Source organism: Salvelinus fontinalis, chromosome 37 (genome assembly GCF_029448725.1).
Source record: "Salvelinus fontinalis isolate EN_2023a chromosome 37, ASM2944872v1, whole genome shotgun sequence".
Taxonomy (NCBI): Eukaryota; Metazoa; Chordata; class Actinopteri; order Salmoniformes; family Salmonidae; genus Salvelinus; species Salvelinus fontinalis.
This window is the reverse complement of record NC_074701.1, coordinates 20335216-20407304: the sequence shown is the minus strand read 5'-3', so window position 1 is coordinate 20407304 and position 72089 is coordinate 20335216. Positions and strand designations below refer to the sequence as shown.

The window sequence follows — 72089 nt, the reverse complement described above, 5'->3', positions numbered from 1 at the left end:
CCATTTTGTTGTTTGATATTATTAGACTCAGTTCCTGAGTCAGACACTGAGACTGAGTACATGCTGAAAGTCATAGCACTTGTAATGTTCTTTCTACTTTGTCAATAGACATTGTAGTAACATTAAAGATTTTCGGTATTGTAGTATCTGGGATCTACATCTGTTTATATTAGTTACTATGCTGTTACTAAGCAGTGATGTATTACGACAGTGTTACGTTACTACACCTAATAGGAAATGCACATGCACACTAGTGTGCCCGGGAACTGTAGAGCAGGAGAGGTTTTGACTAAACGAAAACTAACTGTACTCCCGTCTCCTGCCTGGTCATTTCTCCACAACACAAATATTACAGGTATGTTGTGCTCAGATGTATTGATGAGTGCCATTTTAATTTGTGAAACAGTTGTATTTTTCAGCAGTTATCTTTTTCTAGTTTTTGCATAACACATTTAAACACAATTTCCAGTAAACGAGATCTAACATATTAAGAAGAGACACAGGAATAAAGCACTTCTTTGGTTACAGTTGTATACCATGAGGTGTTCTTTGATCATGGCATGAAATACTACAGAACAAAAATAAGTTGATGCTGGATAGTAAACAAGCCTTTTTGCAAACCAACTTCCAGAAGTAATTAAGGCACTCTCATGTAGTGTAAAAATGTAAAATCCTTTGTTTACGGCTTATATATAGCAAACATTTTAAAGATTACTGGCGCGTTGCGGCTACAAGAACCTTTATCAGGGTGACAAAGAATAGGGGTAGTCAGGTGTAGTGCATTCGGAAATTCCTTGACTTTTCCTTGACTTTTTCCACATTTTGTTATGTTACATTCTTATTCTAAAATTGAATAAATTGCTTTTTCCCCTATCATCAATCTACATTCAATACCCCATAATGACAAAGCAAAAATGGGTTTTTAGAATTTTTGCAAATGTATAAAAAATAAAAAACTGAAATATAACTTTTTCATAAGCATTCAGACACTACTCAGTACTTTGCTGAAGCACCTTCGGCAGCGATTAAGCCTCAAGTCTTTTTGGGTATGACGCTACAAGCTTGGTACACCTGTATTTGGGCAGTTTCTCTCAAGCTCTGTAAGGTTGGATGGGGAGTGTCGCTGCACAGCTATTTTCAGGTCTCTCCAGAGATGTTCAATCGAGTTCAAGTCTGGGCTCTGGCTGGGCCATTCAAGGACATTCAGAGACTTGTCCCGAAGCCACTCCTGCGTTGTCTTGGCTGTGTGCTTAGGGTCGTTGTTCTGTTGGTAGGTGAAACTTCGCCCCAGTCTGAGGTCCTGAGCGCTCTGGAGCAGGTTTACATCAAATCAAATCTAAATTATTTATATAGCCTTTCTTACATCAGCTGATATCTCAAAGTGCTGTACAGAAACCCAGCCCAAAACCCCAAACAGCAAGCAATGCAGGTGTAGAAGCAGGGTGGCTAGGAAAAACTCCCTAGAAAGGCCAAAACCTAGGAAGAAACCTAGAGAGGATCCAGGCTATGAGGGGTGGCCAGTCCTCTTCTGGCTGTGTCGGGTGGAGATTATAACAGAACATGGCCAAGATGTTCAAATATTCATAAATGACCAGCATGGTCAATTAATAATAATTACAGTAGTTGTCGAGAGTGCAGCAAGTCAGCACCTCAGGAATAAATGTCAGTTGGCTTTCATAGCCGATCATTCAGAGTATCTCTAGAGAGTTGAAAATAGCAGGTCTGGGACAGGTAGCACGTCCGGTGAACATGTCAGGGTTCCATAGCCGCAGGCAGAACAGTTGAAACTGGAGCAGCAGCACGGCCAGGTGAACTGGGGACAGCAAGGAGTCATCATGCCAGGTAGTCCTGAGGCATGGTCCTAGGGCTCAGGTCCTCCGAGAGAGAGAGAAAGATAGAGAGAAAGAGAGAATTAGAGAGAGCATACTTAAATTCACACAGGACACCGGATAAGACAGGAGAAGTACTCCAGATATAACAAACTGACCCTAGCACCCCGACACATAAACTACTGCAGCATAAATACTGGAGGCTGAGACAGGAGGGGTCAGGAGACACTGTGGCCCCATCCGATGATACCCCCAGACAGGGCCAAACAGGAAAGATATAACCCCACCCACTTTGCCAAAGCACAGCCCCCACACCACTAGAGGGATATCTTCAACCACCAACTTACCATTCTGAGACAAGGCCGAGTATAGCCCACAAAGATCTCCGCCACGGCCAACCCAGACAGGAAGATCACGTCAGTGACTCAACCCACTCAAGTGACGCACCCCTCATAGGGACGGCATGAAAGAGCACCAGTAAGCCAGTGACTCAGCCCCTGTAATAGGGTTAGAGGCAGAGAATCCCAGTGGAGAGAGGGGAACCGGCCAGGCAGAGACAGCAAGGGCGGTTCGTTGCTCCAGAGCCTTTCTGTTCACCTTCACACTCCTGGGCCAGACTACACTCAATCATATGACCCACTGAAGAGATGAGTCTTCAGTAAAGACTTAAAGGTTGAGACCGAGTCTGCGTCTCTCACATGGGTAGGCAGACCATTCCATAAAAATGGAGCTCTATAGGAGAAAGCCCTGCATCCAGCTGTTTGCTTAGAAATTCTAGGGACAATTAGAAGGCCTGCGTCTTGTGACCGTAGCATACGTGTAGGTATGTACGGCAGGACCAAATCAGAAAGATAGGTAGGAGCAAGCCCATGTAATGCTTTGTAGGTTAGCAGTAAAACCTTGAAATCAGCCCTTGCCTTAACAGGAAGTCAGTGTAGGGAGGCTAAAACTGGAGTAATATGATCAAATTGTTTAGTTCTAGTCAGGATTCTAGCAGCCGTATTTAGCACTAACTGAAGTTTATTTAGTGCTTTATCCGGGTAGCCGGAAAGTAGAGCATTGCTGTAGTCTAACCTAGAAGTAACAAATGCATGGATTTATTTTTCTGCATCATTTTTGGACAGAAAATTTCTGATTTTTGCAATGTTACGTAGATGGAAAAAAGCTGTCCTTGAAACAGTCTTGATATGTCCGTCAAAAGAGAGATCAGTGTCCAGAGTAACGCCGTGGTCCTTCACAGTTTTATTTGAGACAACTTTACAACCATCAAGATTAATTGTCAGATTCAACAGAAGATCTCTTTGTTTCTTGGGACCTAGAACAAGCATCTCTGTTTTGTCCGAGTTTAAAGTAGAAAGTTTGCAGCCATCCATTTCCTTATGTCTGAAACACGGGCTTCTAGCGAGGGCAATTTTGGGGCTTCACCAAGGATCTCTTTGTATTTTGCTCTGTTCATCTTTCCCTCAAACCTGACTAGTCTCTCAGTGACAAGTCATTGTTTTTTATAACTGTGCACCAGTGGCATTTCACACTTTAGTATCTCAATATGTTTTTTTTTTGTCATGTGTAATTAAAAGTACAGCATTATTCAGTTGGAAATGAAGATCAAACAGTTGCATTATAAATAATAATTTCAGCTGCAGAAAGGGATACTGGGTAAAAATTTGTTTTTGAAAGTATACCTCAAATATATTTTGTGGACATTTAAGTTAAATATACTTTTTTGAAAGTATACTTAAGTATATTCTCTTGAGAAAGTATACTCTCAGGAAGCATATTCCTCAGCTAGTCATGTTCGCTTATGTGGAATAAACAATCATTATCATTGTCAACTTTCTCTGCACTCTTCCGAACAGGAATTCAGAAAGTACTTCAAAACTCATCATTGGCACTGAAACTATACTTATAATGTACTTGTCACACCCGGATCTGTTTCACCTGTCCTTGTGCCACCCCCTCCAGGTGTCGCCCATCTTCCCCATTATCCCCTGGGTATTTAAACCTGTGGTTTCTGTCTGTCTGTTCCAGTTCGTCTTGTATGTTCCAAGTCAACCTGCGTGGTTTTCCCGTGCTCCTGCATTTTCTATTCTCTTTTGCTAGTCCTCCCGGTTTTGACCCTTGCCTGTTTCCTGGTCTCTGTACACACCTGCCTGACCATTCTGCCTGCCCTGACCTCGAGCTTGCCTGCCACAGTGTACCTCCTGGAGTCTGAACTAGTTTTGACCTCTTGCCTGTCCACGACCGTTCTCTTGACTATCCCTTTTGGATTATTAATAAATATCAAAGACTCAAACCATCTGCCTCCCGTGTCTACATCTGGGTCTCGCCTTGTGCCCTTATAGTACTTTATAACTCAGAAGCAGAGTTCCATAAAAAAAATCTATGCCTCAACTTAAAAACAACTCCAAGTGTATTTTGAATGAATAAACTCAATTACAATTAAAGCATATGAAATTGAAGTAAACTTTTAATGAGCATGTTTAAGTGTAATGATAGTGAACATATAGTATACTTAAAAAATAAAATACAATGCATTTAAATTACAAGGTGTATTGAAGGTTGATAGTATATTGATAAGATAATTAGGTGGGCGCTGAAATTTGTCTATTTCACACATACAAGAGTGAATTGTAAATTATTTTGTGAATATCCCACTACCCCTTAGAGTGGGTTCAGTGCCAGGGATCAGCTATTATTGACAGCAACCCTGGAGCAATTAGTGTTATGTGCCTTGCTCAAGGGCACATCAACAGATGTTTCACTTAGTCAGCTCAGGGATTTGAACCAGCAACCTTTCAGTTACTGGCCCAACACTCCTAACCACAAGGCTACCTGCCACCCACCTGTTGTATACTGCAAGACTGAAAAAAAACCAATGAATTTAAAAAGTGTTTTTAAGGATGAAGTGTTATGATAGTATATTTATAGTATACTTAAGATATCCTAGAAAAGTACACTACATATTTGAAGTACAGTTGAAGTCAGAAGTTTACATACACCATAGCCAAATTCATTTAAACTCAGTTTTTCACAATTCCTGACATTTAATCCCAGTAAAAATGCCCTGTTTTAGGTCAGTTAGCTTCATCACTTTATTTTAAGAATGTGAAATGTCAGAATAATAATAGAAAGAATCATTTATTTCAGATTTTATTTCTTTCATCACATTCTCAGTGGGTCAGAAGTTTACATACACTCAATTAGTATTTGGTAGCTTTGCCTTTAAATTTTTTAACTTGGGTCAAACATTTTGGGTAGCCTGACTTTGTTGTCCTTAAGCCATTTTGCCACAACTTTGGAAGTATGCTTGGGGTCATTGTACATTTGGAAGACCCATTTGCGACCAAGCTTTAACTTCCTGACTGATGTCTTGAGATGTTGCTTCAATACATCCACATAATTTTCCTCCTCATGATGCCATCTATTTTGTGAAGTGCACCAGTCCCTCCTGCAGCAAAGCACCCTCACAACATGATGCTGCCACCCACATGTTTCACAGTTGGGATGGTGTTCTTCGGCTTGCAAGCCTCCCCCTTTCTCCTCCAAACATAAGAATGGTCATTATGGCCAAACAGTTCTATTTTTGTTTCCTCAGACCAGAGGACATTTCTCCAAAAAGTACAATCTTTGTCCCCATGTGCAGTTGCAAAGCATAGTCTGGCTTTTTTATGGCGGTTTTGGAGCAGTCGCTTCTTCCTTGCGGAGCGGCCTTTCAGGTTATGTCAATATAGGACTCGTTTTACTGTGGATAAAGACACTTTTGTACCTGTTTCCTCCAGCATCTTCACAAGGTCCTTTGCTGTTGTTCTGGGATTGATTTGCACTTTTCGCACCAAAGTATGTCCATCTCTAGGAGACAGAACACGTCTCCTTCCTGAGCGGTATGACGGCTGCGGGGTCCCATGGTGTTTATACTTGCATCCTATTGTTTGTCCAGACGAACGTGGTACCTTCAGGCTTTTGGAAATTGCTGGCCAGTTACTGGCCCAACGCTCTAACCACTAGGCTACCTGCCACCCCAAGTATATGTTAGTGTACTTGTAATGTATTGCTGTATTATTGTTGCTGATGATGGGCCTTCCAGGAGGGTTATGAGGATCCTTGTTAACCTTTGGTAACATGTAATAGCACGCCAACCTGGGGTGGGCAGGGAAAATAAAGTCATATTCTTGCTTAGTGATCCACTTTTCATCTTTGGCATGGCCCAAGATATCATCAAACTCTTGAAATAGAAAAGAAAAAGCTCCCATGTCTATCAATTTGAAAAAATAGGGATATTTTTTACCTAATAACAAAAGTGTAAGTAACATATTTTGCACACATTTCTTTTTTCAACATTGTACTACAGTAGATATCAGAACGACCATCCAGTCAAAGTTACAGTATAGTTACAGTAAGTTACAGTATATCATAACTATTTCATTAACTTCAAATTGTATCTGATTGAAACTAGAGATTGTGTCCATAGTTGAAGGGTGTCAAAGCTAAATATGAGTTTAATGGTCAAAGTGTTACGTTCTCGTGGCTGGATTTCGGTGTGACGCCAACGGCACTAACATGTCTCAGTCTTCTCTGGTGTCACAAACACATAGTGTGACAACGACAGTATCACTCATTTCTCTCCAGAGGTCACAAATGTATACATTATGTCAAGTGGTTTGGCTGATCATCTGGTGGGACTCTTGAGCAGTTGGGTCAAATTAAAGTATCTATATAGGTATTTTCTGTTGTGTCTACAGGTATTCACGGTGTGTCCACAGTGAGTCATGTGTCTGTACGTGAAGGAGGCTCCATCACCATCCCATGTCTCTATCATCATGGCTCTGAAAAACATGTGAAATACTGGTGTAGTGGATATTTTTTCAATTTTTGCTCTACTCTAATACGTACTGACTCTCAGAGTGCATCTAATGGGTTGTCCATCGCTGATCATGTTACTACAAGAGTCTTCACTGTGACCATGAAGAATCTGCAACTAGGGGTCTCTGGATATTTCTGGTGTGCTGTGGAGAAAGGTGACACCACATATCTATATCTGTCAGTTGCCACAGGTGAGATCCTTACCTTTCTGATCATTGAAATACCATGTACTGAGTTTAGTAATACCATGTACTGAGTTTAGTAATACCATGTACTGAGTTTAGTAATACCATGTACTGAGTTTAGTAATACCATGTACTGAGTTTAGTAATACCATGTGAAATTGGTTAGTTTAGATGAACATCTGGCCTCATAATTCTGTTTAAACCACTTGTGTTTTCTGATCTAGATTTACCTTATTAAAATGACCGAACATGTACTCTGTATGGGGATTATTTGACATTCACACAAAGGTTGACCCTTCAAATCCATTCATTGTGCAGGTACTGCAGGGCTCTATGTGGACCAACAACATGTGGCTGGAGTTGAAGGACAGAGTGTCACTGTCAATTGTAACTATCATAACTCTGGAGATTTCTGCTGGTGCAGGCTGGGTGGCTCTTGCGTGGAGAAGAGTGTTGGGAATTTAGATGGAGCATCAGTAGAATTAAAGCGGATTCTTGCCAATGGAAAAAAAGTCATGATCGTAACGATGAGTCAACTAACAATTAAGAACACTGGCTGGTACTGGTGTGCAGTTGGAGATCTACAGATGCCTGTTCATATCACTGTTAACCAACCAACCACAACACAGAGTAACACCACCACCACAAGTAAGTACAGAGCAATCCCATATAACCAAGTATGAGTCCCGTTTATTCATCCAGTGTTAGAGATTAAGGAACATTTCTGAAGCAAAGTGGAAATATATATATATTGTATTTTGCCTTTTTTCTTTGCAATTTCGATCTTGTCTCATCGCTGCCACTCCCCAAAGGGCTCGGGAGAGGCGAAAGTGGAGTCATGCGTCCTCCGAAACAGGACCCGCCTAACCGCGCTTCTTAACACCCGCCAGCTTAACCCGGAAGCAAGCCGCACCAATGTGTTGGAGGAAACACCGTTCATCTGGCGACCGGGGTCAGCCTGCAGGCACCCGGCCCGCCACAAGGAGTTGCTAGGGCGCGATGAGCCAAGTAAAGCCCCCCCCGGCCAAACCCTCCCCTAACCCGGACGATGCTAGGTCATTTGTGCACCGTCCTATGGGACTTCCGGCCACGGCTGGTTGTGGCACAGCCAGGGAATAAACCCGGGTCTGTATCATCGCCTCTAGCACTGCGATGCAGTGCCTTAGACCGCTGCGCCACTCAGGAGGCCCCAAAGTGGAAATCTTTTGACCACACGTTCTCTTGAGATTTTCCTGTCAGTCATGTTAAAGATCTTTAAGAAATGGAACAATCTTTATAAAACTGTTCATCATATCTACCACCTAGATTTGAAAATAATACTGAAAATACAAGGAATTTAATTTTAACGCATGTGTCAAACACAAGCTAAGAAAGCATTATATAGATTAGCTAATCAACATTCCAGTTACCTGGTTTTAATCATATAAATCTAAATTGTACACCAGTCAGTTTATTGGAGCTACTTATTGGAGCTTCTCACAGCGACAAAAGCTCCAACCACTTACTAAACTTCACTAACAGGTGTTGAGTCTAACACTTCTCAGCCCACATTCACCCCTTCTGTTACAGACCAGAACAATGGGGGAACTGACGAGAAGCGACAGGAAAGGACCCAGAGGTCAGTATTCAGTCTCCTCACTTTAACAGGGGCAGCAGGAAATGTTCCCTCTAAAAATGTTTAAGCACTGAGAAAATGTCAGGTCTGCTGAGCGCAAACTTGAACTTTGTGAAAATTCTGTGCAACTTCCGGTGTACGTTTACTGTGAACACTGAGGCTGTACCTGCTTTAATTTACTGTTTTGACAGGGGCCAAGTAGGCTACTGTGGCTATTCGATCACACTGTAGGCCTACCAGAGTGGCCTACAATCAAAAACTATGGATCAGATAACATTTTAACATGGAAATAGCAGTTATTTCCTTCAGCCAACAGTAGCATCCAATGTGTGGTGTTCAATGTAGGCCTACATTCCATGAGACTTTTGAAAAAACATGCAGGCATTTACATTAATTATCCATTTGTTCTTCAGACAAGGAGGTAACTGAACATTTTGTTGTGTTGTTTGATGCAAGAAACCACGTTACAAATTCCATTATTATAGAGAATCAGACAAATTATGCTACCCTCTGCATATTGGCAACTTAGCTTATTCAAGTCTCTCTCAAAATACAATATTGCCCCTTTAAGACATAAAAAAAGCTCTTTACCTGACTTGTTTTTCAAAGATGACTAGAAAAGTACACGTTTTGTGCTCTTGTAGGAAGCAGTCACTCCCACATTGCCGAATACAAATGATCTATAACTAGGCTAGTAACTCACTAACTAGAAAAGAATATGAACAAATGGGAACACATGGCTACATGCAGCTCTTGGTTTGATCTCAAAACACATAATAATAGCTCATGCTGTAAAGCAGTCCAGTTCAAAGTGAATGGCATAAATCTATATATGGCAATGGTCTATTTGCATATAGGTCTACTGCAGATCTTATTGGTTATGGTGCACCGGTCTGTGGAGTAAGGGCCTGAGTTGTGCCTGTCAATGCAATAGAATTCTACTCCAATGCATTCTGCCTACAACAAAATCTCTTGCATAGTTCGTTTTGTTTGTTTGTTGCAATGGAATTGGCTAATATTGCATTGATTCGATTGAATTCCCACAGTAAAGGGAAACGTTTATAGTGTTAAGTAACAAAGAAAACTTGTGAAAGTTGAGTGAAATTCAATCTCGTGCTTCTCTGTAGAGGCTGATATTTCTTCTGCGGGGGAGCTGTGCGCAGCTTATATGGAACATTGGCGGCAGGTAGCCTAATGGTTAAGAGCTTTGGGCCAGTACAAACGGAAGGATGGCGGTTCAAATCCCCTAGTCAGAAAAATATGTTGTTGTGCCCTTGAGCAAGGCACTTAACCCTAATTGCTTCTGTAAGTCGCTCTGGATAAGAGCGTCTACTAAATGACAAAAATGTAATAGTCATCCAAATGGTTGGTGAAACTGTAAGGGTGTGGGGGCAATGGATGAAAGTGTATACAAAATTAAAAACACCTTCTTTTACCACTTCCCCATGGTTAGATATCTTTGTGCGTGTATTGTGACATACTTAAGCTTTTGTGGCATTCTCTTCTCCTCCCTCTTTTGGTAAAGTTCCTTATTCCTTACTTCCTAAAACGAATGTGTTCGGACCATGATAGGCTATAAAGTATTTCTATGTCGCAACAGTCCAAAAAAATGATGCCTATGATACTGAGATCAATGCCTGTGATTATCTATATATTCTATTTATTTGCATTTTATATTCCAGTTTGCTGGTAGTCCTGCTCATTCCTCTGAGCCTGTTGGTGGTGGTGATAGCTGTTACCTTGCTCACATGGAAGATGTTGAGAAAACATGGTATGTATTTGTTTTAATGAAAATGTATTAAAACAATAATAATAATGACTAATGTCATTTGCAGAATATTATAAATACAGGACCGTAGTTGCTTCTACAAATGAAAGGTTTGACATCAGAGTTCATTAGTACCAATATCCTCTTTTGATTATTTCAGAGTACAAGAAGGCAAAGGACCAACCAACAAACACCTCAGTAGTAAGCTATGGTCATGTTATCTTGTCACTCATCTGTTCCTTCCTCTTCTTGAGAAAGCTTTGGTTGATAGTCATAAAAGGCCTCAATTATCAACCCGATCTCTTAGGTTTACTGGACTCAAGAATATTAAGTTAAACAGTTGAAAGAGAACTGCATTTCTCAATTTAGTCATGCACTGAGTATGCATATTTGACTTCCTCAAATCCCTCACCACAACTCCTGACACTTGAATGATAACACATTTTGTACATTCATAGAATACATCGAAACTGCAAATTCATGTGTCAATATACATGTGTACAACATCCTTCTGTCGTAAAAAAAAGTTTGACGTTAACAAGGTTTGTGTTTCATTCTTTCAGCAGTCTGCTGACCCTGAGCAGAACATTACCTACAGCACTGTGAGTCACATCAGAGGATCAACACAACAGGTAAAACGTAACCTCTTTCACCCAACCCCCCTTCAACACAACCTAAACCCTCTGCAAACCAACTTAACAACCCCATCAAACTCAACCCAACCCACTCCAAACCAACCTAAACCCTCTGCAACCCAAATAAACCCCCATCAAACTCAACCCAACCCCCTCCAAACCAACCTAAACCCTCGGCAACCCAACTAAATCCCCATCATACTCAACCCAACCCCCTCCAACCCAACCGAAACCCTCTGCAACTCAACTAACCCCCTCTCTGAGTGGATGAGATCATGTTGCTCTCTCTCCTCCATCCCACAGGGTCTAAACTCTGAGAGCCACGGTGACTTGTACAGCACTGTGATTCCTAAGCAGCACAGGACAGCACAAAGGGTAAACGTTAAACTAAGTAAACACATACACACTGCTGGTCTTGTATAGTATTTTTCTGTCTTGAGAAGCAGAACTTGAATTGACAGCCCTGATGTATTGTAGAATGTACAATGAATACAAAATGGATGTAAATATTATCTGAATAACTCTATGTAACCGTCTACCATCGGGACCCATTACCTGATGATGCAGTGACATACAGCACCGCGGTCACCAAGACCAAGGCCTACATAAAAAGCTGCTCTACTGTGTTGATGACTTGCTTAACTTATTCATGCCTGTATGTGTTTGTACTGGCAGAAGCTTATATTTATATAGGCTCTGTAACTCACCATTATAGCTATCAATCTATGTGTGTTCCTCCTCTCTTACAGGCAGCAGAACCAGATGTTGTGGTCTACAGCACAGTGGCCTAACACCAGAGATAGGTCTGTGTAATCCCTGCAAACCTTCATGTTTCCTATTTCCTTTCCGTTGGTGCACTTGACATTTTATCTGCACCTTCTGACAAACTGATCGTTGTCCATCAGTAACCTATACGACTGGTATGTTCACCGATAACTGAAGGTTCACTTTCTCTCCAGCAGGAGGCAACAGAACAACAGAGACTGAGTGTAGTCCCTCCAAATTACAAATAGGTCGTGTTCCATTTTACTCCCTAGCTCTTACCTCTTTGGGGGCTACTGATCTGGAAGGACTGAATAGGACTAATGCCTGTCTATCACAGTCTTGTTCTTTTCCATTGTGCAGGCTCTGCTGGCTTAATTATGCCAGTGATTGTGTATTCTAGACAAAGGCAGATTAATTGAGTGTAATTTTTGATTTCCTGAAGTTTAATGTACACCCTGATCATGTGTATTTCAATGCTTCATATCTGAAATAAACTACTTTAACAAGAGACTTACCTGAAATGAATGCATGTACAACATCATTAACAGGGGATTAAAATACTTACATACAGTATTTTCCTAGATGCAGAGTACAATTTCCTCTCACAACAAGAGGGTAGGCTAAATTCTAATGCCAACACATAATTATCTGGGACCGTATCAAGTGTCTCAGAGTAGCAGTGCTGATCTAGGATCAGGTCCCCCCTGGCCATGTAATCTTATTCATTGTGATCTAAAAGGCTAAACTTATCCTAAATCAGCACTCCTACTCTGAGGCTCTTGATACATATGGCCCAGGTCTACAAGACACAGTCACAGCCGTTACTATGTGATGTATTATTTTTTGGAGGACCACATTTTTATTTGTTTTGTTGTTTTTTGTTTGGGGGGGGGGTTACAGGTACATTATCCATTTCAAAAGTGCATGTAGGCTGCCACTCAAAATAGCACAAAAAAACCCTGTAAGAAATACATACAGAGTTTAAGTGATAATAAATTCAATGTAAAGAGTAACAGAAGAGAAAAAAGAAGTGGGCCTACAGCCCCAACCTCCCATCCCATTCTCCAAACCACACCCAGTCCCAACATGTACCCATCCAACCCCCCACCTCCCCTCCAATACATATATACATATGTGTCCCAGTTCTTCTATGGCCTGCATACTCAACAGACATGTCACCCGTTGAGCATGTTTGGGATACTCTGGATCGACATGTACGACAGCATGTTCCAGTTCCAGCCAATATCCAGCAACTTCACACAGCCATTGAAGAGGACTGGGACAACATTCCACAGGCCACAATCAACAGCCTGATCAACTTTATGCGAAGGAGATGTGTCACGCTGCATTAGGCAAATGGGTGTCACACCAGATACTGACTTATTTTCTGATCCACGCCCCTAACCTTTTTTTAAGGTGTCTGTGACCAACAGATGCATATCTGTATTCCCAGTCATGTGGAATCCATAGATCAGGGCCTAATGAATGTATTTCAATTGACTGATTTTCTTATATGAACTGTAACTCAGTCAAATATAAAAAATTGTTGCATGTTGCATTCTTATTTTTGTTCAGTGTGTGTATTGTTTGTATGTATGTGTTGGGCTTTAGCTGAGATTATTCTCTTCTGAGTTAAGTATATTTGTCCAGGCTTTAATTGTTCCTTGACTAGCACCATTCAGTCTCGCTGTTGACAATTCTAATGTTATAACTTCTAACAGTAACTGTATCCACTGGGGAATTGGGAGAGAGTGAGGTAAGTGATGCCTGCCAGCAGTAATTGTTGCTTGATTGAGAGATTCAAGGAGCTATCATCGTTAAGTAACATTATAGATGCAAAGCATTGAATATTTACATTCATGCACTTCATAAGGAATTTTGTAACTTTAGCCCAAAAGTATTAAACTGCAGGGCACCCCCACATCATATGGAGGAATGTGCCTACCTGATTTAGAGGACATAATGAACAGCTGGGAGTTGGGGATAACTTCATCATAAAATGTTTCCTTGGTGTTAAATGCAGTCTGTCAACTGACTTAAAATGTATAAATTGATGCTCGGATTATGGGATGCCAAGGTCATATTTTTTCATATTCTGTTCCAGTTAAAGGGTTTTCAGATTAAATTAGGTCTGTGGACAATACTTTTTAATTGGTAGCTCAGAATATTAGTTTTCCAAAAGTTGTTTATATATAATAGAGATCAGTCATTTCTGAAGCTAAGATCATTTATTTATATATCCCATCATTGGATGGTTCGGTAGTTGGGTTTCCCAAGGGACTCCATAGGCCAGCATAGCTGACCTAAGTTGTAAATATACAGTAGAAAAAAGGACTTCAAATCAAATCAAAGTTTATGTGTCACGTGCACCAAATTCAACAGGTGTAGACCTTACAGTGAAATGCTTACATACAGGCTCTAATCAATAGTGCAAAAAAGGTGTTAGGTGAACAATAGATAAGTAAAGAAATAAAACAGCAGAAAAAAGACAGGCTATATACAGTAGCAAGGCTATAAAAGTAGCGAGGCTACATACAGACACCGGTTAGTAAGGCTGATTGAGGTAGTACGTACATGTAGATATGGTTAAAGTGACTATGCATATATGATGAACAGAGCGTAGCAGTAGCGTAAAAGAGGGGTTGGCGGGTGGAGGGTGGTGGGTGGTGGGTGGCGGGACACAATGCAGATAGCCCGGTTAGCCAATGTGCGGGAGCACTGGTTGGTCGGCCCAAATGAGGTAGCATGTACATGAATGTATAGTTAAAGTGACTATGCATATATGATAAACAGAGAGTAGCAGCAGCGTAAAAAGAGGGGTTGAGGGGGAAACATAATGCAAATAGTCCGGGTAGCCATTTGATTACCTGTTCAGGAGTCTTATGGCTTGGGGGTAAAAACTGTTGAGAAGCCTTTTTGTCCTAGACTTGGCACTCCGGTACCGCTTGCCATGCGGTAGTAGAGAGAACAGTCTATGACTGGGGTGGCTGGGGTCTTTGACCATTTTTAGGGCCTTCCTCTGACATCGCCTGGTGTAGGGGTCCTGGATGGCAGGCAGCTTAGCCCCAGTGATATTCTGGGCCATACGCACTACCCTCTATAGTGCCTTGCGGTCAGAGGCCGAGCAATTGCCGAACCAGGCAGTGATGCAACCAGTCAGGATGCTCTCGATGTTGCAGCTGTAGAACCTTTTGAGGATATCAGGACCCATGCCAAATCTTATTAGTTATCCGAGAGGGAATAGGCTTTGTCGTGCCCTCTTCACGACTGTCTTGGTGTGTTTGGACCATTCTAGTTTGTTGAACAAGATTCTCTGGTCTGATGAAACCAAGATTGAACTCTTTGGCCTGAATGCCAAGCGTTACGTCTGGAGGAAACCTGGCAGAGCTTGAGAGGATCTACAGAGAAGAATGTAAGAAACTCCCAAAATACAGGTGTGCCAAGCTTGTAGTGTCATACCCAAGAAGACTCAAGGCTGTAATCACTGCCAAAGGTGCTTCAACAAAGCACTGAGTAAAGGATCTGAATACTTATGCAAATGTGATATTTCCATGTTTAATACATTTGCAAACATTTCTAACAACCTGTTTTTGCTGTGTCATTATGGGCTATTGTGTGTAGATTTATGAGGGAAAAAACTATTTAATACAGTTTAGAATAAGGTTGTAACGTAACAACATGTGGAAAAAGTCAAGGGGTCTGAATACTTTCCAAATGCACTGTACGTCAGTGAAGACCATCTCTTCCCATAGAAGACACCCTATTTCTCTTTATACTCAGCCAGGGAGCAGAATAATCATGTCTAAACCAATTTAGGATGAGATGAAACCAAGGATCTCCAACATAATACTCTCTGATTACAACCTCATTAATACTATACTAGTTATTCTCTGGCTTACTACTTAGCTATGTCAACCGTGGTGGTTGACCAGCTAGGCTAGTTAGGTTGCTAGCCTAGCTAGCAGGCAAACATAACTAACTTTAGCTGGCTGGCTGGCTATGATAACTGCATATACCGGTAACATTATTTGATAGCATTATGTATTTACAAAATGTTGGTTTACTTTAACGTAGTGGTAAACTAGGTGTTGAAAGCAACTGGCTGACTCACGCAGTGCTAACGTAAAGTTAGCAGGCTCGTAGAGATAAAGCTGGCAGGCTAGTTTGCTGGCAACCTTGCAAGCTGATTTCTAACAATAAATTCATAAACGATTTTCTTGTAAATTGGCTGAAAATTTAAACCAGTAGTCATGAGTGCAAAAGTTATACATTTAAAGTTATTTCTGGTGGAGTTTACATTATTGGGAATAGGCAGGCTTTCTGGGTCCTCCCTACTACGTCCCACACGACAATGTTTTTTCTGCTATGACTCCGGGATTCTGACCAGTTTTATGTAATAACTCGAAAAATTGAAAAATTAGGTGTATTTTTGTATTGGGACTTTCTAATGCAAATCCATATGTTACACGTCGTTAGGTTTATGCTACCTACCCTTTAAGGAAAGTGATTCTGCCTTCTTGGTCTTCGCCTATCCCAAGGATGGTGATTTTGAGTTTCTTATGTTTCATTATGATTACACCCTTAGTTTTGTTTGGGGCTGATGAAAAAGCAGCCAGTTTGTGCATATTATTCTCTATTCTGTGTGTCCGTTTGGAGTAGGTGTGTTTCTTGGAACACTGCTTTACCAATATGGTTCTTTCTAGAATATCAAGACAGCTGGAAAGCTTGATAGGAATATTAAGGCCTTTCAAACTCCATGAGAGAATAGCTAGTGTTACCATAGTTTTTCTAATATGCAATTGATATCTTTAGAGTTGATAAGCCCATGGATGTTAAATAAAAAGCAGGACCCACAGGGAAATCTACCCATTGGTCGCTCCACACCCAGAAGACCATTTCTATAAATCGTTCCCCCTTCCCTAGCCCCCAGCCGTTTCTCCCTGGTTCCCCCTGCCCCGCACTATAATTACTGGGGTGTAGCATAACGGCGAGTGACAGCCTTACATAAGAAATCTCTTAAGCAGCATATTTTTGGTCTTAAGGTATACAAAAATGGAATAATAACAAAAGTAAAACAAAATAAGTAACCAATTCAGACCTTTACAATTAAGTTAGCAGACTTGAAGAGTACGGGTGGGTAATGAAGAAAAAAGTTAAACAAAAAAGATAATGCCTAAACAGTCAAGAATAGGATAGCTGCAGGATCAATATATTGTCCATTGTTCATTCATAGGCATGGTGTCGTCACTATGTAAATGTCCTGGACCATAGTCAATATAATAATAAGTTCAATGCTCAGCAAAAACAGTAATATTGTTTCTTGTACACAAACATGAGTTTGTAATCTCATCATTGTCTTATGCTGAGGGCAGCATCATAGCTACAGGCTAGGCTGCATGATTGTGCATGGATAACAGACCTGAATAATGAGCCTGTGAACCACACATTGAATGTATGGGAATGATTTTCGATTGGCGGTCTTCTCCAGTTTTTCCACTTTGGTTGAATATGTATCCACTTAAGCAATGAGCACTGCCAATGATTAATTTACCGGTTTTAATTGTAAATCGGGGGCAGAGGTAATCTCCTCACAAACAATCTCTCGTATAGTAGCATCCAGCTTTTAAAAATAAATATATATAAGAAAATGGGGGGGGGGGGGGTAGATCGACTTCAATATTGCAGGTAGATTGTGGCTTCCATCAATGTAATTGTCTGCATAATTTCCAATAACCCACATATTTTTTTCCTAAATATACACTATCGTTCAAAAGTTTGGGGTCTAACTGGCAACTTCATTAAATAGTACCCGATAAACACCAATCTCAGCGTCAACAGTGAAGAGGCAACTCTTCGATGGTGGCCTTCTAGGTAGAGTTCCTCTGTCCACTGTCTGTGTTCTTTTGCCCATCTTAATCTTTTATTTTTATTGGCCAGTCTGAGATATGGCTTTTTCTTTGCAACTCTGCCTAGGCCAGCATCCCGGAGTCACCTCTTCACTGTTGACGTTGAGACTGGTGTTTTGCGAGTATTATTTATTGAAGCTGCCAGTTGAGGACATGTGAGGCATCTGTTTCTCAAACTAGATACTGTAATGTACTTGTCCTCTTACTCAGTTGTGCACCGGGGCCTCCCACTTCTCTTTCTATTCTGGTTAGAGCCAGTTTGCGCTGTTCTGTGAAGAGAGTAGGTCACAGCGTTGTACGAAATCTTCAGTTTCTTGGCAATTTCTCACATGGTTTCAGAAGAAATGTCTTTGTTTTTGGCCATTTTGAGCCTGTAATCGAACAAAGAAATGATGCTCCAGATACTCAACTTGTATAAAGAAGGACAGTTTTATTGCTCTTTTAATCAGAAAAACAGTTTTCAGGTATGCTAACATAATTGCGAAAGGGTTTTATAAAGATCAATTAGCCTTTTAAAATGATAATCTTGGATTAGCTAACACAACGTACCACTGGAACACAGGAGTGATGGTTGCTGATAATTGGCCTCTGTACGCCTATGTAGATATTCCATTAAAAAAATCTGCTGTTTCCAGCTACAATAGAAATGTAGAACATTAACAATGTCTACATTGTATTTCTGATCAATTTGATGTTATTTTAATGGACAAGGACATTTCTAATTGACCCCAAACTTTTGAACGGTGGTGTATATATATATTTTTTAATACATTTTCCTTTATTTTCTCCTAACCCTACCACCCCTCCCCTAATTGGAGTAAACTAACGGACAACAACACTTAGGCTTCTACTTCAAGCTTATACATTTTACGGAAATATTATATTTGACAATAGTTACCTTTTGTATATTTTTTAGTCCCAGCCTTCAGCTACCCTCAACCCCTCCCATCGATCTCTTTAGACCATCCAGTTTTGATTCTATTCTATTTGCCCAATATTTTCCAACTGTGCTGTTTTGCAAAAGTTCTGAACCTACAGTTAAAGTCAGAAGTTTACATACACCTTAGCCAAATACATTTAAACTCAACTCCTGAGTGCCTTTAAATTGTTTAACTTGGGAGAAACGTTTCAGGTAGCCTTCCACAAGCTTCCCACAATAAGCTGGGTGAATTTTGGCCCATTCCTCCTGACAGCTGGTGTAACTGAGTCAGGTTTTTAGGCCTCCTTGCTCGCACAGGCTTTTTCAGTTCTGCCCACAAATTTTCTATGGGATAGAGGTCAGGGCTTTGTGATGGCCACTCCAATACCTTGACTTTGCTGTCCTTAAGCCATTTTGCCACAACTTTGGAAGTATGCTTGGGGTCATTGTCTATTTGGAAGACCCACTTGCGACCAAGCTTTAACTTCCTGACTGATGTCTTGAGATGTTGCTTCAATATATACACATAATTGTCCATCCTCATGATGCCATCTATTTTGTGAAGTGTACCAGTCCCTCCTGCAGCAAAGCACCCCCACAACATGATGCTGCCACCCCCATGCTTCCCGGTTGGGATGGTGTTCTTCGGCTTGCAAGCCTCCCCCTTTTTCCTCCAAACGATGGTCATTATGGCCAAACAGTTCTATTTTTGTTTCATCAGACCAGAAGACATTTCTCCAAAAAGTACGATCTTTGTCCCCATGTGCAGTTGCAAACCGTAGTCTGGCTTTCTTTTAATGGTGGTTTTGGAGCAGCGGCTTCTTCCTTGCCGAGTGGCCTTTCAGGATATGTCGTTATAGGACTCGTTTTACTTTGTACTTGTTTCCTCCAGCATCTTCACAAGGTCCTTTGCTGTTGTTCTGGGATTGATTTGCACTTTTCGCACCAAAGTACGTTCATCTCTAGGAGACAGAACGCGTCTGCTTCCTGAGCGGTATGACGGCTGCATGGTCCCATAGTGTTTATACTTGCGTAGTATTGTTTGTACAGATGGACGTGGTATCTTCTGGCATTTGGAAATTGCTCCCAAGGATGAACCAGACTTGTGGAGGTCTACATTTTTTTGGGGTGATTTCTTTTGATTTTCCCATGATGTCAAGCAAAGAGGCACTGGGATTGAAGGTAGGCCTTGAAATACATCCACAGGTACACCTCCAATTGACTCAAATTATGTCAATTAACCTATCAGAAGCTTCTAAAGCCATGACAATTTTCTGGCATTTTCCAAGCTGTTAAAAAGCACAGTCAACTTAGTGTATGTAAACTTCTGACCCACTGGAATTGTGATACAGTGAATTATAAGTAAAATAATCCATCTGTAAACATGTTGGAAAAATTACTTGGTTGAAAAACAAGTTTTAATGACTCCAACCTAAGTCTATGTAAACTTCCGACTTCAACTGTATATACATTTTATGGACACAGTATATTTTACATTAGTTCTTTTATTTTCACTGACACACTTCAACTGCACTCTACCCCTCCCATTCTATTGGTTGCAAGAATTTTGTATAATAAATTGAAATAGAAAAACTCAAAAGTTTTGATTCCGGTGACGTTTTCTGTATCAATTGGTAAACCATGTACCATGGTCTGGTGTTGAGAGCCGCCATGTTCCCAGAGTTGAATTGTGGAGGTACAATTTCCAGCTGCCAGAGCGTAATATACCTGCTACTTATTTCTAGTCACACAATGAATGTCCCACACCTAATAAGATGTTTAGTATTGACAAGTTTTAGGAAATAAGTCTGTTAGTCATTATAATTTTCAAAAGAAAGCCACGAAAAGACTACAGGTTTCAATGCATGCCACCGGATCCGGAACGTCCGTATTTTATTGTAAATGTTTACAATTCTACATGTGAGGTTATAGTTTGACAAAACAAAAAAGAACGATAATAAAACGTAACAAAAATAAATCCATCTGTTGAATAGACAATGGTATGGGTGGAGATGAGTTGATGCAGAATTCCTTACCATGAATAAGCTTTCATTAAACTTGCTTTAGAGATTTTAAAGAAAGACACCTTGTCTGACATTGTAAGCATTAATCTCTACCATCTCTTACTCTTCAAGCCAAGCTACATAGCGTGTGAATAAGGTCCCTTGAAGTTTACCCTATCATCCGTCCTACATGGCTAAATGGTCCATTTAAATGCAGGGACGCCATTTTAGAAACAGATGACACGTGGATTTCACTAGTGATGTCACAGTTTCCGAGGAATGTCTACTGTGACAATAGCACAATAACTATAGTACTTACCTGTTTGTCATATCTCCACCATTAAGCCAGCGTTGAGAAAACTAACGAGTGCTGCTTATATCTGCTCACTTAGCCTGTGGTACAGTATATTTTCGATCTTAGCATCATCGAAGAACAAGAGTCAAAAGCAATAGCTCATTCAACAGTGGTATCGGCTACATTTCAACCAACCAAACATACGTTTCATCATTTCATTCCCAGTTTGATAAGTTGAACAGTGGTAATAGTAGTAGACACTCAGACATTAACCCTTGCCAGTACAGTAGGGTCAATGCTGAAACATGGGGCTTCTATTGTAGTTATACTGAGTGGGACACAGTCACTAAAAACAGGAAATGACAAAAGCAGACTGAGCCCACACAGGAATTGTCATGGTAACAGAATACCTGTTCATACAGAATTCATCACATTCATCATGTATTACACTCATTCATTCACTCAACTAACACATTGTTCAGCTCCAGCTCTTTCTGACGAGGTTAAAATGAAAGAATAACAGTTTTAAAAACTATGTAAAAGTGTAAAAAAAGAATCACCTTTCTACATAAAAATACTGTTTGTTCCATTTTACATTTATCCCCAGACATTCTGATCAATATCTATAACTGCAGATACTTGATACGACAAACATGTAGAGAAACATAATGCCTTTAGTGTCTTATACACACACAGTGGTCTGGGAAAATAAGTGTTTAAAACCTCTTGTCCTGGTATATAAAAGTGCCTCAGATGGGCCAAAGTCAGTGGTCATAGGCCCGTCTGTAGTGTTCTTGGGTCAGCTTAAAATCCTTCATGTGGTTTGGTCTCAACGTTTCTTCATGTGATTGTTGGCCTCTCCTTGTACGATCCTATTAAATAAAGCCTGTGTGGATCTGCATCTCAATTGTTGCTCCATTTCAGTCATATCAACCTTCCCCCATATTACTTCACAGATCAGAGCAGATGAAGGAGAGAAGATGAGGAGAGGTATTGGACCAATCAGATGCAGCCAGTGTCCATGCCTCCTGATATATTTACAGTTCAGGATTGACAGGGGGTCTAAGCCAGGCTTCTCTGTCTGGGCTTAATTCTTGGGTAAAGCTGTTGAGAAAGCAGACACACAAACACCTTAGAGACATTGGAACACTAGCAACCAATCAACATCTTAATGGAAATTTACTCAGTAAAATGTTTAACTTGACGAAATGCAGTTCTGACACAGTGCGACTCACCCCCAGAAGGTTCCGAGGGATGTACCCCTCCGTGTCGCCCGTGCCCGCCCACCACCACTCGGTCTCGTCCTCGTCCTCTCGGCGGACGATGGTCATGCAGTCTCCCTCGTGGAACGCCAGCTCATCAGAATTGTCATTGCTGTAGTCCCACAGGCCGTACACCACGCCCCTGTTCATAATGCCCATCTTCTCCTGCACACCTGGAGGAAAGAGGAGACCGGGTGTTAGCGGAGCAAGAACACACAGAAATATACACGCATACACACAAACGCCAAATGCAGATGACACCTACAGGTGTGCATCCAAATACACCATCACAGTATCATCAACACCCACACTGCCCACTGTCTCTTCTATGCAAAGAGAAACAGAGACTTTCCCCAGACATAACACTCAAGGCTATTGAACCAGTAGCTGTTGAACTACTGACCGTAGAGGAACTGGGAGCATTGGGTGTATCCCTCCTCCATCTCCTCACACTTATCCGCTGCCGTCTGCATGTCGCTGTAGGTCATAGCAAACACCGCTGCTCCGGACTCAACCAGGAACTTACACACCTGCACGTTATTACAGGAGGCCGCGCAGTGCAGGGGAGTCCTGAGAGAGAGGGAGAAAGGAAGAAAAAACAAAGCATACATTAAAAAATACTTTCAAGTTAGACGAGTCAGACTCCCTCGCTGGCTTTTGTGAGGGTCAGAATCAGAGCTGTTGGTAGAGTCCACTCACCAGCCATCGCTGTCGGCTGCGTTGACGTTGACACCAAACTGGACCAGGAACTTGACGATCTCTGTGTGTCCGGCACAGACTGCGTTGTGGAGGGCTGTGATCCCCTCATCATTAGGAAGACTAGGGTCCTCCACCTGAGACAGGAGAGAGGTGGATCTTTACAACTCACTTTACAAACACACATTTTACACAATACACACTCGATACAAATTATCATCAGCTAAGACTACAAAACGTTAAGACTAAACTTTTTGAGTACGATGGTTTACCAGCTACCATGCTAACCTGCTATTACAAAAACACCTTACACATTTTTCTTCACTACACACAAGCACTTGTAAACACTGTTCCTCTGTGAAAGGCTTTTTTTTTTAAGACCTTAGTGGTCCATTTCAGGAAATATGATACAGTATTCACTACAGTATCTATACATCAAGAAATGTTACCTCGTAGATGATCCTCTGGACCAGGTCAAACTCTCCCTCCAGAGAGGAGTCCAGGAGCAGGGCCAGGGGGTTAAACTTCACCCTCATGCTGTGGTCGATCCTCTCGGAGCCGGTCTTCCGCAGGTTGGTCCTCTTCCCCTAGTACAGACACACGGAGAGGAGTACATTTTTTACACAACGTCACACCTAGATGATATCGCACAGCCACGATGACACGCTCTCACGAGGAAGTGTCTGAGGGTGTTCGCTAGTGTCCTGTCCCATCTCTGTCTGGATGGATTTGATTTGTGCAAGTCTTTGTGTGTCGCATAGAAAAATCTATTTGCAGTTCATCTAAATGGGTTCCAATCCACAAAATATTAAGAAACTGAATGCAATGCATAAACGATTCAAATGAACATCCAGAGTATCCTTTGAATGAATACAGAATCTACTCAAGATTGAAGGGACCTGTTCCCTCTGCAACTAGTCCAATACTGATCTGACTAACAGAGCCAAACCAGTCATGAAACAAACTAAGGTTTTACCAAACATCACGATTATTACACAACCAGATTATAAGCTATTACTGGCCACATGAAAGAAAGGGCCCTTTTTTGGGTCTTAACAGGTGTCCATTGGGTTTAGTGGCAGAGAGCAAGAACTGGGAGGCAAAAATTAGTCAGACCACTCATCAAAACTCCAAAGGGTAGGACCCCACTAATAAACCTGCCTATATGGGATCAACAATGGAATGCAGCTTGTTGTTTACTTACAGGGCAGAAATTAACCAAATCTCATTTCAATGTCACCTTTGGACGAGGGAATGTGAATGCTTACTGAAATGCAGCCATTCTGTGTCAGATTAGGACATAATGAACAGGTTCCACTTTCTACTATACTTGGTCAGGATTACTGTGCTTATATAACCAGTGAGAGGGTGGAGGGTAGCTAGCCAGGGCGAGATGAGGTCAACACAGGTGAACATGTACTGTACAACCTGAACAGTCAGGACAATCCCATGAGAAACAACAAGTGAGGCACATTCAGTACTGTAGAGTATAGTACAGTTGGCTATTGTTAATATGGCTTAGGACTGTGATGTTAAAGCTATTTGCAGCAAGTAGAAAGGTTGTGTCTGATTGTGGGCTGGTGTTTATGGGTGTCATGGAAGGCACTTAAAATGAGGTTCCTTACCGGTGGCAATGTGACCTGTCCTGTGACCTCCGGTGCCTGCATGCTGAAGGTGTCCTCCCCCAGGATCTCCTGCTCAGCCCCGCTGGGGTAGGGTGGTGGAGGGTAGGGGGGGAATTCTTCCATGAAACTCTCTGGAGGAGGGTGCAGGCTGGGTGGGCTGGGCTCCTCCATGCCTGCAGCAGCAGGGGGCGGTGGGGGGAACCGGGGCTGGTCAGGTCGAGGGGCAGGGTGGGGTGGATGGGGAGGGGGCGTGAACTCCTCTCTGTCTCCCTCTGGGATGGCTGGTGGGGGAGTCTGCTCTGCTGGGGGTGGGAGGAGGTGGTTAGGGGTGGGAGGAGGGACTTCACGCACCTCCAGTTTCACACTTCCCGGTTGGCTTCTCTCCCCAACAATCTGGGCACCTGGAACACCAGGCAACGCCCCTCCCTCCTCCTTTACAGCCTCGGGTGTGGTGGGCGTGGTGAGGATGGTCTCCATGGCAGCTAGCGTGGTCTTCTGATAAAGCAGCTTCTGGATGTTGGGCCCTGCGGGGCCCTCGGGCTCTGTGATGGAGCTGCGTTTCTTCAGGGGCCGCGGGGCGTTGTACAGCTTCTTCCTGAGGGCCTCCAGGTCCCCGTCACTCTGATGGCGGTAGGGGTTGGAGATGAAGGGCAGCAACTTGGTGGGGCTGAGGGGACGGGGGGTGCGCTCTGTCTCCCCCTGCTGGCCCTCGGTGGGGGGGCCCTGTTGGGCCCCGTGGTCCACCTCAGAGGGCTGGTCTGGGGAGTGCCGCTGCTCGCCGTATGGGTTCTCTGGTTGCTGGGGGCCACCACCGGAGATTACAGGCTTACCGTACACTACACACAGAGAGTAGGTCAGACTTTAAAGTGGTCTTTGAAAATACAATCAACTAGACAACCTATTTTCCTGCTGGTACACAACAACACTCCAGGACAAGGATTGACGAAAATATAACGTTTCAATCTATTGTTGTTGAGGCAGGCAACACACAGCTTAAAATGTTTATAGTGGGAGTAGCCTATGTGAAGATGTGTGTTTGAGGATGAGCGGTGTAACAGAAGGCGGTTCTCCTGACTGCATGGCTGAGCAGTGGTGTGTCAACATGCGTCAGCCAGGTCAGGTTGGTGGATTTGCCTTGAGGGAGATCCACAGGGCAGGGATGACACGTGCACCCTGGCCTTATTGACTCTTAGTGAAGTCTCCAAGTACACTAAATACCTCACTTTTACAAATTAGGACACAGATACTGTCAGAAAGACCCAAGAGCTTCTTCTGATCATGTGACCTGACCAGGAAAAACTCTAGGTTCTTGTTATATATGCCAGCAGCATACCACCCTGCATACCACTGCTGGCTTGCTTCTGAAGCTAAGCAGGGTTGGTCATGGTCAGTCCCTGGATGGGAGACCAGATGCTGCTGGAAGTGGTGTTGGAGGGCCAGTAGGAGGCACTCTTTCCTCTGGTCTAAACAAAGATCCCAATGCCCCAGGGCAGTGATTGGGGACAATGCTCTGTGTAAGGTGCCGTCTTTCGGATGGGACGTTAAACGGGTGTCCTGACTTTCTGAGGTCATTAAAGATCCCATGGCACTTATCGTAAGAGTAGGGGTGTTAACCCCGGTGTCCTGGCTAAATTCCCAATCTGGCCCTCAACCATCACGGTCACCTAATAATCCCCAGTTTACAATTGGCTCATTCATCCCCCTCCTCTCCCCTGTAACTATTCCCCAGGTCGTTGCTGCAAATGAGAACGTGTTCTCAGTCAACTTACCTGGTAAAATAATGGATAAATAAATAAATAAATATCCTATACGTATATCATCTTATCATAACTAGGACCACACATTTTTCCTGGCCGCTGCAGACTCCAGAGAGTTCATGTCCTCTGCTTCACTCAAGGGGAGAAATCCCACAGGGCTGAGACTAACTCATTACAAACCTAACTTTAGTCAGTCATATCTGTGTATGTGCAACCCGTTAACACTAACAGGGTGACGAGGAAGATTGCTTTAATGATTTATTTAACGGTTGCCATGCCTCAGGGATTATTATCTTTAAATAGATTCACTAACTGCAGCTTGTTCTGAGTCGGGACCCTTTCCGTTGGCTAAATGAATCACTGTACTTTCCTAGGTACATAGCATAGGACTGACGTCAGCCTGCTTTAACGTCTCTGTTAGGAGTTAATCTACCAGTCAGTGTAGAACAGAGAAAAGAACAAGAGCAGACAACACTGTTTCTAGTACACTGGTGTTCAGTGAAATGCTTTGGAGCCATGGTTCACATAACGGCCTTGATTGACAAAGTCATATTGCGAAATCAATCCTCTTCATTCATTCATTCTTTAGAGAAATAGACAAATGTCTCCAGACAGACGGTAGTCTAGATACAGTCAACAGGAAATGAAGAGGAACCAGAAGGTAGTCTTACCACTGACAAATCCGTTGCCTCGGCTCTGGCTCCTGTTGAGAGACCCCTGTATGGCCGGTGGGTAGGGCTTGCCTGGGGTGGGCTGCTGAGTGTACATGGAGTAGATGGAACTGGCTGCCAGGGTCTGGGGCTTGCTCAGGTCCTTAGGCAGCTCTGGTGTGAAGGGTCTTACAGTGGCTGCCAGAGGGGGGTCCTGCTTGGAGGGCAGGGGCAGCGTCTGGCTCTGGGAGGGGGGCAGTGGGACGCGGGCCTTGGCCGCCTCCTGGGGGTGCTGTTGCTGGCTGGGGGGCTTGGCCTTGGGGAAGGTACCGGTGTTGAGGCCTGGCTTGCCATAGGGTGCACAACTGGGGGCTTTGGGTTTGCTGGCGACGGGTGGGGGCACCTTGACTGCAGCTTTAGGAGCAGACTGGAGAAAGGAGTAGACAGAGGAGCTGATTAGATGACAGGTACTCACATCGTACTCACACACCACCCACACACTCCTGATGCCAAGAGTTAATGTTCATGATAATTACATTACAGTTAACCCATTACAATACAACTTCTCATTTAACCGCAATACTCACAGGCTTCCACTCAAAGTTCTGCATGGAAAAACCCCATTGGGGATCAAATGTCCTGTTAAAGGTGTACTGTGTACATGTGTTTGTATGGTAGGTACATAGTGCCTTCGTAAAGTATTCAGACCCCTTGAATTTTTCACATTGTTACATTAGCCTGATTCTAGAATTGAATGAATTGTTTTTCCCCCCCTCAATCTACACATAATACCCAACAGTGACAAAGCAAAAACAGTTTTAGAAATTTCTGCAAATGTATTTATATATATAAAAAATAAATATCACATTTACATACGTTGTCCGACCCTTTACTCAGTACTTTGCTGAAGCACCTTTGGCAGCTTTTACAGCATCGAGTCTTCTTGGGTATGACGCTACAAGCTTAGTACACCTGTATTTGGGGAGTTTCTCCCATTATTCTCTGCAGATCCTCTCAAGCTCTGTCGCGTTGGATGGGAAGCGTTGCTGCACAGCTATTTTCAGGTCTCTCCAGAGATGTCCGATCGGGTTCAAGTCCGGGCTCTTATTCAAGGACATTCAGAGACTTGCACCGAAGCAACTGCTGCGTTGTCTTGGCTGTGTGCTTAGGGTCGTTGTCCTGTTGGAAGGTGAACCGTCGCCCGAGTCTGAGGACCTGAGCGCTCTGGAGCAGGTATTCATCAAGGTTCTCTGTACTTTGCGCCGTTCATCTTTGCCTCGATCCTGACTAGTCTCCCAGTCCCTGTCGCTGAAAAGCATCCCAACAGCATGATGCTGCCACCACTATGCTTCACCGTAGAGATGGTGCCAGGTTTCCTCCAGATGTGATGCTTGGCATTCAGGCCAAAGAGTTCAATCTTGGTTTCATCAGACCAGAGAATCTTGTTTCTCATGGTCTGAGAGTGATTAGGTGCTTTTTGGCAAACTCCAAGCGGGCGGTCAGGTGCCTTTTTACTGAGGATTGACTTCCGTCTGGCCACTCTACCATGAAGGCCTGATTGGTGGAGTGCTGCAGAAATGGTTGGCCTTCTGAAAGGTTCTCCCATCTCCACAGAGGAACTCTAGAGCTCTGTCAGAGTGACCATGGGGTTCTTTGTCACCTCCCTGACCAAGGCCCTTCTCACCCGATTGCTCAGTTTGGCCGGGCAGCCAGCTCTAGGAAGAGTCTTGGTGGTTCCAAACTTCTTCCATTTAAGAATGATGGAGGCCACTGTGTTCTTGGGGACCTTCAATGACGCAGAACTTTTTTGGTACCCTTCCCCAGATATGTGCCTCGGCACAATCCTCTCGGAGCTCTACGGACAATTCCTTCAACCTCACGGCTTGGTTTTTGCTCCAACATGCACTGTCAACTGTGGGACCTTATATAGACAGGTGTGTGCCTTTCCAATTCATGTCCAATCAATAGAATTTACAACAGGTGGACTCCAATCAAGCTGTAGAAACATCTCAAGGATGATCAATGGAAACAGGATGCACTTGAGCTCAATTTCGAGTCTCAAAGCAAAGGGTCTGAATAGTTATGTAAATAAGGTCTGTGTTTTATTGTTAATACATTTGCAAAAAATTTGCGCTTTGTCATTAAGGGGTGTTGTGTGTAGATTGCTGAGGATTTTTTAATTTCTATTTCATCAATATTAGAATAAGGCTGTAATGTAACAAAATGTGGAACAAGACAAGGGGTCTGAATACTTTCCAAAGGCACTGTATGTGTGTGTGCATTGGAGAAACTACTCTAAGCTGTTGGTAGGAAGGTCGGCAGGTATTTGATTCAGTTCAATTAAAGTTCACGTTTTCAACTTCCTGGACACCAGCCATTTTGAATCTGCAGTAAAAGCAGCTAAGCGGCCATTTTGGTTCAGTTGCACTGTTCTTACCTGGGCGTCTCTGACCAGGTCGTCACTGCTCTGGTTCTTGCGGAGGGAGGAGGCGGGCACCTCAGTGGGCTCAAACATGGAGAACGGACGCACCCGCCGGTCCCTCTTCATCCCCTCCGTCTCACCTACACACAACACCACCACAGGTGTTACCATAACAACTAGACACAAACAGGGAAAACAATGGCACAACCCTATCTGGACTGTGTAGCTAATTCAAAGATAGCCATGTTAGTGTGGGCAGGCGGATATGATTTGGCCACTACATACCTAGTCATTGTGTGGTCGAGTCTTACAGTAACATTTATGTGTGGTTGGGCTGAGGTGGTGGTTACCTTGCTCTGTGTTAGCGCTGGAGTGAGAGGTCATTCTGGGCAGTATGGAGGATGACCCATGACTACTGCTGTTGGACTCTGGTCCAGAAGCGCCCCACTCTGCCAGCTTACCTGAGAGAGGGGGGTGGGGGTGGTAAGGGAGTTGTGGTTTAAGGGGTGTTTTCTAACAATACTTTCAATTCAAACCAATGGTAGGTCAAATATGTTCAGACAAGGTCTGGCCGAAGCTGGGCTACAATATACATGATAAGCCTTTTGACTGGGACTCCCCTTTTCTCTGAAAAATGAAGACGGTACAGTAGGGTTTCCTAAACGCGGTCCTGTGGCTCCCCTTGGCTGCACGGTTTGGTTTTTGCCGTTGCACTACACAGCTAATTCAAATAGCAAAGTCATCAGCAAGCTTATTTGAATCCACTGTGTAGTGCTACGGCTAAAACCAAAACGTGCACCGGGAAACCCTGCAGTACAGGAGTGCAAAATGTGGTAGATCTAGCTACTTCTTCCTATCTTCCACATTTCCTCAATAACTGATTTAGAGCTGATTGGGCAAGTCTGAAACCACATGGCTGTCAGACGGTCAGTTCTGCTGGAGGTAATGTGTTTGTTCCAACTGACCCAGTTAGAAACGCTGCTGAATCCAGCGTGGAAAGAAAATGGGAACAGGCACAGTTTAATTCAACAAATAGGCAGTATCGCCTCACAGCAACACAAACAGAGATCTGGCAGAAAAAGAGATGACAATGAAAACATTAAATAAGAATGTATTTTCGTGTTCTTCCACAACAAACATACCCCCATGTGCGCACACACACACTCTCTCTCTCTTACATGCACACACAACAAAGACCATATTGCATCCACTGAAAGGGTAACACACAACAAGCTCAAGCTGACACACACAAACACACACAGAGAGACCACATACGCACAGAGTACAGCACAACACCAGAGGGAGTGTGTACCTTTTCTCTTAGCCCGCAGGTCTTTCAGAGGCTTAAGCAAGAACATGGCTTCTAAAATGCAAACAAGAGACAAAAAGTAGGAGCCTTAGATATCCAGAGTTGAAGGTCCGGTCCGTTATAGGCCCAAGCAGGGGGCCCAGTGTGGGCATGGTGAGGGGTGCAGATGGCCTGGCTGGACCTGGGACCAGGCAGGAACCCTTCATGTCAGTCTACAACTCGATGGAGAAGAGCTCTGGAGGGGTTTGGACAGGCTGCAGAATCCCCTCTTCCCTTCCCAATCTGTCCCCCTCTTCTTTCCCACTGCATATTGGCTCATCACGCAGAAGTGATTGCATGCAACATCACAGCAGACTGGGGAAAATCTGTTACTTTAACTCCTACGTTTCCCTGGCTACCGCTGGAGACTACGTGTAAAGGAAAAGACGGACCGAAGAGGAAACGGGGGATAGATAAAAAGGGAAGGAGGTCCCCTGTGGTGCTGTGTTGTTTAGCAGTTGAAATCACTAGCTTTGGTGTGATATCATTCATTTTCAATGTCACCCCCTCCCCCAGTAGAAGGTGTGTGTGAGTAAGAGGGAGAGTTATTTTAAGCGGACTGAACGAGTGAGTGAACAAGTGCGTGAGTAAGACTGAGTCATCCTGTAGAGAATAAAAACAGGCCAACGTCTGTGCATGGCCTTTCACTGGTTGGCTGTGTGTGTGTGTGTGTGTGTGTGTGTGTGTGTGTGTGTGTGTGTGTGTGTGTGTGTGTGTGTCATTAGTGTTGTATTTATGCAATCTGACTGAATCAAAGCCCTTAGTGTGAGCGTTTTAGCGGCGTTCCCTCGTAACAGTGAAGAGGGAAAAAAATTGTTTTAAAGTTAATTTCCTGCAATTCTACTCATGTTGCCTTGAGGCGGAGAGACACATTTTTGCAATTTTGTATATGATAACTGATGATCAATGGGCCCCACACCTGGTACTACAAGTTTAGATAGCTGGCCGCTAGACTAACTTACCAATAAATAAATAGCTGGCATGGGCTAATTGAGTGACTACTTATGAACAACCAAATTTCAAAATTGCACCTTGTGTATTATTTAATCTAACGCTCAACAGTAAGTTAAGACCCCGACTGAGTTCCTATACGTACAGTATATACAGTACTAGGCAAAAGTTTACACCTACTCAAGGGTTTGTGTTTATTTTTTTTTACTATTTTCTACGTTGTAGTATAATAGTGACGACATCAAAACTATGAAATAACACTTGGAATCATGTAGCAACCCAACAAAAAAAAGTGTTAAACAAATCAAAATATATTTTATATTTGACATTTTTCAAAGTAGCCACCCTTTATCTTGATGACAGCTTTACATACTCTTGGCATTCTCTCAACCAGCTTCATGCATTTCAATTAAAAGGTGTGCCTTGTTAAAAGCTAATTTGTGGAATTTCTTTCCATCTTAATGCATTTGAGCCAATCAGTTGTGTTGTGACAAGGTAGGGCTGGTATACAGAAGATATCCCTATTTGGTAAAAGACCATGTCCATATTATGTCAAGAACGCTCAAATAAGCAAAGAGAAATGACAATCCATAATTACTTTAAGACATGAAGGTTAGACAATACGGACAATTAAGAACTTTGAACATTTATTCAAGTAGAGTCGCAAAAACCATTAAGCGCTATGATAAAACTGGCTCTCATGAGGACTGCCATAAGAAAGGAAGACCAAGAGTTACCTCTGCCTCAGAGGATAAGCTTGTTAGTTACCAGCCTCAGAAATTGCATCCCAAATAAATGCTTCACAGAGTTCAAGTAACAGACATATATCAACATCAACTGTTCAGAGGAGACTGTGTGAATCAGGCCTTCATGGTCAAATTGCTGCAAAAGAAACCACAACTAAAAGAAACCACTACTAAAGGACACCAATAAGAAGAAGAGACTTGCTTGGGCCAAGAAAACCGAGCAATGGACATTAGACCGGAGGAAATCTGTCCTTTGGTTTGATGAGTCCAAATTTGAGATTTTTTGTTCCAATCTCCGTGTCTTTGTGAGACGCAAAGTAGGTGAAGGGATGATCTCAGCGTGTGTGGTTCCCACCTTGAAGCATGGAGGAGGAGGTGTGATGGTGCTTTGCTGGCGACACATTATTTATTTATAATTCAAGATACGCTTAACCAGCATTGCTACCACAGCATTCTGCAGCAATACGCCATCCCATCTGGTTTGCACTTAGTGGGACTATCACTTGTTTTTCAACAGGACACTGACCCAACAAACCTCCAGGCTGTGTAAGGGCTATTTCACAAATAAAGAGAGTGTTGGAGTGCTGCATCAGATGACCTGGCCTCCACAATCACCTGACCTCAACCCAATTGAGATGGTTTGGGATGAGTTGCACCGCAGAGTGAAGGAAAAGCAGCCAACAAGTGCTCAGCATATGTGGGAACTCCTTCAAGACTGTTGGGAAAGCATTCCAGGTGAAGCTGGTTGAGCAAATGCCAAGAACTGCAAAGTTGTCATCAAGGCAAAGGGTGGTTACTTCGAAGAATGTAAAATATAGAGTATACTTTGATTTATTTAACACTTTTTTGCTTACTACATGATTCAATATGTGTTATTTCATAGTTTTGATGTCTTCATTATTATTCTACAATGTAGAAAATAGCAAAATAAAGAAAAACCCTGGAATGAGTAGGTGTGCGCAAACTTTTGACTGGTACTGTTTATAGCTAAGTTATCGTTTCTCATTGTGTATTTATTCCTTGCGTTATTATTTTTCTCAGATTTAAAAAAAATCAATCTCTGGGAAGTACGCGTAAGTAAGCATTTCACTGTTAGTCTACACCTGTTGTTTACGAAGCATGTGATAAAGGGCAATATGATAATTTTACCTCAAGGCAACCTGCACTATACCCCCTCTGGTGGATTAAGTATGTCATTACAGAATTACATGAACACTACTGGCAATGTACAGTAGATGAGGTAAATTGATAGTAGCTATGTTACCAAACTGAAGAGGATACCACTGAGCTTTCCCTGGCTCAACCTCTTTACTGCACAATGACACAGCAACACGAGGGCTGGAATTCCACCCTGGCAAAGTTAAGTCTCCATTGACTGGAGGAAAAACACAGCAACAGCCTCATGGCTGATTCAATCGCAACACAATATATGTGTCACGGCTGCCAAGAGACCTCATTAGCCCCTAACCACTTATTCAAGGTCAGGTATCTTATCAACTCCTCTAATGTTTTAGGTTAAAATTAGCAGTAGGGTAAACTGATCCTAGATCTCTGGTTAGGGGCATTGGTAGAAGAAACAGCCACACCAGAGAACACAGGCAGTAGGCTACGTTCTGAGCTTAGAGTCACGTCACAACCAGAGCCCGTCTGTACTAACAGAGGTATCCCAGAAACCTTGGCTCCTGCTGAGGAACTCAGTCACATGTCAAACCTCTTACAAGCTCGTCATCGTGACTTTGTTAATCACTCAACTGAGTACCCACCATAGTTAAAAGAGACTGAGCAAAAGAGGTGAAGTGGAGACTTCAGCAGAGTAGTTGACGGGCTCACTTTTCCTCTGCCAAGAGGGAAGAAGAGAGACGGGAAAGGTGAAAGGTCGGGGTCACCGTCTCACCTGTGTTAGCTTTGTCCTGGGGTTCTGGGTGTGCGGGCAGGGTGGCGGTGCCATCGGGGTAGGCAGCAGGTTTGACCAGCAGCTCGTGTCTCACTGGGCCGCGAGGCATGGTGGACGACTGGATGTAAGGGCCGACAGCCGCTACACGAGACGGACCCTGCTGCTGCTGACCCAGCGGAGCATCAGAGGGCAGCTAGAGGGAGCAAGAGAGATGGAGGGAGAGGATGAATGGGAGAGAGTTAGACAGACAGTACAGAGTGAGACAAACACACAGATCCAGCAGGTTATGAGTGGGGGAGCATCAGTGGGAAAGAATAACAGGGTCACTCACAGACACAGATGTACATAAAGAGTGAAAAGTACAGCGCAAAGACCAAAATAATATATTTCTTACGCATCTTCCTCAGCTTAGTAGTAGATTAGACAGTTACTATAACATCCATTTGCCACTAGTCCAAAACACACAGAGCGGTTGACGTTATGGATGAAAATATGATTAAAAGCTCATTTAAAGTGGCACTCCTTTTCACTTTATTCTTCACCTGATTTACTTAACCAAAGACCACTTAATTTAGTATGTGTACTTTACTGAATTTATACTTGGGATATCGCTTTCAACAGTAAAACTTTATGTATATATATATATATTTTTTAATTGCTGGAGGAAATCTTTAAGGGAGCTAAACCATGTTGAAAAATTCTCCACAACTACCCCACATAAAGCCTGATCACAACTACCCCACATAAAGCCTGATCACAACTACCCCACATAAAGCCTGATCACAACTACCCCACATAAAGCCTGATCACAACTACCCCACATAAAGCCTGATCACAACTACCCCACATAAAGCCTGATCACAACTACCCCACATAAAGCCTGATCACAACTACCCCACATAAAGCCTGATCACAACTACCCCACATAAAGCCTGATCACAACTACCCCACATAAAGCCTGATCACAACTACCCCACATAAAGCCTGATCACAACTACCCCACATAAAGCCTGATCACAACTACCCCACATAAAGCCTGATCACAACTACCCCACATAAAGCCTGATCACAACTACCCCACATAAAGCCTGATCACAACTACCCCACATAAAGCCTGATCACAACTACCCCACATAAAGCCTGATCACAACTACCCCACATAAAGCCTGATCACAACTACCCCACATAAAGCCTGATCAAGTCCAACACTAAAACATTTGGACCAAACCAGCTCGCTGTACTTTCTAACATGGCCAGAGCCTTTATCAGAGTTGATCTGTTTCGGGAAAAACTTCAGCAGCTGTGTGAAACAAGGTCTTTACGCAACAGAGCAGATTAAATAAGTCGTGCCCTTTAAAAACAGATCAAATCAACTGCACTCCGTTACTGGAAACAAAATGTGTGGGGGGGGTGCAGTAAATCCTACTCCTGTTGCTGCTCTGCCAAGTCATGCAGAAGAGATCAGTGTGTGTCTATGTCAGGTCCAGCTCTGTCATCAGTTACTGTACCTGCGGATGAGTGTCTTTAGTAGCCCTCTCCTTACCAGGGAAGCCATTCTTGAGAAACAAAAACACAAAAGGGAACAGCAGTTTGAACACACTGGTAGTCAATCCTCATACAAGTACATAAGTCACTATTGATCAGTTCCTCCCATGTTTAGACAGAGCAAGGCGAGGTGATTCTAGGCTGGCATCTCTCAGGCTAGCCTTTCGAGACCAGTGTGGTTGAAACATGCCTGCCAGGTGACATCATTATGATTCCAGGGAGACTGTCACTAAACCACCTCCTCAGCGAGTCCTGCTCTATTCAGCCTTCAGCTCCTCTGCTTCTATATGTTACACCTTTACACATATCACACCTTTACACATCACACCTTTACACATATCACACTTTTACCTCTTCAGCCGTCTACTTTCTTTATCTTAGCTCTTCCCTTCATCAAACGAGAGAGGTAGACTACTTCAATATTGGATGAAATCCTTTCCCATTTGTGACGTGTGGTTTTCATTTATATAAAAGGATTCAGTATGGATATTAAAGGAAGGATTCAGTATGGATATTAAAGGAAGGATTCAGTATGGATATTAAAGGAAGGATTCAGTATGGATATTAAAGGAAGGATTCATTCCACTACTGTATCATTAATCCAGTGAGTTTTAGCGCGGCAGATCGGAGCGGGATCTAGTGGTATAGAATGGGTTTTGCTTAGTAGACACTTACATCCAGAGGTGCTTACAAAGCAGACCATTTGCTCATAAACAGCTTATATACAGCATTGCACATTATGGCATTCTCTCTGCAAATATATTAACCAGGGCACATTGTGATCACAGTGGCATACAAACATTAAAAGGAAATGTACAACATTTTCAAATTCCTATTCATCATCTCCAGCACCACCCGAACATCAACATAAGTGAAAGTGGCTGGTGTCTATGTTTGAAGTCAAAAGGAAACAGGTAGATAAGTGTTTCTGATGACACCATTCGGCAACACTTAGGACAATCTGGTGGGCATCATGTGATTTTAACCAACTATGAGTAGTCAAAGCTTAGTAGCAGGTCGCCTAGTGGTTAGAGCGTTGGGCCAGTAATCGAAAGGTTGCTGGATCGAATCCCTGAGCTGACAAGGTAAAAATCTGTTGTTCTGCCACTGAACAAGGCAGTTAAACCCACTGTTCCCCGGTAGTCTGTCATCGTAAATAAGAAATTTAATTTTTTATTTTCATCATCTGGTGAGCATGTTTTAGAAAATAGAAACCTGCCATTGTCACAGTATATGTTGATGTTGAGGTGGTGCTGGAGATGAATATAAAGTAGAAAAACTTTAGATATGTCCCGTTAAAATGATAAAACTTGGATTAGTAAGCATAAAGTTACCTAAATGGAGAGATGCATCTCAACTCCACACATTAAGTTAGTTTCAAAATGAAAGAAAAGGGTGTCAGAATCAATAAGACCACCAAATCACCAGGGATTGTCTATTCGTTTGACAGAGGTTTGGTTTTTCTATTAAAATACCTCTGATCGAGAATAGATTTTGCCAACCACGTGTAACATGTGAAATGATAAATCGTGCCTGTGATTCAGTAACACAGTTTCAGTGCCAGAGCAAATCCTCCACAACCTCAACCACTCTTGAGTTTCCATTTTGCAAACACTCCTCACCCGTACATGTTGTTCTTGTCTACTTATAGCTACAGCACATCTCACATGTCCTAACAATTTCCTCACAAAATCGTTCAAAGACAGAACCGAGTATGTTTACATAGATTATGAAAGTGCCATGGAAACCACAGAAGTCAAAAACAACTCGGAGGAAGAGGGGTAGAGAGATAACACAGACAGTGATGTCAGAGCTCAGGCCTGATACCATCTCCACTGGCATTCCTGTCTGCCTGCCTGTGCTCTAGTCTCCAGTCCTCTCCTGGAGTTGTTTTGCCAAGCTGGGCTGAAGAGAGGGAGTGTTGAGTGTAAACTGAGATAGCAAATCAACTCTGTGACATCAACTCCTTCAATCCTGATCTTTGGGAGCCATCAGGTGTGCAGGCTTTTGCTCCAGCCAGGCACTAAAATAACTGAATCAGTTGTTATAGTAGTGGGCTGGGGGTAAAGTTCCCCACTCTGTGAGTCCAAGGGACTAGGATTGAAGAATGCTGAATAGACAAGAGATAGAACAAGTGAACTGTGGAAGGAGAGATCAGATGGTATTTCAGTCCTGTAAGACAGTGATTTGTTTGTCAGTGCAGAAAGGCAGTGAGAGACAGTGTTGAGGAGTCTTACTTTTTTGATAGGGGCCGGCTCTGAGGGCCAAGGCATCTGTGGCTTTTAGAGGTAAACAGAGATACAGTGTGTTTATACTCTCCAGCCCCTAGGGGGCGCTCAGGTTATCACTTTTGATGGGGTATGCTTCACTATGTAAATATTTCCATTTCTTTGACCAAGTCTTGAGATGTCAAAGTAAGTGTTCTGCATTCGTGTGTGTGTGTGTGCACTCACCGGCAGGTTCTCTTTCTGCTGCAGAGCGGCCTTCTTCTTCCAGAGGCGGTCTCGGAGCTCACTAACGCGTTTGTCCATAGAGGCCACCTCCATGTTGCGCTTGTTCAGACTGTCTCTCTGATGCTGCAGCTTGGCATTCTGCTCCTGGTTAAGCTTGTTACGCAGCTAGAGGGGACAAAATATGACATGCCAGAGAGCTGAACTAGGATGGAGGACAGGGTAGAGGACATATGAGGCTTTGAACTAGTGGTTCTGACAGCTCAGTTGATTAGTTAGGTCACAGTGGTAGGCATATTTAAGGGTTTGAGTCTCACATGAGCAACATGCTAAACGTATGTGATTTGAAAATATAGACATGGGTCAAATTGCACGCATATGTAAAATACTTTCAAACAATTGTGCTCCTGGGATTGAGTTTTCCAGGTACAATGGAATTGTCAATAGTCCCAAAAGTGCAAACTCGAAGCATACACACCTGCAGCTCCTTGTAGAGGTGGTCCAGTTCAGCCACAGAGCTCTGGTTGTCTTTGAAGCCGTCCATCTTGCCATTCTTGAGCATCTCCAGCTGTCTGTTGAGCTCCTCAACCTTGGACACAGCCACCACCAGCTCTCTCTGCTTCTGTTGGAACAGACCATTCATCTGCTCTATCTCCTCCACTACAGAGAGAGAGAGAGACGGAGAAAGAGAAAGATACACGCAAGATACGCACACACAGGTTAGAACCAATTGATTAGTCAGTCATCCAACACAAATCCACCAATCAATTCACCACTCAATCAATCAACCGAACAACCAATTCCTTGCCCATTCATTGCAACATTGTGCTCACCCAGCTTGCCGTTGCTGAGGCGTTTCTGCTCCACGTGGCCCTTGAGGGCCCGGACCTTCTTGAGCCTGGTCTCCTGGTTCTCCACGTTCTCCCTGAGACGCTGCAGCTTGTCCTGGTCTGATGCCTGCTGCTGCTGCCTCTCCTCCTGCTGCTTCAGGTAGTGCAGGCGCTGCTCCTAAAGAGGGAGAGAGGAGAGGGGTAGGGGAGAAAGAAAACGGGATGGTTACGGAGCCCTGCTTGCTTCAGAAACCACCAATGCACAGAGTGATTAACCATAATTTCATAGACTGCATAATGGATTATTTTAACAGGCCAATGTGACAGGAATCTCCTAAAACAGTGTCTTTATTAAGCTCCCTTACATTTGATCTGTGGTGATGGGACGGCATGTTTATATGGCTGCTATCTCAGGGCTACATTCCGAAGCCTGTTGTGCTATCCTCTGGCTTCCCCTGACAAACACAGTTAGGATGAGCAAAGACAGACAGGCAGCACAGGTGGGCACGCAGCGTGGAACCAACTGTGTTGATCCAAGCAAAGGCAGAACAGGAAGAAAAAAAACTCTGTTTTTTCTCAGTTTGGCTGAGAAAAGAGAGACTGCAAGAGAGAGAGAGCAGACAGGTCTCTCTTGAAACAAGAGCATTGATCTCCATGAAACTTGAGCCTTGATAAATAAATGTAAGCAAAAAAAATATACCAGTGGAAACAGACTACGGTTCAAGATGCCTCAGCAGCTACAGACCCCTCGAGGGAAAGGAACCCATCAAATCAACCAAACTGGATTGCGTCAGCCTATTGCCCTCATCCAGCCAATACATCTTCCTTATCTGAAAAAAAGTCCTTTGTTTGAAGCATGGTTATAGTGATTGATGACCAGAATCACATGTTAATGAGATGGGGAAAACACAACTCAAAGGCTTACTGCACTACATCCTACAATAATGTTCTGTCATGACGTGGCCCTTTCTGGGTATAGATCATGGCTTCTCACTCTCTCCTACACCCAGGTTCTGTTATCTGAGGTCGTAAATTCCTGGCGGAGACTCTCTCCCCCTTTTCATGTAGGATGGAGAGAGAGAGTTTGACAGTAGAACAAAGGAACTCCCGCCAAATTCTACTACATTCCAGAATTTGAGACTGGAACAATATCCATGTTTTGGAGAATGTGTAAACGGTCGGTGGAGAAGCCAGCTATGACACGGTCCGTTTTGTTTCATGTTTGTGACCTCATGAAAGACAACACAGTCACATTACCCTAACTATGTTTATATAGGTGCCTCCGTTATGAGGTTTGCATCTAATTATTGAATCAAATGAATGAGTAAATATTGAACTATTTGTGAAATTATGTAATGTGATGTTACACCTTTAATGTGAAAGAATTGTAATTCCCTTTAAAGTTGAATTAAGTCATTGACCTGCCCCCGTGAGCACAGACATGATCAAGCATCATAGAACCACCTTTCATATTGTTACGAATAAAAGCTTCTCCTAAGAAAATCCTCTTCAGACCACGCGTACTTCGGTGTAAACTGCAGTGGCACAGGTGTGAGTACCAAGACTGAGCAAACCCACAGCGTGAGCTGTGATTGCGAATAGTTTAGACTTCCTAACCATACCACGTGGAACATTGGCTACACGCCTGGAAATAATTAAACTCAGACAATCCATCCCTACAGAATAAGAGCAAATCTTAGATACTAATTAATAGTCTGCAGCTAGAAATTCTGGAAACCTGGGATGCGAAGACAGACAACCGCCGAAACATCTATTCTATGAGAACATTTCTGGATGGTACTCTGAAGTAACCATTCTAACCACGAAAGACTTTGATCTTCAGGCAGGCAGGCAGAGACACAGACAGACAGACCGACCGACAGAGACAGACAGAGACAGACTCTCCAGCAGACGGATTCCAACAGAAAAAAATCACGACACATGTGCATAAATATATATATTGCTTGCAATTATTCCCGAATGAGTGAGCGTTCATGTGCCAAGGATTAGCATTTAAATTAATATAATTATAGTAGTATAGTGTGTAGTAATCCCTTTTGTCTTTCCCGCTCTTGCTTGGTCCACACCCACTTCCCTTTGTCCATCAAGCCGTCATATCGGCTTAGCCCACTAGGCAATCTTCCATATCATTTGTTAGTAACAGATCTACTGTTTGTTTGTTTATGCATTTCTGTGATTATTTAGCTAGTTAGTAAATAAATGATTAAGCCAATTGGTGTATGGAGGATTTATAGTAAAGGCTGTGTTCGTGCAGATAACCAACAATTTACGACGTTTGGAATGAGACTGACGTAAATAATAATTAATTAATAAGAACACTAATTGATCAGATATTAGGAAAATTGTAACTTTGTAATCTGAATATTTTCCTTGGTGCCCCAACTTCCTAGTTAATTACATTTACATGAATACTTTAATCACGTAATAATAATAATTACAGTTAATTGATTTGATAAAATAACAGTCTTCACTTTTAATGATGCCAAAGACACGACAGTTTTTGCATGTGCCACAATTCATCTGTGCCACAATTCATCTACACAACTATCCCTCATTGTACACCTCATGTGTGTAGTGCCGAGCGATTAGTGCTCTTTGAGGTCTGTTCATTTTCGGTTTGATTATTAAAAAATAATCTGTTTAAATTTTGGTTTTGATTATTTTATACACTATGCATTATGTGGGTTGAATGCTGCAACACAGAATAAAACAAATAATAAAAAGACCCAAAATGGTAGTGACTGCCCATTACTGTTTATCACTTATTTATTTACATTACTTAAACATATTTCAGTTGTGTATATGTGAGACTCATTTCAGGAGACTAGGCGTATGTCGCGCGTCACTACTTCAAAGGAGCGCCATTTAAAAGTTTTATTAATTTTTGGGGCAGAAATGCCTTCTGGAACATTTGAACTTTCATGTGCCTTAATAACAAACTTGTATGCCATCTGTAAATAGGAATAAAATTGTTAAAATAACGAGCCTAGTTGGTTTAGCCAAGAAAAAAGGCAGCAACATTCACGCTAACCATGATTGGCTGAACATGAGTTCGGAATGGTCTGCCATGTAGCACCTTCTGTCTATATTATGAGCTGATCGGTATGTGTAGGTAATCATTTCTAACGTGCTGTTTTGAAAGATATCACATAGTAGAACTGCACACGTGTTGCTCTCCACTTTCTGGAGGACTGAGTTTTGAAATCAGTGGAATTAGAGTATGATAGCTCAGGAGATGAAGGAAATTCTGGTGTTTGATTGCAAATATGCAGACAGAGTGGAAAAGAGAACACACAGAAGGCTGTTGTATAAAACACCTGTTTCCGGATTACATCTTCAAACTAAGGTAACCATGACATCCATGACAGAGAGGGAGAAGCGTCCATCCATTTATACGGGTAAGAGAGTCTAGCTAGCTACATATTCAGATATCACACGTTTCTAATTCTGCCAGAAAGTATTATTCATTTCAAGTTAAAGTGTACTGTTAGCTAGCTAGCTAACGTTAGCTGGCTGGCTAGCTAGCTAACGTCACGTGTATAATCTCTGTAGTAATATTATGCATCTCTCAGAGCCATTTGCATTGCTAGTTATAGCCTAATGTTAGCTAGATAACATAAAAACTGGTTGGTTAGCTACCTGCAGAATCATGCAGGGTAGTAACGTTATGAGTTGGGATTATGGTTAATTGTTTGGTTAGCTACCTACATGTCTAAACAAAAAAAGACTCCACTATGCAAGACACTATTTCAATAGAATGTGACTGCGACAACTGTTGATTGACGTAGCTGGTAAATTCGCTCTGGCCATCTACTCCGATTTCAGATCACTCGTCTGTGTGCCAGAGTACAAAATAATTTACGAATGCTCAAAACCCGTTAAATATGTCTGATGTCAGTAAACGTTGACAAAAAAGCGTAATTCAATAGCTCTGCTAGGGCGAGTAAAATGGTTAGAGTGAGCTGTTCTCTCATTTGTGTCTGGAAGTAGCTGGCAAGCTACCCTACATTAGTCAGTTAGCCTGGGTGCTTGACTGCTGCTGTTAGGTCAGAATGCTCGGATCAACCCCACTCCTCGGCCAGAGCATCCAGCGTGCTCTCTGATTGCGCCGAGAGCGATTTACGAATGGACAATCTGACAATGCTCTGAGTTTACCAATGCCCAGAGCACACTCTGGCACTCCAGATTACATTTACCAACACACCTGTAGTATAAGCCAGCCTTTAGTCTTGAAATCTTTGGTTGTTTCGTACATAGCCTCACAAGTAAATCCTTAAAAGAGATGGGTGGGGCTAAAGCTTAAGATGGTGTGAGTGTTGGACCAGTAACCGAAAGGTTGCTGGATCAAATTGCCGAACTGACAAGCTAAAAATATGTCGTTCTGCCCTTGAACAAGGCAGTTAACTCGCTGTTCACCAGTAGGCTGTCATTGCAAATAAGAATTTGTTCTTAACTGACTTGCCTAGTTAAATAAAAAGGTTACAACGATGCTGAATGGGTGTAGACAAAGAAGAACTCTCCCCTGTAGGTACCAAAATATTCAAGGGCCATTTTCTCAAAAGTGAGGTTACAAGTTAATCAACTTTCCCATTGTTCCTCTACTTTTATCCAATGTAAAAAACACAATTTCAAATGTTGCTACATAAGACCGAATCGAGCCGGTCGGTCACATATTACATTTGTTTTATTTGATAACTATTATTTAATTCAAAGTCCTCTATATAGAGCTGCTGCCTATGCTGTCTGACAAAGTCACTATTTGTGTAGTTCTTCAAAGTAAATACGGCATACTTTTATGACTGCTGAATATTAACTAACAATCACTTATTTTCAGGTAGCGATACCTCGAGAAGCAACAGCTGCTCTGTATATCACCTCACGATCACACATTCTTCTCTCTTCTGTAGCAGTTGTAAAAGAAACCCAGACCGGGCAATAGATGCACAATGGATTATGGTCATTGTACACTGAACAAAAATATAAACAGAAAATGTAAAGTGTTTGTCCCCTGTTTTATGTGCTGAAACAAAAGATCTCAGAAATGTTCCATTAGCACAAAAAGAGCATTTCTCTAAACTTTAGTGGACAAATTGGTTAACATCCCTGTTTGTGAGCATTTCTGTTTTGCCAAGATAATCCATCCCCCTGACAGGTGTGGAAAATCAAGAAGCTGATTAAACAACATGATCATTAAACAGGTGCACCTTGTGCTGGGGACAATAAAAGGCCACTCTAAAATGTGCAGTTTTGTCACACAACACAATGCCACATATCTCAAGTTGAGGGAGCGTGCAATTGGCATGCTGACTTCAGGAATGTCCACCATAGCTGCTGCCAGGGAATTGAATGCAAATTTCTTTACTATAAGCCGCCTCCAACGTCATTTTAGAGAATTTGGCAGTACGTCCAACCGGCCTCACAACCCCAGATCACGTGTATGGCGTCGGTTTGCAGATGTCAACGATGTGAACAGAGTGCCCCATTGTGGCGGTGGGGTTATGGAATGGGCAGGCATAAGTTACGGACAACGAACACAATTGCATTTTATCAATAGCAATTTGAACGCACAGAGATATTGTAACGAGATCCTGAGGCCCATTGTTGTGCCAGTCATCCGCCGCCATCACCTCATCTTTTAGCATGATAATGCAAGGGCCCATGTCGCAAGGATATGTACACAATACCTGGAAGCTGAAAATGTCCCAGTTCTTCCATGGCCTGCAAAATCACCAGATATGTCACCCATTGAGCATGTTTGGGATGCTCTGGATCAGCGTGTACGACAGCGTGTTCCAGTTCCCGCCAATATCCAGCAACTTCGCACAGCCATTGAAGAGGAGTGGGACAACATTCCACAGGCCACAATCATCAACATGCAAAGCAGATGTGTCGTAATGGTGGTCACATCAGATACTGAATGGTTTTCTGATCCACGCCACTACCTATTTTTGAGGTATCTGTGACTAACAGATGCATCTGTATTCCCAGTCATGTGAAATCCACAGATCAGGGCCTAATACATTTATTTCAATTGACTGATTTCCTTATATGAAGTGTAACTCAGTCAAATCTATGAAATTGTCCGGTTTATATTTTTGTTCAGTACAGTTAATTACCACATTTTATGCGCTAAACTATGTAGAATATTGGCCCGTTGGAAACTACAACTATTGGCCCGTTGGAAAACATACAAAACGGAATTCAAATAATTGAACCAACGTCAGTCAATTAGTTGTTTAAAAAACAAAAAATATCCGACATTTCAGTTAATCGCTCAGCACTACCTGTGTGTTTCCGCTCCTGTGTATCACCTTCACCCTTAAGTCACCCACTCAAGACCACTACATCAACAGGGTTATCTTGCAATCTCTTTCTATTCCATAAAATATTTTTATCTCCTTGATAACTCACCTTCTGTGCTCCTTGCCTCCACTTTTCTCCATCACTTTGTCCTCGCCTTTAATCTTCCCCTCTCTCATCCCCCCTCGTCTCTGTTTTCCATCCTCTCCATTTATTTCCATCACTTTACCTGCACTCTTTCATCTCCCGCTCACTTTGTCTCGCTCTTAGCAACTCCCTCTCGCTTTCATCCCACCCCCTCACCCCCTCGCTTTCTTTTTTCCTCCATGTCTCATCTCCTCCTTTCCACTGCCCCCCTCTATCTTTCTACCTTGTTACCTTGGAGGCGAGGAGATGTTGCTTTGCGTCTATCTGCTGCTGCTGTCTGGCAGCCATCTCCTGCAGCTCAGCCAGAGTCATGTCCATCCGTGGGGCCGACACCTGCGCAGGGTACAACAAGGAGAGACGGTCAGACACACACACAAAAAAAGATTTGGCAAAGTAAGACATACATACATATTGTACATATACAAACACATCATCTCTCACTCCAAGGCAAATGTTGTGTGTTTTGTATCTGTGTCAAGACAGGCCTGAAGCTAAGTAGGACAAGTACAGTCTCTGCATGTGGGTAAATAGCACACACTCGTGTTCAAATATGGGGACGTTTTCTGCGTCATTGGTGACACAGGAGTAACTGAACTCGTTTTCTCCCTTTCTCCTTCTACTTCTCTTCTGAAGCTTTAGATGTTACAGGTTTAAAAGTTTACTAATAGAAAGAGCAGCAGAGGAAATGGTAAAACAAGTTAAAAAGAGCTAGATCAATGAGTCACAACAATTCAGAGGGAAAGTTAATGTTTGATTAATTGACTAATCCAATGACTCATAGGACAGGAAATGCAGAGGGGGTTCAGCAATCAGCAATGTAGCAACTATACTACACAGTGACTGAATGAAAAACAGAGTTTGTCTAAAGTCACTGGTTTCTGAACTCACCCCGTTCTCAATCCGTCTATCCCAGGTGTTCTTCACCCCGTTCCTCTTGGAGTCTGATCCTCGTGAGCCACCTGAAACACACATCCAAAACCTCAGTCAAAAACAGTCAGAGAGAAGAGTAAAGCAGAAAAAGTTTTCCTGACTAACATTAAAAGCCACCAAGCCTGTTAGGAAACTAGGAGAAACTCACGCAAAGTGTTCATTGGATCAAAAGCTGATATGAGTGAAGCAAACGTCTCTCGCCCTTATATACACCACACACTGACACACCACATACAGTACACACCTACATACGTTCTGCAATAGGCTCCTTCGGATGGAGGGGAGGAGTCACAAGCAGGTTACACAAACACAGACGGGCTAGCGTTAGCGACGAGCTAAGCCACTCAGCCAGCACAAAGACATCAGTGTCGCCCAGAGACCGGTCATAATCTCAGGATTTACTACAGTGCCCTGGGTCTCTGAGGGGCTGATCATTGACTGTGTGTGTATTTGTGTCTGTGTGTTGAGGGTGTCTTAGGGAGCCAGTGGAACTGATTTCATCCCTCGAGCACCGGCCTGTGACCAAGCAACTTACATAATAGTTTTGGACAAAATCTGCTACAAACATTGGCTAGGCCTGGAGGACTACTCAGGGGCACAATAACATGCTAAGCTAACTAACTCATAATTAGCCTATAAGGTAATGCTATGACAAATTAACTGAATAGCCTACTTAGCTAACTTAATAGTGATGGGGAGAACTATGTTTTGATAGTTATATATCGCAATATTATTTTTGGACAATATTATATTAATACATTGATTTGTAAAAATAACAAATAAATAAACCCTTGAATGAGTAGGTATTATTTTATATATCATGTAGTAACCAAAAAAGTGTTCAACAACAATATAAAACAGATTCTTCAAAGGAGCAACCCTTTGCCTTGATGCCAAGAGTGTGCAAAGGTGTCATCAAGGCAAAGGGTGGCTACTTTGAAGAATCTCAAATATATTTTTATTTGTTTAACACTTTTTTTGGTTACAACATGATTCCATGTGTTATTTCATAGTTTTGATGTCTTCACTGTTATTCTACAATGTAGAAAGTAGTAAAAATAAAGAAAAACCCTTGAATGAGTAGGTGTGTCCAAACTTTTGACTGGTACTGTGTGTGTGTTTGTGTGTATATATAGGGGAGGAGACAGGTTAAATAATTATTTTTAAGCCCTAAGACAATTGTGTACCATTCAGAGGATGAATGGGCAAGAACGGGGTACGGTAGTAGGTGCCAGGTGCACTGGTTTGAGTGTGTCAAGAACTGCAAAACTGCTGGGTTTTTCACGCTCAACAGTTTCCCATGTGCATCAATAAATGGTCCACCACCCAAAGGACATCCAGCCAACTTGACACAACTGTGGGAAGCATTGGAGTCAACATGGGCCAGCATCCCTGTGGAATGCTTTTGACCCTTTGTAGAGTCCATGCCCTGATGAATTGAGGCTGTTCTGAGGGCAAAAGGGGGTGCAACTCAATATTAGGAAGGTATTCCTAATGTTTTGTACACTCATTGCGTGTGTGTGTGTGTGTGTGTGTGTGTGTGTGTGTGTGTGTGTGTGTGTGTGTGTGTGTGTATATGTATGTATATGTGTGTGTGTGTGTATATATATATATATATATATATATATATATATATATATATATATATATATATATATATATATATATATATATATATATATATATATATATATATATATATATACACACACATATATATATATATATACATACACACACACACACACACACACACACACACACACACACACACACACACACACACACACACACAATGAGTGTACAAAACATATATAAATAAACTGATTATGTATAAATAAATTCCATATATATATATAAATAAACTGATTTTCACATGATTTCCCTTGTCTCTTTGCAGCAGACATAGTAAGCAATATGTTTGGAACATCAAATTGCAATACATACAGCATCGTGAGAATCGCAGTAAATATCGTATCGGCACCTAAGTATTGTGATAATATCGTATTGTGAGGTCCCTGGCAATTCCTACCACTATAACTTAATATAGTCTATATAGTTAGCTAGCTAAGCTTTATGAGAAAGAAGAGAAAACACTGCTTAGCTAGCTAACTGTACCACAAGGCTAACTAACTCTGTGGAAAGAACACAATGCTAAGCTAATCAATTTTAGTCCATCACAAGGCAACTAACTACGAAGACATGACCTCAGAACAAACAAGCTAACTGTGCGGGAAAACAAGTGCAGGCTAAGATGGCCAGAAAGGAAAACTACCATCTAATCCCAGATACAAGCTGTGAAGGGTAGAGGGTTTAGGAATTATGCAACGAGGGACAGGGGATCCACATCGCCTCGTGGACAAAAAAAATCTCTGAAGAAAAATAAAGTAGTAACAACCTTATAGGGATGTGATTTGAACATCCCTTCACAGTGACAGCCCTAGAGCATTATGCTTATTAGGCTTGTCTGGAATTTGAAGTCTTGTAATAGAAATCCATAGGCATTCGAGGATCAAGGGGGTCTTAGGCTTCTGTTGCTCAATCCCTGTCCTATGGGGAGGGAGGGCTGTCTGGGTTTCTACTTTCTAACAACTTGTTACGTAATTGATTACATCGCTGTGTCTGAGATTGTCTTTACACTGTCTGATGTATGTACAGTTCATATGAGGAAATCAGTCAATTGAAATGAATTCAAAATGTATCTGTGTGGTGTGCTTGTGTTCTTCTGTTCGCACTTTGTCCTGTCAGGTCATTGGGAACTCACAAGATTCTCTGCTGGGCGCTCGGTCATGGCGCAGGTAGAAGCGCACCTCTGCCCTGTGCTGCCCCCAATGCTGGAGCACGTCCAGCATCCGTTCCCCGACTCCTATAGGTCGCTCTGATGAGGGGGGGGGGGGGGGGGGGGGGGGTTAAATAGAGAACACACACAGGTTTAGAGAACAGAAGCAGTGCACCCCCCAGGCATCGGAAATATTGACATGGACACCCCCTATAAAATGTGTTTTGACCCACCTATCAGTATTCATGTGTTTTACATACAAGGACTAAAGTGACAAGCGCAGCAAAAATGAAGGAAAACTCAAGGTGTGTGTCGTATGACGTGTTGTGTGGTTTTTTAATCCGGTCAGACCACACTGACTAACTGGACTAGGCTACATTCTAAGGAGAGGCATTTAAATCAAGACTTCCATTTTCACTTCATCTTTCTGTCAGGGAAGGACAATGATCTGTTGTTGATGTTTTCAGCTGACCTGTTACACAACCACTCCAACCTCTAAACATATTGCATCTTCTCTTCATTACACAGAAGTACTAAACACATGGTTGATTAGTGCACCAATGTATTTAAAACGTTCCAACCACGTTGCTCATGCCTTGGTGGTTGAAGATATCCCTCTAGTGGTGTGGGGGCTGTGCTTTGGCAAAGTGGGTGGGGTTATATCCTGCCTGTTTGGCCCTGTCCGGGGGTATCATCGGATGGGGCCACAGTGTCTCCTGACCCTCCTGTCACAGCCTCCAGTATTTATGCTGCAGAAGTTTATGTGTCGGAGGGCTAGGGTCAGTCTGTTATTTCTGAAGTATTTCTTCTATCTTATCCGGGGTCCTGTGTGAATTTAAGTATGCTCTCTCTAATTCTTTCTTTCTCTCTTTTTTTCTTTCTCTCTCTCGGAGGACCTGAGCCCTAGGACCATGCCTCAGGACTACCTGACATGATGACTCCTTGCTGTCCCCAGTCCACCTGGCGGTGCTGCTGCTCCAGTTTCAACTGTTCTGCATGCGGCTATGGAAACCTGACCTGTTCACCGGACGTGCTACCTGTCCCAGGCCTGCTGTTTTTGACTCTCTAGAGACAGCAGGAGCGGTAGAGATACTCAATGATCGGCTATGAAAGGCCAACTGACATTTACTCCTGAGGTGCTGACCTGTTGCACCCTCGACAACTACTGTGATTATTATTATTTGACCATGCTGGTCATTTATGAACATTTGAACATCTTGGCCATGTTCTGTTATAATCTCCACCCGGCACAGCCAGAAGAGGACTGGCCACCCCTCATAGCCTGGTTCCTCTCTAGGTTTTGGCCTTTCTAGGAAGTTTTTCCTAGCCTTCATGCTTCTACATCTGCATTGCTTGATGTTTTGGGTTTTAGGCTGGGTTTCTGTACAGCACTTTGAGATATCAGCTGATGTAAGAAGGGCTATATAAATAAATTGGATTTGATTCTCTTATAACAAAAAAGGATGTGAAATAATCAGGACAGTATTAAAGCACGGCCTGTTTATTCTTGTTGGAATTATCTAAACCTAAAGAATAAAACAGCTTTGTAAAAAGAGGTGCAAAATTAATCTGGTTCCACCTGAGCACTTATAAAATCTTCCCCTCAAGGACACAGAGGTACTCCAGCCGGAACACAGGCACCCAGTCTCGTCTCTCATGGCAACCACACACAACCATGGAAACGGTCCACTTCTAACCCCAGGTACTTGAGTTCTAAGAATTCTTGGAGAGCAGCTGTGGGGATTGTTCAAGGCTGAAGTCGTATTTCTCCACTTGAGAGAGACTTGTGAGAGATGTGTTATCTGTGTGGTGGGCTACAAAGATAATACACCTAGCTTGTTAGCGTCAGAGACAACACGGACAAAGATCTGGCCAGCTGGCACACAGCCAGCCTTTATTCTGTGTTCCTTCCAAATTAGGATGTTCTCTTAAAACTCTCCCTATGTTCTATATCATCTTAGGGTTTGTTTAGAAGACAAGATGTGTTTTCCCCAAGTAACCAGTAGATCATAGACATTGGTACTAGTCCAGGTGCCTAAATAACAGGCATAGGGGTGGTAGTTGTCAGGCATATACAGGCGTGAAAGGGGAGGAGGCTCACCAGATCCACGCCACATCTCAGCCAGGTGGCATTCAGTCTCTCCGGGCTCCTTACATAGCTCCACCACGTCCCGGCACATTGTCTCTGGGGTAACGGGCACCTCTGTAAAATGCTGGTCATTGTTACTGAGGTAGACTGTCAGGAACATCTGGGGGACAGAGAAGAGACAAACATGGGATATTAGCATGAGGACATCCTTTAACATTTTAAATCGCACCATATTGTAATGTCTACTGTTCACATAAACAACTTCACAAATGTTATGATCAGAGTTGATGAAGGCTAGAGATGCCCACTGAGGCATAAGACACATGGCAAAAATAGTTATCCTAAAAACACAATCAATATTGTAAGACAGTGACAACTTCAAGGCTATCAAACCTGCATATCAAACTCTCAGTGATAGTTATCTAAAAGCCCCATACCTGCCTGCACGACACTGATAGCAACATGCTGTCTTAGGGCTCTATAAAATCTGTGTTGCGGAGAACACGGACGGAATCACGGAATCCAGACATTAAAACGGAATTCAACAATATTCCAAAATGTATTGAACTTAGTAGGAAATGAACTAAATGTATTGAACTTATTAGTAGGAAATGCTTTACTTTTTCCAAGATGATCATATGACATGAATAAACTGCATCAATGATTTGTATTTCCCTTAACTTTCTGGAGGCAACAGCACAAGACTGCATGTCTGTGTGTCCATTTTTGTCTACCACTTTGGGTAGACGTCAGCGATGCTAATGTGATGATAACCGTCTTCTGGTAGATGGAAAGGCTTTCCCAAAAACCTTCTCAATTAAATGTTAACTACAAGGTAGCCTGTGCCGTCCTGGCAGAATTGTATCGTGATTATTTGTATTAATGTAGTGATTAATACAGATCCAGCAAACTCTGCAATCACATGAGCGCTACAGAAACATAGCTAACCAAATAATGGTCTCTGGCTGGAGCACAGTTTAATTAAAGAGCAACTACACCCAAGACACATTTCTTCGATTTTTCACAAACCTCAAAAGTTGTCTCCTGATGTGGTTTAAGCATCGTTGTGGACATCCAATTTTGTTGTTTTTCTATAAATAATAAATTGTGATTTTGAGATCGAAAACTTGAAACTAGCAAAAACAGAAACCTGGAAAAACAAAACGGAATCAGACAAAAAATAAAACAGATTTATAGTCTGTGCCCTCGTTCCTCTGTATCCACATGAAAACCGGAGTACCTAGCATTTTTCCCTGCTGATGGCCTGCTAAATGTTAACCAAGGCTGTCGGCACGATGACAGCCCTACTGCTAACAAGCAGAGCACTTTGAAGGGTAGAAATACTTAAGCCACTGGCTGAAGGGCAGTCTATTCAGCCAAAATCTTTTCTCTGCCAAATTTCACTGTGGAATTTGAAAATGTGAAATTGTTGTCGAGACTGCCCCTGCATTGGCCTCAAGACGGTGAGATCTAACACTGAGAATGACTGCGAGATGGGACTAAAGTCTTTGGTAGTTTACTAGAAAGCATGCCTCTAAAAACCCATTGGATTTCAAACACAGTGGATTCATCTAAAGACACTGAACAAATAGAACCCAGCCTCAATCCCATTGTAATGTTTCAGTGAACTTGGTTCAATAAGCCCTTTACAGATGCTGACCCTCCATGCTGAAAACCCCCTTGTCATAAACAGATGCACGTTTCAGAAGCTTTGGGCCACTCGTGGAATATGCTCTCTGCAGTAATCTGCACAGGTATTGGCGTGACAGATTTAAATTAAACTGTTATAAAATAAACGACGCATTACGAGGTCTCCTGTGGATAAACCTATGGTACCAGGTGAACTAAACACGCTCACTGTGTGTGTGTGTGTACGTCATCCCTCGTTGACCCAACCCAAGGAACGTCATGCTATCGTTTCCGTCGACTTTACTCCTGTTATGTCAGCTAACTTAAATAGAATAACATCCTTCATAGATCCAGTTTGTTCTTCAGTTAGTGCCCCTTGGTTAGACTATAAGAGTGATGTAGAAACAGTATACTATTCACTTTACCACAGTAAAGAATACGCAGCCCAGCCATGCCTAGGAGGGCTACATTAGGGACATTGGGTCATTCAGGTCACCCAGGCTGAGGGCAGTGCAGCTAAAGCCCTCTCAGTGAAAACAAAGACAGGCTATAGTATAGGTTCAGAACAGTGGGCTCCACATCACTGCATCTCAATGGTCTAAAGTGGATTCCCCTCCTCCTTGTCGCCTGATGTGAGAGCAGCAGAAAGGTTAGAGCTGATTCCAAAATGGCATCAACTACACTGCATTCACTTAACCTGTATTTTTACAACACTGACATTGTCCTAACTAGGTAGCCAGTCGGGTCTGGATGATACCAGTAACGTTAAATAAAGGTTAAATAAAAAACTGTAATACATCTTGTTAGTTATACTTGTTAGTATTGTGGCAAGGAAACAAAACACAAAGCGGATTGAACTTCTTTAAACAGCCCTAATGTTGGGAACCAAATGATGTTGCCATCCAGTCACATGTATTTCTTTTCCAAGCTATACTACACAATATTGTACATACAGCAGGTTTTTAAAGGACATTTTTTTGCCATGGAAATAAATAATTGTCACAGCCCTAGTAGCCATCCTTGTAAGAGTCCGTTCTAACCATAAACTGTTCTCTTCTGACCTTTTTTTAAATGCTCAGAGAAATCAAAAGAGATCTCCCAATACACACAATTAACATCACTGCCGATAATGCAAACTAGGTGGTCCAGACCTAACCAGTAGTTTGGTTAAATACAGCAGCAAATGGCCACTTTATTGAATGATTAAGTAATTAGCCATAGATCATGCTTGGCTTACTATAGTGGGCGATTTGATTTATTTAACCTTTAACTAGGCAAGTCAGTTAAGAACAAATGATTATTTTACAATGAAGGCCTACCACAGGCAAACCCTCCCCTAACCCGGACGACGCTGGGCCAAATTGTGCACCACCCTCTGGGACTCCCGATCACGGCCGGTTGTGATACAGCCCAAACCAGGGTTTGTAGTGACGCCTCTAGCACAGATGCAGTGCCTTAGACCGCTGCGCGACTCGGGAGTCCTATGATGATGGGGGGTTGTATATAAAAGGGTCACAGTGGTTCAAGCCACATCCTCTAAAGGACCACCCCAGATAAAGGGAAATGGTTTTAAGAACGACAGATAAATCATTCAGAAAGGGACATCCCACCTAATGAAGTTCCTAAATACAGAATTGTTAGGGGTTCAAACAGAAAATCTGGGTGAAATTCATATTTGTTGCCGTTATTATTCCAGTTCTCCGCAGATGTGGTTTAAAAAATTGCAACTTCCTGTGAGATGTTAAGATCCAGGAGGGTGCAACTTGACGTGATGGTAAAAGCCCATAGGCCACATCCTCTCATGCAATGCCATGTCAATTGGCCAGATTGTGGCGCTATAACAAGCAATTGAAAACAAGCAATTGAAAATGCAAACTTTGAAAGGTCACACCCCTCACAAGATTTGACCTAGAGTCAAGGAATTTGGTACATATGTCCCTCTCCTCACAAGGAACAAATGTCTCAAGTACCCATAAGGTCCGCCATGAAGAATTTTCCGTCATTTAGGATTTTGTGAAAAACACACACCGCTACTCCTCTGGCACCGAATGACACATCTGCACAAAACTTGATATTTAGCATCTATGGATCAATATTTCAACACAATATTTTCCAGGGTAGCATCTCAAACATGTATGCTACTGACCAATAAACATTCATGTGGGCGTGGTATCGCACATAAATATAATATATGCATATAAATCATGTTCTGATACTGATTGGCTTCTTTTTAGGCAGTTACAAAACAAGTGTTATTTTCATCTCAGGCCAAGGCCAAGTCTGAATATTTTAAAAACTGTTATCAGTTTTGGAAGGAATCCCGGGTGGTGCAGTGGTCTAGGGCACTGCATCGCAGTGCTAGCTGCGCCACCAGAGTCTCTGGGTTCGCGCCCAGGCTGGGCTGGGTTTGCGCCCAGGCTCTGTCGCAGCCGGCCGCAACCGGGAGGTCCGTGGTGCGACGCACAATTGGCATAGCGTCGTCCGGGTTAGGGAGGGTTTGGCCGGTAGGGATATCCTTGTCTCAGTATGTAAAATGTAATAAAATGTATGCACTCTACTGTAAGTTGCTCTGGATAAGAGCATCTGCTAAATGACTCAAATGTAAATGTAAATGGAAGGCTATTAAGTCTAGATCTGGAAACAGTAATGTCAAGGAATTACCGTCATGTGTACTAAAGGACTTTGTTGCTGTATATGACAAAACTGAAATGCTGAATTGTTTCAATGAGCACTTTGTATCATCTGGTAGGCTGTTTGATTCAGTGTCCTCTGTCTCTGTAGAACCTTGTGTGGATGAACCAGCGAGAGCTGGACAAACTTTTAGCTGTTTGCCATTCTCAGCGCAGGAGGTAGATAAAGCCTTGAAATCCTTAAATCAGAGAAAGCCTGCAGGTCCCGATCTTCTTGATCAGTGTAGATCTTTCGGAGCATGCAGTTGCATGGTTTGCTAACTATCTGTCTGATAGAACTCAGTGCACTCAATTTGATGGGCTTATGTCTGTTAAATTGTCTGTCTGTAATGGTGTGCCCCAGGGCTCTGTACTTGTCCCCTCTTATTCACTATTTATATAACTAATTTAGACAAAAATGTGCAAAATGCACAACTTCACTTTTATGCTGATGATACTGTTATTTAATGTTGTGCCTTGTCTCTCACAAAAGCCTTCCAGAACTTGCAAACTGCTTTTTATACTGTTCAACATACCTTGTGTCAATTAAAGCTTATCCTCAATACTGACAAAACTAAACTAATGGTGTTTCCTAATGCAAGAAATAGACCTCTGAACCTTTCACCTATTACTACCTGTCAGGGCAATGAGATTGAGACTGTAACCGCATATAAATATCTTGGAATTTTAGTTGATGACGGCCTCTCTTTTAAATTGCATATTCAACAACTTACAAAAAAATTGAAGATAAAATTGGGATTTTATTTTCGGAATAAGGTCTGTTTGAAGGAACTTCAACCCCGAGCCAGCACTCCAATCCTTTATATACCACTGGACTACAGTGTGTGTGGCTCATTCAACTGATCTAGCAGAGTAGAAGCTTTATCTTTGCAGGAGAGGTTGGTCAGATCTGGTCAGCAAGGTTTCAAATAACAGTGACCCAGATACTTAAGCGTTTTATGGACGGCGGCTGCTTGGTTGTAGTGGGGCAACAAACCATGTAAGACAAGCATATAGTTCTCTGACGCTTCAATATGGAGCTTTAATGCATTAGATTATCCTCTTTTTCCAGGAAGGAAAATACACTTTAAATCCCAGCAGGACAAGAAAAGTCACTCAGAAATAGGCGTAGCAGCTGACATCACGCTCTTAGAAGGAAGTAGGACATCCAGGGGACCCTGTTCATGTTTGGAGAGAGAGAAAGGAGACAATAGAGAAATAACAAGAGGAGATGAGAGAATGAGAAAGAGAGCGAGAGAGATGATCAAGATAGAGGTTGTGACATACGGTAAAACCCTCTGGGGCTCAGCATTGAAGTCGACCATCAGGTCCTAAAAATGGGTCTCTATTGTCCCTCAACCCCTCTGACATCAATGCAAATCATATCAAACACTTATCACCACAACAGTATCATGCTTTGAACTCACCTCATTGTGATGATCATTTTGAAAAAAAATAAGTTCAACAGCAGGTTGAAACAGAGTAAAACACAGTAGTTGTGGATGTTGTTTCAAAGCCTAAAGTGACAAAAATGGACAGCGCTTTCTAAGGTGATGATTCATTCAAAGAAATGTGCGACTTTCTCTAAAACACCTATAGTCGCACCATGCAGCCCAAAGAACGTATTAGAAATCAAAGCATACAGGTTTGAATCATTTACCACTAAAGTTGGCAAATAACTAAATCTGGTATATAGTACCTCACTCCTTTATGGGAAAATTATCATTTCCATTTTATTCATTCCAGTTCAATTATATTCTTACTATAAAATCATAAAATAATGGCACGGGACTTATAAGCATTTCTTGACTGCTAAATGAACAAGCCTACAGCATGGTGCAATGCCTGATAACATAGTTGGCCATGGGTCGGCAACCTTTTTTGCGTGCCAGTTATGATTTTCACATGTGCATTACAACTAATTGTGTCTATTGAATATCTAATTGCCCACAACCGGAAGAATTCCACAGCACGCTAAACAAAAGCGATGTCCATTAGCACCTTTGAACACAGATTCTTTGAACACAGATTCTCTTGGTAAATGATAGTGTCATTAACCACGGGTGGCCAATCTTCAAATCAGCTTTGTGAATCCTTTATATTTCCCCACCATAGCGGGGGCACCGTCAGTTTTAATAGCAAATGTTGCTGTTTTTTTAAACCGCTCTCCTCAAAATGATCTGTGAAGGCTTTTGCTACATCTTCCCGTTTAGTAGTACCAAGCATGGGTTTGAGACAAAGCAGCTCCTCATGTAACTGCTCTGAGTCACAGTATCTTGCAACAACTGCCAGACGTGGAATGTCATTCACATACACACTTATCAAGAGCCACACTAAACACAGGGGCATCTTTTAACGCTACAGTTTCCTGTTCCTTTACATTTTTTAACCATCTCGGTAACTCACCTTTCAACAGTTCTGGCAGACACAGTCATGTCTTTTATCTTTGTTAGGCAATCAATTAAATAAAGCCTGCAAACTACTGAGGAAAGCCTCCTTGATATATTCCACATTAGTAAATTGTTTTCAATGTTAAGCGATGCACTTTGTTGCTCCCCTCTGTAGCTTGCTATTGACTGCATGTAGATGTGAACACAAAGCTTTGCTTTTCATACCTGGACACGGCCCTCTTGATTCTTTCAACCTTGTCCGCCTCATCCTTTAACCTTTTCCTCATGTCTCGTTTCAAAATTATGCCGTACACTTCATGTCCAACAAATCAACAGTTTTACAACAGAGAGCGCAAATAGACCGGTCCTTCAGTAAAACGAATCCATAGTCCTTTGTCTAAGTGGCAATAAATGAGCCTCTTACCTTATTTCTTTACTGATGACATTTTGCACCCTGAACCTTTTTAAATAACAAAAAAAGGCTTGCTAGCTATCTGAAAACACATCTCTCATCTTCAGTGCTGCCTTGGTATTGAATGAATAATATGAAAGCCCTGCAAAATCATGAACACCCATTGGCTAATCAGGATTGACATACCAACGCAATTTCAAAACCAATGCATGCAATTTCAATTATTTTCTCCAGTTTATAAAATAAAACCTTGTAGATAGTAAAGACATCCAAACTATGAAATAACACATATGGAATCATGTAGTAAACAAGTGTAAAAAAAAAAAAGTGTTATATTTAAGAATCTTTAAAGTAGCCACCCTTTGCCTTGATGACAGCTTTGCACTCTCTCAACCTGCTTCACCTGGAATTCTTTTCCAACAGTCTCATGAGGCATTTATACATTTATTTGAGCAATAAGGCCCGAGGCTTTATTTGTGGTATATTGGCCATATACCACAAACCCCCAAGGTGTCTTATTGCAAATATAAACTGGTTAGGAACATACAGTAAGTTTGGACATGCCTACTCATTCAAGGAATTTTCTTTATTTTGACTGTTTTCTACATTTTAGAATAATAGTGAAGACATCAAAACTATGAATTAACACATATGGAATCATTTAGTAACCAAAAAAGAGTTTGAAGAATCTAAAATATGAAATATATTTTGATTTGTTAAAGTAGCCACCCTTTGCCTTGATGACAGATTTGCAGGCTTTTGGCGTTCTCGCACTTGTTGGCCGCTTTTCCTTCACTCTGCAGTCCAACTCATCCAAAACCATCTCAGTTGGGTTGAGGTCGGGTCATTGTGGAGGCCAGGTCATCTGACACAGCACTCCATTACTCTCCTTCTTGGTCAAATAGCCCTCACACAGCCTGAAGGTGTGTTGGGACATTGTCCTGTTGGAATACAAATGATAGTGGGACTCAGCGCAAACCAGATCGGATGGCGTATCGCTGCAGCATGCTGTGGTAGCCATGCTGTTTAAGTGTGCCTTGAATTTTTTGTCACTAGCAAAGCACCCCAACACGATCACACCTCCTAATCCATGATTCACGGTGAGACCACGCATGCGGAGATCATCCATTCACCTACTCTGCGTCTCACAAAGACACGGCGGTTGGAACAAAAAAAAAAACGCAAATTTGGACTCATTAGACCAAAGGACTAGACCACCGGTCTAATGTCCATTGCTCGTGTTTCTTGACCAAAGCAAGTCTTCTTCTTATTGGTGTCCTTTAGTAGTGGTTTCTTTGCTGCAATTCGACCATGAAGGTCTGATTCACGCAGTCTGCTCTGAACAGTTGATGTTGAGATGTGTCTCCGTGAATCATTTATTTGGGGTGCAATTTCTGAGGCTGGTAACTCTAATGAACTTATCCTCTAAAGCAGAGGTAACTCTGGGTCTTCCTTTCCTGTGGCAGTCCTCAAGGAGAGCCAGTTTCTTCATTGTGCTGGGTTTTTGCAACAGCACATGAAGAAACGTTCATAGTTCTTGACCTTTTCCGAATTGACTGACCTTCATGTCTTAAAGTAATGATGGACTGCCGTTTCTCTTTGCTTATTTGAGCTGTTCTTGCTTTTTTTGGTTACTACAAGATTCCATGTGATATTTAATAGTTTTGAAGTCTTCACTATTATTCTACAATGTAGCAAATAGTAAAAAATAAAGATAAACACCGGAATGAGTAGGTGTCCAAAATTTTGAATGGTACTCTATAGATTTTCTTTGTTTTTGTTTTTTGCGTTGGCCTACTGTAGGGGTCGGTAACCTATTTCATACTCGGTTCTTCTGAAAACATATTTTCTTCCTATCATAATGTTTCTTTTGACCTGACTAAAATCAATAACAGATTTATTGTGATGGTGTATATTAAATTATTAATTACCAAATGCGCGCATCAGCGGCTTGTATGCAGCTTTTGTGTGTCTAAGCCTGGAGATACTACCTACCGTGAGACCAGCAGTCTTGTGTGTCTAAGCCTGGAGATACTACCTACCGTGAGACCAGCAGTCTTGTGTGTCTAAGCCTGGAGATACTACCTACCGTGAGACCAGCAGTCTTGTGTGTCTAAGCCTGGAGATACTACCTACCGTGAGACCAGCAGTCTTGTGTGTCTAAGCCTGGAGATACTACCTACCGTGAGACCAGCAGTCTTGTGTGTCTAAGCCTGGAGATACTACCTACCGTGAGACCAGCAGTCTTGTGTGTCTAAGCCTGGAGATACTACCATGAGACCAGCAGTCTTGTGTGTCTAAGCCTGGAGATACTACCTACCGTGAGACCAGCAGTCTTGTGTGTGTGTAAGCCTGGAGATACTACCTACCGTGAGACCAGCAGTCTTGTGTGTCTAAGCCTGGAGATACTACCGTGAGACCAGCAGTCTTGTGTGTGTGTAAGCCTGGAGATACTACCATGAGACCAGCAGTCTTGTGTGTGTGTGTAAGCCTGGAGATACTACCATGAGACCAGCAGCCTTTTGCATGACAATAACCAGCTGACAAAACGTCATGTCCGCCTCAGCCGTAAAGGAGGTGTGAGAGGTTATAGAGAGGGGGGGGGATGGGTAGTAAAAATATACTGTACTGCATAATATGTCTAGTATATTGCCCATTTGTTGTAATGGGACAGCCGTTGCCAACAGCTAGCACATATTTAATTTATTTGTCTTAATGTCATGAAACTATTTTCTATTATGCCCATTTCTCTTTTATATAACATTACCTATAATAATGTTCAAGTTCATACAAACGCTAGAGGAGAATGTTAAACTAAAGCATGGAGAGTGGTGTTGAGACTGCCCTAGAGTGTATTAAATATTCATTGTCCCGTGTAGCTCAGTTCGTAGAGCATGGCGGTTGGAACGCCAGGGTTGTGGGTTCAATTGCCAAGGGGGACCAGTATGAAAATGTATGGACTCAAAATTGTAAGTCATAAATACCACAGCCAGAGAAACAAACACTGGTCAATAAAAAACCTGATAAGACAATTAAGCAACAATAACTCCAGCTGTATAACAAAGCACAGGAAAAAGATCTAAGACAAGTCGGCCAAAGTCAACTGATATGCCTATTCAGTAAGAAAACAATTAACCCAAGCCACATAAATGCATGCCAGAAAATCCTTGCTATATACTAGCCTAAACCTTGACACCTTCACCCAAGATAGAGAGCGTAGCAGCGTCAGCATTACCCAGACCACATGCTGTGCTGCATTCCCCACTTGAGGAATATGGGTCGTTTCTAATGGCCAAGAAGAGAGTGCCAGCTGCCAGTCAAATAGATAGCAGGTGCACCCAATATCCTGTTGTGATCAGACAGGCATGGGTCTGCCTGATGAAAGCCAATGGTAGCAAAACAACGTCAAACCCTGTCCGTCTGGGATTCATTCTATGAAAGCACTTCTGAGAGCAGGAGAGCAACCACAGGTGATGACACTAATGTAACCTTTCAAACATGACCCTGGGGGGTTCTTGTGTGTGTGTGTGTAAACTTTCAACTACATTGAGCTTGTCATGTTGCCTAGACCAAGGGGATTGAGGTACAGAGTGCCCTGCTGTAAGATCAGACTGACCCACCTCCAATCCTAACGTTAACTATTATGGGATGGGAAATGAGTTGACCCTGCATCAGTAGTTTTGGGCAGGTTCCTGGGTGGGAACAGGCTTATCAGGCCTCTCCAGTTGTTTAAACATAAAACACAAACACAGACAATTACAGGAAGTAGGAGGAGGTTAGTGTGTGCGCGCGTGCCACTCCCACTCAAACAGATAACGCACACGTGCTCTACTGCATAGAAGCGCGGGATACAGACAGGGAGAGAGAGACACATAGAAACAAACTCAATTTGTAATCTACAACATGATTTGTAAAAAGGTGAGGGTAGCCTAACCGCATTTGATATCATTATAACAGTCCATTTTTAACCTTCCCTGACACACACTACTATCTACCTGTAGGGGCCATACCAGTGCATGTCATTCTCCTCTAGCACAAATTAAATTTCTCTTTTATTGAGTTAGCATGAGAGAGAGAGAGAGAGAGAGAGAGCGAGAGGGGGGTATCAAAACTGTCCCCTTGGCAGTTTTCATTATAAGATCCTCAGGGCTAAACATGAGGCACAGTAATGGAGTTAGACTTCAATGTCAAAGTAACCAGCAAAATGAAAGGCTTGCTTAAAGAGCAAACGTCGATACCACTGTGTGTGCATAAATACACTATACAGTGCATTCGGCAAGCATTCAGACCCCTTCCCCTTTTCCACATTGTTACGTTACAGCCTTATTCTAAAATGGATTTCTACAACACCCCATAATGACAAAGCAAAAACAGGTTCAGAGATTTTTGCAAAAAAACACAACAAAAAACAGAAATATCATATTTACATAAGTATTCAGACCCTTTGCTATGAGACTTGAAATTGAGCTCAGGTCCATCCCTTTTCCATTGATCATCCTTGAGATGTTTCTACAACTTGATTGGAGTCAAACTGTGGTAAATTCAATTGATTGGACATGATTTGGAAAGGCAAACACCCGTCTATGTGAGGTCCCCCAGTTGACAGTGCATGTCAGAGACAAAAACAAAGCCATGAGGTCGAAGGAATTGTCCGTAGAGCTCAGAGAGAGGATTGTGTCGAGGCACAGAACTGGGGAAGGGTACCAAAACATTTCTACAGCAATGTAACGTTTGGAACCACCAAGACTCTTCCTAGAGCTGGCCACCCAGCCAAACGGTGGAGAAGGGCCTTGGTCAGGGAGGTGACCAACAACGCGATGGTCACTCTGACAGAGCTCTAGAGTTCATCTGTGGGGATGGGAGAACCTTCCAGAAGGACAACCATCTCTGCAGCACTCTACCAATCAGGCCTTTATGGTAGAGTGGCCAGACAGAAGCTACTCCTCAGGAAAAAAGGCACATGACAGCCCACTTGGAGTTTGCCAAAAGGCACCTAAAGGTCTGATGAAACCAAGATTGAACTCTTTGGCCTGAACGCAAAGCGTCGCGTCTGGAGTAAGCCTGGCACCATCCCTACGGTGAAGCATGGTGGTGGCAGCATCATGCTGTGGGGATGTTTTTCAGCAGTAGGGACTGGGAGACTAGTCAGGATCAAGGGGAAAAGATTTACAGAGCAAAGTACAGAGAGATCTATGATGAAAACCTGCTCCAGAATGCTCAGGTCCTCAGACTGGGACGACAGTTCACCTTCCAACAGGACAACAACCCTAAGCACACTCCAAGACAACGCAGGAGTGGCTTTGGGACAAGTCTCTGAATGTCCTTGATTGGACCAGCCAGAACCCGATCAAACCTCTCTGGAGAGCCCTGAAAATAGCTGTGCAGCGACACTCCCCATCCAACCTGACAGCTTGAGAGGATCTGCAGAAAATAATGGAAGAAATCCCCCCAAATACAGGGGTACCAAGCTTGTGGCATCATACCCAAAAATACTTGAGGCTGTAATCAATGCAAAAGGTGCTTCAACAAAGTACTGAGTGAAGGGTCTGAATACTTATGTAACTGTGATATTTCAGTATATTTTTAATACATTTGCAAACATAAAAAAAAAAAGTGCTTTGTCATTGGGGTATTGTGTGTAGATTGATGAGGGGGAAAACGATATATTCTAAAATTGATTAAGGCTGTAACGTAACAAAATGTGGAAAAGGTCAAGGGGTCTGAATACTTTCACACCGCTGCTGACAGGTGTTAAGAATCGAGCACACAGCCATGCAATCTCCATAGACAAACATTGGCAGTAGAATGGCCTTACTGAAGACCTCAGTGACTTTCAACCTGGCACAGTCATAGGACGCCACCTTTCCAACAAGTCTGTTTGTCAAATTTCTGCCCTGCTTGAGATGCCTCGGTCAACTGTAAGTGCTGTTATTGTGAAGTGGAAACATCTATGAGCAGCAACGGCTCACCCGCCAAGGGGTAAGGCCACACAAGCTCACAGAACGGGACCGCCGAGTGCCCTAGTGTAACAAATATTCTGTCCTCGGCTGCAACACTCACTACCGAGTTCCAAACTGCCTCTGGATGCAACGTCAGCACAAGAAATGTTCAATCAGGAGCTCCATGAAATGGATTTCCATGGCCGAGCAGCCGCACACAAGCCTAAGATCACCATGCACAATGCCAAGCGCACCGCCATTGGACTCTGTAGCAGTGGAAATGCGTTCTCTGGAGTGATGAATCACGCTTCACCATCTGGCAGTCCGACGGACTACATCTGGGGTTGGCGGATGCCAGGAGAACACTACCTGCCCGAATGCATAGTGTCAACTGTAAAGTTTGGTGGAGGAGGAATAATGGTCTGGGGCTGTTTTTCATGGTTCGGGCTAATCCCCTTAGTTACAGTGAAGGGACATCTTAAAGCTACAGCATACAATGACATTCTAGACTAATTCTGTGCTTCCAACTTTGTGGCAACAGTTTGGAGAAGGCCCGTTCCTGTTCCAGCATGACGATGCCCCCGTGCACAAAGCGAGGTCCATACAGAAAGTATTTGTCGAGACCGGTGTGGAAGAACTTGACTGGCCTGCACAGAGCCCTGACCTCAACTCCATCTTCCACCTTTGGGATGAATTGGAACACCAACTGCGAGATAGGCCTAATCGCCCAGCATCAGTGCTTGACGTCACTAATGCTCGTGGCTGAATGGAAGCAAGCCCCCGCAGCAATGCTCCAACATCCAGTGGAAAGCCTTCCCAGAAGAGTGGAGGATGTTATAGCAGCAAAGCGAGGACAAACTCCATATTACTGCCTAAGATTTTGGATTGAGATGTTCGACGAGCAGGCGTCCACATACTTTGGTCATGTAGTGTAGTCAGAGATACCTACGGAGTGCTGCCAGGCCTCACACACATGTAAGCGCACAGACACACACCCTTCTCTGTCCATTACAGATATTGCTGGGGTAAGCAAGTGTGCCAACTAGGTCTTATTGAGCGAGCCCCCTCTAAGGAAGTCAAGAGACTGCATCAAGACAGACTGCATCTCCGTGCCTTTGTCTGTCTGTCAGTCTTACCTTCCGTCCTCTCTGCAGAACTCTGGGCCTGAAGACTTGACCCGCTCCAGCCGGGCAGTACTTCAAAAACACAAGGCAGAATCCTCTATACATTATTCCTTTAAATCTACCTCCATTAACGGGGAAGATGGAGGAGAAAATGTAATTGGTGAGAACGGTAGCCTGTGGTACACAACTCAGCTGCAACAGCTTGTGCTGTAGTCTGCAGTAGGCTACATCACTCCCTACTTAAATTCAGCATAACCTCCCGTCCCGGTCTGCACCATGTTTCCCTCAAAACTCATCCTTTCCTGGTCTCTCCATCCTGCATATCGTATTGTGATGAAAGAGATCCAACTATGAGCATCCTGTGAGAGATGAGAGAAATGGGAGCCACATTTCTATCCATTATCTTCCCTTTCCTATCCTTGACAAACTGGTTTTAAGCTGAGCAACAAACACAATCCCGTGTTTTAGAAGGGACACGTTATAATGTATTTATTAGGGCCAATTTGGAATGAGCAGGAACAAGTTTAAAGAGATCACTGGCGCAGGTGAGTGAGCGAGGGACACAATGCGTTTCCCAGAAGTGTAGGCCTAGTTTCAGGTAAATCCTCTGACCACCCCTGGCTGCTACAGTGCTCTACTCTGACTTCTCTCATCCTTACGGGTGGCCTAGGATTACTGCCCCTGACATCACACTCACAATAACCTCACCGTCTCTCAATCGCTCTACAGTACAGCCCCTCTAAACATCCTTACCCCTTCCACCAAGGACGTCAAGTCAATCACTGGATTCTAGCGCAGGTAAAAGGACGCCAGGTCAGGTGATTCTATGGTGCTGTGCCTTCTTCCTTCCTCTGACGGGTTTGCTTCAGAAGTTACACCCATATCCATTCTCAATAAGCTACTACAAAGAGGACACCCACTCAGAACATTTATCACTGACGGCAGATCTCAGTGTGTCATGTACTGTACAGCTGGAGACTTTAGATTTGAATATCAGCATACAGGCCTGATACACTCACTCCTCTACAAAGCACATCCATCCAGCACGAGGCCCATTTTGTTATTAAAATGCATTTTTTACCACTAGCCTTAAGGAGATGATTCGTTATGGTCCAGTGATCATTCCAAGCGAGGTCCTTGTGTACACATGAACATACTGTATGTCCTTGGATCTCCCTCATATAGCTGAGCCAACCTCCACCTGACGGGTGTGAATGTCAGGTGTTGCGTAAGAAGGGGCCCTCCCAGAGAGTCAACACAAAGCCAGTCAGTGGTCACACAGAGAGAAAATCTCTTCAGGTCTCTGTTGACACACAGCAAAGTCAAGCAGGGCTGCCCACAACATCACCCCATTAGTCTTGTGTGGTTGCTGTTGATTAAGACAATATGTTTAGGTCAACATTGAACACATTGCTGTTAAGGAACAAATGTGTATAGGTCTAAGAAGTAATTGTGACAAAAAAACGTGTCCCTTTAAAAATATGAGAGATTTGTCCATTAAAGGACAGGCCTATAGGCTAACCAGAGTTTCACCTCAATGCCCTCAAATTATCATAGGTTGTTTGAAATCAATTCAAATCAGCAAAAAACATTAGCTTTGATCACAACACTTTGTAAACATCAGCTCAAGACCAAATATTTTAATCAGTGCTGGCTGTACACAGAGCTTGGCTGGACAGAAGATAAGGATTCACCATAGTAAAAGCGTTGTGTACAACTAGCCTGCAGCCACAATGGTACAAGAGGAAAAAAAACAGAGAGCATCTCTTATCATCGACAGACAGGACACGCACAATGTCCTCTTCTACACCATGTCATAAAGATTCCCTGGGCCTATTGTCCTCTGAAAACAGGGAACCTTCTTTACCGCCTTCCCCCATCCCAGCTACCCATGACGTTGCTACATTATATCTACAACAGAGTAGTGAACAGTACATACAGGTCCAGGGGACATTCATTGTGCAAGCACAGACAATACTTCATGTTCCAATGTGGCTCTATTGTGATGGGGATTGTGCCAACTGCTAACCGTACTGATAAAATCAAATGTTATTTGTCACATGCTCAACTAACTGTGAAATGCTTACTTACAGGCCCTTCTCAACAATGCAGAGAGAGAAATATAAAAATAATAGAAACATGATAATAACACGAGGAATAAATACAACAATGAGTAACGATTACTTGGCTATATACAGTACCAGTCAAAAGTTTGGACACACTTACTCATTCCAGGGTTTTTCCTTATTTTTCCTATTTTCTACATTGTAGAATAATAGTGAAGTCAACAAAACTATGAAATAACACATATGGAATCACATAGTAATCAAAAAAGTGTTAACAAATCAAAACATATTTTATACATGAGATTCTTCAAGTGAGTCGCAAAACCCATCAAGTGCTATGATGAAACTGGCTCTCATCAGACCGCCACAGGAAAGGAAGACTCAGAGTTACCTCTGCTGCAGAGTCTAACTTTATTAGAGTTACCAGCCTCAGAAATTGCAGCCCAAATAAATGCTTCACAGAGTTCAAGTAACAGACACATCTCAACATCAACTGTTCAGAGGAGACTGTGACTCAACCCTTCACGATCAGATTGCTGCAAAGAAACCACTACTAAAGGACACCAATAAGAAGAGACTTGCTTGGGCCAACAAACACAAGCAATGAACATTAGACTGGTGGAAATCTGTCCTTTGGTCTGATGAGTACAAATTTTTGATTTTTGGCTCCAAACGCTGTGTCTTTGTGAGACGCAGAGTAGGTGAACGGATGATCTACACATGTGTGTTTCCCACAGTGAAGCACGGAGGTGATGGTGTTAAGTGTGCCTTGAATTTAGAATTCAAGGCACACTTAACCAGCATGGCTACCACAGAATTCTGCAGTGATACACCATCCCATCTGGTTTGCGCTTAGTAAGACTATCATTTGTTTTTCAACAAGACAATGACCCAACACACCTCCAGGCTGTGTAAGGAATAATTGGCCAAAGAGGAGAGTGATGGAGTGCTGCATCAGATGACCTGGCATCCGCAATCACCCGATCTCAACCCAATTGAGATGGTTTGGATGAGTTGGACCACAGAGTGAAGGAAAAGCAGCCAACAAGTGCTCAGTGTATGTGGGAACTCCTTCAAGGCTGTTGGGAAAGCATTCCATGTGAAGCTGGTTGAGAGAATGCCAAGATTGTGCAAATCTGTCAAAGGCAATGGGTGGCTACTTTTAAGAATCCAAAACACTTTTTTGTTTACTGCAAGATTCCATGTGTAATTTCATAGTTATGTCTTCGTTATTATTCTAAAATGTAGAAAATAGTAAAAACAAAGAAAAACCCTTGAAAGAGTAGGTGTGTTCAAACTTTTGACTGGGACTGTACATAGGGTACCCGTACAGGGTCGATGTGCAGGTGGAAGAGGTAATAGCACAGAGTAGACGCGTTAAAGGACTAGATAACACACCACACACGTTTGCGCACACACAGCAACAGGGCAAAGGTCTCCTGTGGCCTATAGCGATTTCCGCCATGGAAACATGGCATGGTAAGGATAAATATTGATGTCCATGTGAATGGAGGTTGGCAATAACAAATGGCTGGGTGTGAATAGTGGAGCTAGGTCATATCTCGCAGACGTCATTCTGAAAACACTCGGTCACTGCTGCCTGAGAACATGACAGGAAAAATTAGGGGGAGAAGCACACACTGTAGGCTACCAGTACGTACAGTAATACTAAGATAAACATGGTAGTGTTTGTACGTCTGTTAGGTACACACACACACAGATCCACACTCGCATAATTACACACAAATGATGACAAGGTGATTCGGTGAAGCATCTTAATCTGAGTAACATTTTACTTCTGGCATTGACATCCACGTACGTATTTTTGCAGTGGATTTCGGGGAAAACCCATCAGAAAGAAGCACTCCTAAGATTAGAGGTCCTGACAACTCCTGGGGGACAATCAACCACAACCTGAAGAACTTTCCTTTCATCCGGAATTTTTACCAGCTGGTGCCATACAGAGTAGTGAACAGCACACTGACTGGCCACAGACAAACTTGGACTTTGCACCAGAACCTAGGTACCTATACAGTCAGTATCAGTTAGGAACATAGCCTGGCATTTTTCAAAATATACAACAGTGCCAGACATAATTTCAAGTTGTTTTCTATACCGCCTCCTGCCCCTCGCTCTGCTCCTCCTCTCTTTCTTTCTCTATATCTAAAAGTACTGAGAGATGGAGCTCAGCACTGCAGCAAAAGGACTAGGCCTCTCATGATGTTGGCAGGGGTCCAGGTACAAAACTGCTGGGTGCCTTGTTTAAGGAAAAACAATAACCACAATATTCAAATTCTGTGTCAAAACTATCTGATTTTATGATATAATGATATTTTGAGAAGAAAAAGACTGCACATCTCCTATGGACATAAAAATGTAGACATTGGGGTGATTGGGCATCAAATTAGACTACTGTGCAAATCCTCAGAGCTGTGTAGAGTGGGTTATTCAATGCGAACAATAACAACAACTACCTAGTGAATAAAACACTTAAAAAGGTTTCCTGCAGAAAATGTTTTAGCTTATAAGAGGCTATGCAAAGAAACATCAATACTCCGTTTCTTAAAGATGAAACAATTTTTGAAATTCTGTTGATATTCTATATTTTCCTACGTGAGTCTTGGGTAGACCAACCTTAGGTTACATCATCCCAAGTGTAAATTGTAATGTGCTGTAACTTGAGTTTTCCTTTATGGCTGACAACACATTTATTGAACATGGATATGGCAAAAAAAGTAACCAGCAAGTACGTTAATGTAATGCCTGCAAATGGAGTGTGCTACAATGTTGCGTAGGCTATCAACTAGCCTCTGTTGCTGAATAAACTCAACGTAATACAAGCAAATAGCCCTGTAATACAGTGTCACAACGACTTTTTTTCAAGCAATTAAAGGCAGAAACTCTCACCGGCATCATTTTAGCCTCGTACCGCATTTAACCAGATTTGGAATTCCTTGGCTCGTAGTTTCGAGGAAAACTGAAGGCGTTCGATTGCTTTTTAATCCTGATCCTGTCCCGTAGCCTGTCCGATAAACCAGTCGAAGAGTTGTCTTTGTTTGTTATTGAAAGTAAGTAACTTAAGTAACTTTGGCTGTAAATAAACCAAAGATAACTACATGTATTTCGTAGGCTGTATAGCCTAATCAGTCTCCTCTCCGCATATGCCGTGGACCTGTTGTAAAAACAAAAAAAATACAAGGCCTTCTTGAAATGAAAGTTTTCAGTGGCGATTGCATCGCTTGGAAGTTGGTAGTCGCATTCGGAAACGCGTTGCATTAAAAACTCTGTTAAATTATTGCCATTACCCAAACCGATCAAATAACACGATTATGTACGATTTATTTGATATATATTTTTGGCGATAGTTTCCAGATGCTGTAGGTGCCTATCAGCCCTGAAACACCGCTAACAGCGTAGTTCGAATGAGTGATCGCAGTTTATCCCAGAGTGACGTAGGAGGATGTAATTCATCCCATTGGAATGTAAGCTCCGCCTCGTTTCGGACAGTGAATATATCCCCACCTACTGGGTTGAGAGTGTAATGAATCTCACCTTTCCATGGCCAAGTCAACGTGACATGACTAATATTCTCAGCCCAGGAGTCAGCTGAGTTGGACCTCTATGGTTGGACCACCTTGACCTCCCCGCTTGATCATTCCTGCCGAACAGCACCTTCCTTTGTCCACCTGTTTCACAGACAGCCAGACAGAGATTTAAATAATATTACATCAGCCTATTTTCAAGCTACTGATGTTTTTAAATGACAAAAACATAAACTATACAACCTCATAATTTATATTTGTGTCATTAAAACAAATCAGTAGCTTCAAAATAGGCCTATGTAATATTTTTAAAATGTTATTTTGGATTGTGACGTGGTAATAGACAAATAGTACCTGCTACCTGGGGGAGGGGCAGGTAGCCTAGTGGTTAGAGTGTTGGGCCAGTAACCAAAAAATTGCAAGATCAAATCCCCGAGCTGACAAGGTAAAAATATGTCGTTCTGCTCCTGAACAAGGCAGTTAACCCGCTGTTCCTAGGCTGTAATTGTAAATAAGAATTTGTTCTTAACTGACTTGCCTAGTTAAAATAAATAATGGTATCTTTTTGTAGGCCCTAACTTTTTTAAATGTTATTTTATGTAACCTTTATTTAACTAGACAAGTCAGTTAAGAACAAATTCTTATTTACAATGACGGCCTACTAAAAGGCAAAAGGCCTCCAGCGGGGACGGGGGCTGCGATTAATAATAAAAATAAATGTAATAAAAATATAGGACAAAACACACATCACAACAAGAGAGACAACACAACACTACATAAAAAGAGACCTAAGACAACATAGCATGACAGCAACACATGACAACACAGCATGGTAGCAACACAACATGACAACAACATGGCAGCAGCACAACATGGAAGCAGCACAAAACATTGTACAAACATTATTGGGCACAGACAACAGAACAAAGGGCAAGAAGGTAGAGACAACAATACGTCACGCAAAGCAGCCACAACTGTCAGTAAGAGTGCCCATGATTGAGTCTTTGAATGAAGAAATTGAGATAAAACTGTCGGGTTTGAGTGTTTGTTGCAGCTCGTTCCAGTCGCTAACTCCGCCATGGTTTGTTGGACAAAG

At 42.6% G+C, this 72089-nt stretch overlaps 2 protein-coding genes across 7 annotated transcripts in view; one reads left to right on the top strand and one right to left on the bottom strand.

The window, feature by feature from the left end:
* LOC129836337 (polymeric immunoglobulin receptor-like) overlaps positions 1–12165 on the top strand; it is a 12305-nt gene extending 140 nt beyond the window's left edge. Inside the window, exons 2-10 of one of the 4 annotated variants that reach the window (XM_055902376.1) lie at positions 6569–6880; positions 7193–7522; positions 8444–8492; positions 10172–10260; positions 10418–10458; positions 10821–10889; positions 11196–11267; positions 11642–11695; positions 11855–12165. In XM_055902376.1, coding sequence (XP_055758351.1) covers positions 6569–6880; positions 7193–7522; positions 8444–8492; positions 10172–10260; positions 10418–10458; positions 10821–10889; positions 11196–11267; positions 11642–11683 — 1004 coding nt within the window. In that variant the 3' untranslated portion in view covers positions 11684–11695; positions 11855–12165. Of the gene's footprint in view, positions 1–6568; positions 6881–7192; positions 7523–8443; positions 8493–10171; positions 10261–10417; positions 10459–10820; positions 10890–11195; positions 11268–11641 lie in introns of all 4 variants that reach the window. The other 3 variants (XM_055902377.1, XM_055902375.1, XM_055902378.1) reach the window with 3 other exon arrangements.
* Positions 12166–20338: 8173 nt separating this feature from the next.
* LOC129836336 (apoptosis-stimulating of p53 protein 2-like) lies at positions 20339–70898 on the bottom strand. 3 transcript variants are annotated; one of them, XM_055902371.1, is made up of 20 exons: positions 70359–70898; positions 51235–51382; positions 49119–49232; positions 46313–46383; positions 45656–45757; positions 38960–39134; positions 38605–38786; positions 38130–38294; positions 37914–37955; positions 35640–35687; positions 34132–34324; positions 29543–29653; positions 29208–29332; positions 26792–27197; positions 24364–25199; positions 23188–23325; positions 22742–22875; positions 22446–22612; positions 22016–22215; positions 20339–21884 (listed from the first exon to the last, which is right to left on the bottom strand). In XM_055902371.1, exons 1-20 carry the CDS (start codon positions 70383–70385, stop codon positions 21843–21845), a joined length of 3426 nt encoding a protein of 1141 aa, XP_055758346.1. In that variant the 5' UTR covers positions 70386–70898; the 3' UTR covers positions 20339–21842. The 3 variants fall into 3 exon arrangements, with proteins under 3 accessions (XP_055758346.1, XP_055758347.1, XP_055758348.1); XM_055902372.1 differs by lacking the exon at positions 37914–37955; XM_055902373.1 differs by lacking the exons at positions 49119–49232; positions 51235–51382; positions 70359–70898 and adding an exon at positions 46503–46588.
* Positions 70899–72089: the final 1191 nt, after the last annotated feature.

What these genes read in the sequence shown, in the direction of transcription:
- LOC129836336 (XM_055902371.1), bottom strand. Translation starts at nt 70,385, where the DNA reads ATGCGGTACGAGGCTAAAATGATGCCG. An exon ending in CCTCAGCAACGGCAAGCTGG is followed by an intron (nt 38,787 to 38,959) that starts GTGAGCACAATG and finishes CTCTCTCTGTAG; the next exon opens with TGGAGGAGATAGAGCAGATG. An exon ending in AGCAGAAAGAGAACCTGCCG is followed by an intron (nt 37,956 to 38,129) that starts GTGAGTGCACAC and finishes TACCTCTAAAAG; the next exon opens with CCACAGATGCCTTGGCCCTC.